The sequence below is a fragment of the Eutrema salsugineum genome, unplaced genomic scaffold (assembly GCF_000478725.1).
Source record: "Eutrema salsugineum unplaced genomic scaffold, Eutsalg1_0 scaffold_10, whole genome shotgun sequence".
Lineage (NCBI taxonomy): Eukaryota > Viridiplantae > Streptophyta > Magnoliopsida > Brassicales > Brassicaceae > Eutrema > Eutrema salsugineum.
This window is the reverse complement of record NW_006256908.1, coordinates 355,196-426,256: the sequence shown is the minus strand read 5'-3', so window position 1 is coordinate 426,256 and position 71,061 is coordinate 355,196. Positions and strand designations below refer to the sequence as shown.

Genomic DNA, 71,061 nt, shown 5'->3' with positions numbered 1-71,061 from the left:
CTTCCCTGTGGATTCGATCCCTAAGTACTACAATCAATCAGTTGTGCACTTGCGGCTATTGATTTCATTTAGGGTAAAACTTGAGAACCCTCGACACAACCACATCAAGTCACCATCAAGTTTTTGGCGCCGTTTCCGGGGAAGGCACGCGTTTTCTTTTCTGCAAAACCCCGAGAAAGGTTAGTAAATCGACTCTAGAACCCCTTTTTCTGCAACTTTCCATTTTTCGGTTATTTTGTTTCCAATTCAGAAGATATGGATCCTATAAATCGAAATATACACTATGAGGAAGGTTTTTATAACACTCCTCAAGCCACAAGACGCAGAGAAGAATACCAAGCCCGAAATCTTAGCTACATGGATCGATACAGCCAGCCAAACCACCCTTACCACCGGCGCAGAGAGACTGTTCGACGCCGGGAAGATCCTTATGGCCCTCCTCCGACCTACTTCGAGCCACACGCCTATAATCCTCCACTTCAGAACCCTAGTCAGCAAGAGGACAACTTGAGGATCAGCAGACGTTTCGGACGCCTCGAAGGGATGATAAACCAGTTCCTTGATCAGCAGATTCTCACCGAAAACACCCTGCTCAAGAGAATTGATTCAATCTCTGAAGAGTTCAACAAAAAATTCGATGATATGGCCAATCGTGTTCGAGTTTTGGAAGAGCAAACCCACAAAGACTTACAAACACTAGCTGGGATGATCCACCAAGTCGCAACAGAGCAGACAAGACAAGGGTATGACATCATACAAAACTCAAGTGATATTGTTGAATCAAAACAGGAGATTAAATAAGTCAGAGAATCCGCCTCCTGGTATAGAGAGAAGACAGACGAAGAGTTGCAAGAGATCGAGCACAGGCTGAACAAACTCGAGCTCAAAGCACGGGAGATTGATGCAAGAATGGAGCAGATGCCCAACATTGAGCAAATTGAGAGGTTTTCGAAGAAATCTCCCAAAGATCCTGATGAAGATGCACATCAACGCCCTGGTATGAGTTCATATGATGCTAGTCTACCAAATAAAGATGCAGGAGAAGTTCGTGTCAAGTACAAGAAGGAAGAAACGGACTTTGAGCAAGTCATATCCGGAGCCGCGGGTCCAAGCAACCTGACCGCGGCCAAAGCCCTGTTCCCCGCGGTCGCAACTCCTCTGACCGCGGGAGTTGGTCGCTCAGATGCTCCTCCGGGTTTTGAGAGGAAAATAATACACCTTCTGTCCCAACTTCAGCCTCCAGCACCTAAAAAAGCAACTCAGAAAGAAGAAAACCAAGTTTCAGATGAAGAACCAGATTGGCATGAATCATTACCTTGTATGATGGCAAAGGAATGTGTTGAAGATTCAGCTGACTCTTCAATACAAGAAGACCAGACGTGCAGCGAGATAAAGATGCCATACATTGATTCAATCATTGAATATGACGCTGCAACTTTCTTTTGTGTATCCTATTCTGCGTTCGAGACACCAGCCAACACCTACAGAGAAAGGCAAGTTCGAATTCTCCATAAGGTCAAGACTACAAGTCAGTTTCTTATCTCTTGCTCTATTAGAGGAGAAATGTTTAAAAACGTGCTATGTGATTCTGGAGCTTGTCTTAACATGATGTCCAAGGCAATTGCTTTGAGACTTGGTATTAGACACCTGCGCAGGACTAGAGCAAAGATTAGCCTAGCTGATGATTCAAATGCAATACCTCAAGGAATAGCTCATGAAATTCCTTTGAGAATAGGAGATTGCATACTGCCTGTCGACTTCTACATTGTCGAGACGAGAGATGCAACATATCCAGTGATTCTCGGATGGTCTTTTCTAGCAACTTCCGGAGCTATAATGGACTGGCCAAACCGGAGGATTTCATTTGCTAATATCGACAAAGATGTCTTCACAGAAGCTGTTCCATACAACAGCAAAGCAGGAAAACGTTCTGCAACAGAAGAGTTTGAAGAAGAACTTTGGAGTGACGAAGAACCTGTTAAGCAAAGCAAGGAGATGTCGAAAAAGACTTGTCTCAGGACAAGGTCTTCTTCATTGGAATAAGTCACGTCCAACACCAAAAGTCGAGCTAAACGACTTAAAACAGAAGCGCTTAATGGGAGGCAACCCATTTAGGTATTGCTTTCTTTAGAATTTTTCTTTCTTTTTCTTTTGATCTTTTTCTTTTTCTTAGTTTCAGGTGTTTCTTATAAAACAAAAAAGCCAAAAAAAAATCAAAAAACTAGAAAAAACCAAAAAGAAGGATGGTACCTGACTGCTCGGCCCAGCAGGAACCAAGGAGAAGCAGGAAGAGGCCGCGATATAAGCCCCTGCGGTCGCAGATGTTCTGACCGCGGGAAACCTACCATCGACCACGGTCGCGTGATCCTGACCGCGGCCAAGCACTTGGTTGCCGCGGTCGTATGGCCCCTGACCGCAGCACTAGGTCGTTGACATCCAAACCCGACCCAAACCACCCCTTTCACCCCATTCCACCTCACCAATCACCCTCCACCTCATTCATCACCTTCCACCACCTTCATCACCACCTAATCACCTTCCCAAACCCCTTCGAATGAATCCGGTTCATCTCCACCAGCATCCCGGATCCAGGTAAGTTCTCTTTGTCCTTACCAATTCGATTATCTATGCATTTTCCTCATCCAATCTCGACTTGTTTCACACTGAGGACAGTGTGATTTAAGTCTGGGGGAGGATTTCATCCTATTCTAACTACTTTTGTTTCATGAGTCTTGCATTATCTACACTTTTTGCATTTTCCTTAAAGTTTTTCAAAATCGGTTTTAAAAAAAAACTACGTTTTAAAGGGAATGGTGAACATGAATCAATGATAGTTGACTGTGTGCTTTTACACTGTTCCTAGTGACATGCTCATTCATGATTTAGGACTAGACTAAGCGGTAGCTAAGCACATTTGAAACGAAGTACCCCAGAGGAATTTGAATGATTTCGATTTAGATGATGGGATACACTAGCTCTGTTCTATTTGGACTTAATTTGGACTTAATTTTCTCATTGAAGCACTAGACCAGGGAAACGAATCATACATTCAGGACTCCTTTATCCTTTTACCACTCTCTGTTGATCCTGAATGGCTAGTTCGCCTTTAGCTAGTTCCCCACCTTAACCAATCCTCTTTCAAACCACATGCACTCTTGTTTTCTATTGTCTTATATGCAGATAAGTGCAAAAACGTTGGAGAGAAAGAGGAATGACGCAGTTTTCAGTCACCAAGGATAGAGACCTACGATTTGCCGGAAAAGTTCCCGGAAGGATTCAACACAAGAGGAAGCTCAGTTTTCCTTAGAAAAATCTCAAATTTTGGTACAATCTCGTCCTCTCTCTCTCTTTAAAAGGCATTTCGTTCATTAAAAAAAAAAAAAAAAAAAAAATCCGAATATAAGAAAAGAAAGGAGATAAAAGCCTTAGAGAGTCTAGAGAGGTCGAATTTTAAGTCCCAAGGCAACTGGAGTTTGATTTTATGGAGTTTTGGAGATTGTTTTCTGATTCCCGGAAAAAAACTAAGTCTGGGGGAATAGCTGTTTACAACAAAGGAGGAAGGATTATGCAACAACATTTGGCAAGAAGAAGTGACTGAAAACTGTGGTCATCAACAGGTCCTTATCTCTCTTGCGGTTTTGCATATTATCTTGTATCCTCCAGATCTTCAGATAACCCGAAACACTTTAACTCCACCACTTAAATAGCCCTTTAGTGCCAAACGCCGTCTACCCTGGATGATGTCTTTAATGAGAACTCACTATTGAACTTAATGAATGTAGAGAGCTAGTTGACTGGAATCAAGATTTAAATTGTTTAAGTTTTGCATGACGGAAAAAGTGGACTAGTATCTCTTGTACATTAGTGAGAATTTTCTAGACAAAGTTGTGGATTGATGCACTATCTTTGGTCCTAGTTTAGGAGTTCATGTCTATGAGATTTGTGCATTCCCTATTTTTGTTTTAACTTAACCAGTTTAGGCTTTTGTTTTGTTTGAGGACAAACAAAGGTTTAAGTCTAGGGGAGTTGATAACACCGTATTTTGACCACTTTTATGGATCGTTTTGAAATCCTTTTTCTATGTTTTCAATTGCTTTTAAGTACTTTTATTACGTTTTTCTAGTATTTGTAGTTCCAAGACTCTTTTCAGGAAACTTATGGAAAAGCTTAACAAAATGGATAGAAAACCAGATTTCAGCTCAGAGTCAAACCGTCAGAAGTTCATCCCTGATTGAAGGCATTCTGACCGTCTGATCCAGCTCAAATTTGGAGACCTTAAAGATGGAAGTATCAGCTTTCCAGTGCACTTTACAGCTTGGCAATCCAACGGTTCAATCAAAAGATACGCGAAGAGCAAGATGTCCCGTAAACCAGCCGGCAATCACTTCCACCCACGGCCAACAAGCAATTTCCCGCGGTCCGGAGCATCCCGACCGCGGCCATCAACCTCCGAGCCCAGAAGCCCATTTCTGAAGCCCACAATGATTCCTTCATTTGGAGAAACCCTAACTGACGTCCAAAGAGGTCTTGAGCACTATAAATACATGTCATAGGAACCCTAATCGATATATTCTATCTTTCTTATTGTTTTAGAATACTTTTAAGTTTTAGGTTTTAGGGAGAGAGAGATTTGTTCTCTTGAACCCTTGTTCTTTCTTTTTCAATTTCGGTTTCTATTCTACTTCTTAATACTATGTTTTTGATTTCGTTCATCATGTCTGAGTAGTTTTATTGTTGGGATTAAGGGATTTTCGATGGGGATTTATATGTTCGATGAGGATTCCATGAGCTTTTGAGCCGAATCTTAGAACTTTTTCTTCTGAATTCGTTTTTACTGCATGAGAGTAGCGTCATGAACTACAATCTGATCCAGATGCTTGGTGACAGTAGAGTCCTTGCTTTGTTTTGAATGCTGTCTTCCACTCATCTCCTTCTTTCATTCTGATCTGATGATACCCACTCTTCAAGTCTATCTTGGAGAAGATTGTCGATCCACAAAGCTCATCCACCATATCATCTAGCCTTGGAATCGGATGCCTATACTTCACAGTGATGTTGTTGATAGCTCGGCAGTCTACACACATCCTCCAGGACCCATCTTTCTTTGGCACTAACAGAACTGGAACCGCACATGGACTCAAGCTTTCTCGGATATGTCTTTTGTTCATCAGCTCTTCCACTTGTTTCTGCAGCTCCTTAGTCTCTACAGGATTGGTTCGGTATGCTGGCCTATTAGGCAATGCTGATCCTGGTACCAAATCAATCTGATGTTCTATCCCGCGAATTGGAGGTAAGCCTGGTGGAATTTCTTCTGGAAAAACGTCCTTATATTCCTGTAAAATCTCAATCATAGCACTAGGAAGCTCCTGTGAAGGGTTAGTACTAACAAGGGATTCCTTGTACACAAACATAAAAGTAGTCATTTCAGGATCAAAGAGTTTAGAAAATTCACTGTGGTTTATGTAGAGGCTGTTGGCGATTTTCTCCTTTTCCTTGAGCTTCTTCTGAATCTGATCTTGGTAAATCTCATTAGGTGTGAGTGGTAGGATGGTAATCTTGCGACCTTTAAACTCAAATGAATGCTTGTTGGTATAGACGTCGTGTATAACCCTACGATCTGATTGCCACGGTCTTCCTAGCAACACATGACTCGAACCCATGGGAATAATATCACATAGAACCTCATCTTCATACTTCCAAATAGATAAAGAAACCATAACCTGCTGAAATACGGTTAAGGCTCCACTAACATTCAACCACTGAAGCTTATATGGTCTTGGATGAGGGATAGTCTTGAGCTGGAGATTCTTAACCATCTCTTCACTTGCAGCATTAGTGCAGCTTCCTCCATCTATGATCAGGCTACAAACTTTCTCTTTGATGAAGCAGCTTGTATGAAACAGGTTCTCTCGCTGACACGTCTCTTCAGGTTGGTGCTGAACACTCAAAGTCCTTCTTGCAACCAGCATCTCACCCACGGTAACAGCTTCTTCCTCTTCTTCTAGCTCATATTCGGCCTCTGATTCCTCTTGTGGGACTATCTCTCCTCCCTCTGGTAACAGGAATACCTTCTTGTTTGGACAGTCCCGAGAATAATGTCCCATTCCTTGACATTTGAAGCACCTTACGTTGCTGTTAGAATTACCACTTCTGGGTTTGAACTCGGGTTTAGCTTCTTCTTTAACCCCAGTAGAAGCCGGTTTGATGTCTCTGGAGTAAGCTGGTTTGTTTCTCTCCTTAGGCTTAGGCACACTAGGCGTGAATGTAGACTTGATGATTCGCCTCTTGACTTGGGATTCAACCAATTCAGCCTTATGCACCATCTCTTGTATATCTGCGAAATCCTGAAGTTCTACCTTGTCTTGAATTTCTCGGTTAAGCCCTCCAAGAAATCTTGACATTACCATCTCTTCTCCTTCTCTTAAATATGTACGAATGAGCAAAGTTTCCAATTCCTGATAATAATCTCGTACAGACTTTGTACCTTGAATGAGGCGCCTAAGCTTGTTGAGAAGCTCGCGCTGATAATGGGCTGGAACGACCCTCTTCCTCATCTGCATAACAAGCTGATCCCAAGTAGTGATTGGAGGTTCTCGGAGGCGGTTTCTGGTGATTCCCAACTGTTCCCACCATAGAAGTGCATACCCATGGAATTCTGAAACTGCAATCTTCACCTTGTTGAGCTCGTAAGTACCTTGGACCAGAAAGTTAGACTCCATCTTCCTTTCCCAATCTAGATAAACTTCGGTATCATTAGTTCCATGGAAAGGAGGATACTGGATTTTGATATGACGCAGCTGCTGGCGTAGAGGATCCTAATCTCGACCATGTCCTCGGCCTCGATCTCTTCTCACAGTTTCCCTGCTATGATCAGAAGCTTCGTCCTCCTCATAGTACTCTGGTTCTGATTCCAGGGTGACTCGATGCCCAGCGATGTATTCCTCTCTACGGTGTTGACGTTTTGGGTGCCGTTTACCCTTGGGCCATCTCGATCTGCACTTGTGGGGTTCCTCCTCGGATTAAATGTAGTCTCTCTGCCCCCAGTCTGGTTTCGGTTGTACTTAGCTTTAGTCCTGACTTCGGAAGGTGTTGGGTGGCGTGGGAGTCTCCGGGAAGATCCTATGTGCCCTTTACCCTTAGCTAAGCGCATCGCTTCGGTCGGAGTTGGAGTTTGTGAAGATTCTTCTCCACTTGCACTAAGATCTTTGAGCAGATCACTCATCTTTGTCTCGAACTTGTCATTGAGTTGTTCGATCTGTTGTGTGAGTTGAGTTGATATGGCTTGATTCGCTTCTTTAATTTGTTGAGACATTGCTCGGTTCAAATCTTCCATCGCCTCAGCTGAAAGCTCCATGGTACCTAAAAAAAATTAAAGAGAACTTGCAGTAACTTGTTCTAGACGAAATCACAAAGACAGAAAAATGATTTAACTAAACTCAGCATAAAAATCGCGAAATATACAATAAGTTAACACAGAAATAGCAAGATCAGACACTAAGTAACAACGAAAATTACAGAAGCTAGAACAAGTGCTAACGAAACTCAGAAACCTAGCACACTAACGAAACCCTAACAGATTAGCGACACGAAACCACGAAAACTCCAAATAAACCTAAACGAAATCGATAAATAGCAGAAAACCTAGAAAACGATTTATCAAACTCGAAACAAAATACTAAACTCAACCAACTAAAAACTCAGAAACAACAAGAGCAGAGATCGACACCAATAAACTAGGTTTAGACAAAAAATTAAAAGCACAGAGGTTAGGGTTAGGATTTTTCGCTCAGCCTTTGGTTCAGAGTTGGCTCTGATACCACGTGATGCGATCCTAGGTGATCAACTCCGAAGAAAAGGCTACAGATGATGCGAGTTTATGGATAGGAGAAGAAGATGCGAGGCTGAAGACTCAAGGAATCAGCGATGGGGGCGCGAAGATGATTCGGTGGGGTGGTGATGGTGGTGCGATGTTTGAGAGATAGAAGAATATCTTGTAAACAGATTAGTTTTAAGAGATTCGAATTTCAGAGTTTTTCTTGTTCTCAGAAATCAAAAGAGCGAAGAACACAATAAGGGGTTTTGACATAAAATTCTTCACTGATCGATGACTTAGGCGATTCCCAAGTTATATAGCCTTAGAGAAATTGCAGCCCTAAAGAAACAAAACTACATGAAGTTTGAAATAAAACAACAGGAAGTTTGATTTAAAAATAAAACAGCGAGGCATCCCTTCCAAAAGGACCTAAATGGTGCGCCTCAAGATACTAAACTAGTGCATTCTGAATGGCTCAGACTTGCACATTATTACCCATTAGCAACAACTCCTAAGTAACTCGACGTAGCAATGATTTCTGCCTTGTTAAAAACCTTGGAGAAGAACCTCCTTCCTTCCAAAATCCTCACCAAGGAAAAGAGTACAGAATCATCACCTAAGTTACCTAGTCATTGTTACCGGGTTCTTCGTTCTTCAAGATAGAGATGTTGAAGATGTGAGCTTCAGCCTCAAGTTGATCGCCGTCCTCTGCGGCAATGAGCGTGTGAGCTTCCTTAGCCATCTCCCTAGCTCTGGAACGAGTGATCCTTCCAGCTATCTCCGGTTCCTCCTCCTCTGAGCTTGTCACAATCATATCAACTTGGGTGTGCGACTTGGGCAGGGATGTGACCATCTCGCACATCAGGCACAAGACCCAACTGAACCGGGTCAGTACCCAGTTTTTTTGGGCTGAACCAGCCCAAAACCCTTTGCTATATATACTTTTTTGGGAAAAAACCCTAAACACCTTTCATTCTATCTTTAGTTTCCTAAGTCCTATCTCATTTTGGATCATTAAAGGCGTTTTCTTTATCATTTATTTTCATCATTCCAGGCTTCTAATCATGATTAACAACGCATCTTGCAAAGGATTAAGTGTGTTAATCATAATTAGTGAGTAGTCATCTTATAAGGTCTTAGATAGGTAGATTAGGGTGCAAAGATGTTAGATTATGGAGTTTAGGAGTTAGATCATGCATCCTCCATTCTCTAATTAGGTGTTCTTAAGGCTAGATCTTTGCACATCACTCTGATCTAGATCATAGGCATTTCATACACCAAAAGTGTTTGATGAAATGCTTGAACCAATCTAATTAGAGGTTTATGCATCAAGACCATGAAAATGATTGTTTTATGTATAAATGACATATTAGAACTGATGTTTAATGCTCATTGATTCATATTTCATAAATGAGAGTTTGGTTTGAAAGTTGATTAGTGTAGAGATTATGAGCTTGAGAAAGGATTAATCTAGCTTTGAGTTCTAAGTTGAATGGCTTTGTCTGATTATTGATTCATTAGCTCCATAGTTTGGCATTGATGCACCCTAATCCAATATCCTGTCTAAGGCCTTTGCTTTCATAAATTCATCATCATCTGTTTTCTTGCTTTTGTTTATTGTTTGTTTAGTGTTTAATCTTGTTTAGAATTGCTTAGTGCCTTGTTCGAAACCAAAACCTACTTGTCTTGGTTGAATTAAGATACAAATCACATAAGCTAGTGTGCTAGACCCACAAGATGGTTTTACACCCTTTATACTACATGATTAAGGGATTTATAACCCACAAAAGAATTTAAAATTATTTGTTTATCAATTGGCGCCGTTGCCAACTTGTGTGGATTTAGCATTAGTTTCTGCTTTGTTCTTGAGATCAAGCATCTTTCTTTTTTTTTTACTGATTAGCCTTTTGAGTTTTGTCTTTGAGTTACTTGTGTATGAGAATAAGATCAAGGAATTCTGATCCTCTTCTTCCTTACAACAACAATATCAACCTATTAGAAATGAGAGCAAGAGAAAGAGCTGCTCATCTAGAGAGGTTGGGAATGGATCAGCATGTGGAACAAGCTGAGCATCAGGCTCATGTAAATGTTGCTCAGGCCGAGAGGAATGAGCAGCATGCGTTTGTGAAACAGAACATGGCACAGAGAAATGAGCACCAGGATCAAAGGAATCAGCAGCAAGCAGCTATGAATGAGCAGCAAGCTCATATCAATCAGCAGCCCCTCCCAAAGCCACCCAGACGTCAAGAGCCTCTACCAGTGTTTGTTGGTGAAAATAACCGAGCCAATGCACACCAATACAGGGCTGGGATACAGGCTCCTCCAGTAAAAAAAATAACATTTGCTTAACATGGTTCAGAATTCAAAGTTCCATGGTCTACCTATGGAGGATCCCCTAGAGAATTTGGATCAGTTTGACAAGGTGTGTGATTTGACTAAGATCAATGGAGTTTCAGAAGACAGCTTCAAGCTAAGGTTGTTTCCCTTCAGTTTGGGAGACAAGGCTCATCAGTGGGAGAAGAACCTACCAAGAGGATCAATTCAGACTTGAGAGTAGTGCAAGCTTGCTTTCATATCTAAGTTTTTCTCCACCTCAGGGACAGCCAAGCTGAGGAACCAGATATCAAGCTTTACCCAGCACAACAATGAAAGCTTTGGAGAAGCTTGGGAGAGGTTTACGGGTTACACAAACCAATGTCCCCATCATGGCTTTTCTGAGGCTTCACTCTTGAGTATCTTGTATAGAGGAGCATTTCCAAAAATCAGAAATCACTTAGACACAGCCTCAAATGGGAATTTTCTGGGTAAAGAGATAAAGTCTGCTTTGGAACTTGTCAAAAACTTAGCCATAAGTAATGATACTTATGGGGAGGATTTTGATAGAGCAAACAGAACTGAAGGCTCAAGTAATGAGCAAAGAATGGAGAGAGAAATCAAAGAGCTACAGGTCAAGATTGACAAAGTGCTAGTTGCTACCCAAAAGCGTATAGACTATGTAGGTGAGTTTCAAGAGAGGAGTTGCTTTGAGAATATCAATGAAGAGGGCCTTACACAAGAGGAGCTACACTACATAGGAAATCAGAACAAGTTTCAAGGTTACAATTACTTCAACAAGAACCAGAACTTTTCTAATAGAAGAACCAATGTAGCCAATCCCCAAGATCAAGTATACCCTCCTCAACAAGGTCAACAAAGCTTTGTTCAAAAGAATTAGTTTCAAGGCAACTTCCAATGTCAACAAGCTCTTCAGCAGCCAACAGTTCAGCAACAAGGGAATAGCTTCAATAACCAAGTCAGCTTCCCAGCAACAAAGGCCTCCACCTCGTGGATATGGTCCGCCACAAGTTCAACAAGGTCCTAATATCAGTTTTGTTCTCCAACAGATCTTACAAGGACAACAAAAGATAGAATCCAAGTGTCAAGACCTGAGTTCTAAGATGGAGATACTAGGCTCTGAACTAAAGACTCTTGAGAAACACAAGGGTATCTCCACTTCTGAAACTCAAGTCTTTCTTCCTGGCAAAGCTGTTCAAAACCCCAAAGTATATTGCAATGCCATATAATCAAGTGATGATAACTCAGCTGCTGTTCAAGAGATTGAATACCTTCTTTATGGTCAAGTCTCTGATGGGTCCAGCCCTAACACTGAGGATGAAGACGCCATTATAGAGGACTTTATGAGTTTCTTACCTGATCTCAATGACGTCATTATAGAGGACTTTATGAGTTGATCAAGAGAAGCCAAATGATAGTTTATCCAGCCTTGATTCAGAAATAGTGAAGCCTAAATCACTCCCAAATATGGGAAACCTAGGAAATTCACTATCTCTTGCACTCTTGGGAAGTTCAGAGTTGACAATGCCTTGTGTGATTCAGGCGAAAGTGTTAGTGTGATGTCTCTTGACATGATGGAGAGGCTAGGGATCAAGAACTTAAAGGACTATTTTCTATTCAGGCTCAAGTGTTAGTGTGATGTCTCTTGACATGATGTTTCCTTGTACATAACTTTTTTAATTCTTTCTCTTATTTCTCATGTTTTAGGATGTTTTGATGGGTTTTGTGAAGTGATTTCAGGTGTAAGGTGACTTAGGATGTCTGTGGTCCAAGGACAAAGTGAAAAGGGGTCTGAGAACAGGCTGAGAAAGGACTTAAAGCTTGAGAACTGGTGAGACGCCTGGTGTGCTAGATGGGTGTGAGAGATGGTCAGAGCTAGGTCCCATCTTGCAAACAAACTCGCATTTTAGACCGAGATGGTCTTGCGGGTCAGCTCATGAACAAGCTAGGTTGCACACTAAGACTTTCAGGAGGTTGTTATGTGCGACTTGGGTGTGCGAGACAGGAAGAGACAAGTCCCAAGTAGCACACATGTTCGCATTTCAGACCTACATGGGTGTGCGAGTCAGTTCTCTCCTGATCCAAGCAGCACACATGTTCGCATTTCAGACCTACATAGGTGTGCGAGTCAGTTTCAAGGGTCCATGTCGCACATATGTTCACTTGGTGCTGCTACATGGCTGTGCGAGATGGCTAAGGAAAAGACCAAGTAGCACTACAGTTCGCATTTGGCACCTACATAGTTGTGCGGCTCAGAAAACAGAGATCCAAGTCGCGCAAGAGCTCGCATATCAGACCGACATGGGTGTGTGGGTTAGTGTCTTCAGGTCCATGTCGCAGAAACAAAGAAAGCCCAGAACTTTCAACTCAGCTCTTGTGAGGCTTGGGTGTGCGAGATAGGAAGGAGAGCAGTCCATGTCGCACAACTGAAGAAAGCCAAGCTTTATGTGCGACTTGGGTGTGCGGGTTGGGCCAAGACAAGTCCATGTCGCACAAGGGAGTACAAGCCAGCCAAATCCACCTCCAGTGATGTATAGCCTCATCTGGTACCGATACTCACTCCCCCTTTGCATAAGAACCACACCAGGTATCACTCCAAACACTTGTAAATGAGCATTTAGCATATTTCTTTATCTTTTGCATTTCATGTTTGATTTTTCCTCTTTCTCATGCTTTTATAACACAAGGGACTGAGTTATTTAAGTGTGGTGGAGAGGCTTTGCGTTTACTAATCATGTTTTCTATGTTCTTATTTTCTCTTTTTGCATTTTGAGTCTCATTTGATCATGCATAGCATCTAAGTGCACAGAAAAACCAAAACAAATTGAAAAATTTCCAAAAAAAAAAAATTAGGATTAAGTCTAGAGTTGCATAATCATGTAGGTTTCATCAATGCATGGGAGTGATGATAGGTTTTTCCTTGAGAGGACAACACTTTAAGAATTCATTTCATTGCCCTAGTTTCTAATTCTTTGATGCATGGAAACAAGAAATCAAGATTGATCCATGCTTGGAACTTGTCATTCATTGACTTTGTGTTGAGTGAATCAAGCTTTGAATAGTTCCAGCCTTGCCTAAGTGAGAAACATAATTTGACTATCTAATTATCATGTTTGTGCATGTCATTGTGAACTCATGGGTACATTAAAATATTTGAGCTCTCTTATCCCTTTTCGCCACTCTATGCTAGTTCATATAGCTGTTCTCTTATCTTGACACAGTTCCCTGCCTTTAACTGATAACACCTGATTTTGACCACTTTTCACCATTAATTTCAATTGCTTTTTCAAAGGTTTTACTTTGTTTTAGGAAATTTTATTATGATTTCAATGTATTTGTAGTTTCAAGGCTCTTTTCAGGAAACTTGGAGAATATGATGGCAAAATGGAAGAAATCCACATTGTTAGCTCAGAGTCAGACCGTCAGAAGTTAAGCCTCTAATGAAGACTTTCTCACCGTCCGATCCAGCTCAAATTTGGAGACAATCAAGAGAGACAACCAGCTTTCAGTATCACTTTACATCACAAAGATCCAACGGTGCAATCAAAAGATACATAGAGAACAAATTGACCCAGTTCACCCGCCGGAAACACATGTTTTACCTGCCCTGGAAGACTCTCACCCCCGGTGGACCTTAGGACGAGCCACAAGGCCCAACATCAAAGCCCACTTCGCCATCTCTTTTCATAGAAGCCCTAAATGAGACCTGAAAGTCCTTACGACCTATAAATACAATGTTTAGCAGTCCTACACGGGTGTGTGCTCCTGTAATGATATTTTGAGCCACCAAACTTTGTTTTTCTAGGGTTAGGCGATGGAGATGGGGATTCTTCCCCAGATCCACTGTTCTTCCTCCTTTTTATCTTATTAACTTTTCTGTTTCATTCTTTTGCATTCTTATATGTCTTTCATCATTCATTGCATCATGTAGATTAGTCCCAGAGAGTCAAGTTGTTTGAAGATGTCGACAAGCATATATATCGATTAGGATTTCTATTGTTCTTAGCCATATTCTGGATCTCATCTCTTCTAAGTTATTCGTAAAGCATGAGAGTATATTCATGACGTATTCTCTGAGCCTAGGATCGATCAGAGCCACAAGAGTGTTGTATCAGATCATCCGTACCTAGCTTCAGAAGAACATAGTCGCTATAGGAGTCGAAAGCTATCTATAGAGAAGATGTGAGCAGACGAATTCAATGTTCAATGCATGATCTTAAGTTTAGCATGAGAGCAAGAGTTAATTGCTAGATCTAAGAGATTAGTTTTAAGGTGACGATAGTTGGTTAATCATACATGTGTCTATTCTAGTTCAATGCAGATTTCCAGAAACAGATGAAGATAAATCGTCCGGAAGCTAATTGGAAATGCCACCATACATCGATTAGAGTAAACCGGAGAAGTCTAAATCTCCACCTATGAGTTTAAGAGTCTTTAGTTTGATTTGATATGCTTTAGATGTTCTTTTTACAATTCATCCTGCATTGCATTTCTCGTGAATACTAAATTAGGTTTACTTTAGGATCTCAACCAAAAACCCCAAATCTTTTATTGGTTTATGAGTTTGTTTACTTCCCAGTTTGTTGTTTCTTGCAGATTAGACATCCTCCCTGTGGATAGACACCCTAAGTCCTACAACGTACATCTATGCACTTGCATACACTAGGGTTTAATAAATTTAAATCTTTTGGAGGACCAGCGGGCTTGTTAAAAAAAAAAATAACCCTAGACCCGCAAGCCCATCAAGTTTTTGGCGTTGCCGGGGAGGTATGAAGTCGTTGGAGGTCTAACCCTGGGAGGTTGAAGCCGCAGACGACTATATATATGTCGAGTTTCTGCCAAAGCAACATAGGAAGTAAACCAAATTCATAAACACCCTAACTTTCTCTTTTTCTGCTTATTCTTTCTTCTGTTTGCCCTAGTTTCAGAAACCTTTGAAACATGGATCATTCAAGGAGAAACCCTAACCTCGAGCAAAGTTCCACCAACCTGTGTGAAGCTCCCAGCGCATGTGAATCACCCTCCAGACGTGATTTTGATCATCATCTTCGGAACCCTAATCCGAACCACTACCATAGAGACTCGCGACCTCCACACCACGGAGATGAGCTCTACTCGTGACACCTGGTGAACCGTCGACCGTCTCATCCTCTTCCTCATCAGATTCTGCACCAACACTGCTGAAGCTGATCGATTTAGGCTCCAACTGAATCGATTAGGAGCTATGCTGAATCAATACCTTCATTTTCAAGTTGTTACGGCGGCTACCCTGTACAAGAGGATCGATGACCTCACTCACCATGTGAAATCGCTAGAAGATCTGAACTCTCAAGAAATTGCTGCCCTAAAAAGGAAGATAGATGCTTTAGAGGAAGAGCAGCCAAGACAGAAGTATGATATCCTTCAAGGATCCATCGATGCCAAGGCTGCTAAGCTAGAGATCAAGGAGTCCAACAAAATCGCTTCATGGTACAGAAGAAAGACAGATGGTGAACTTCAAGATTGAATTTCGCCTGAGCAAGCTTGAGCACAAGAGCCTGGAAACTAGTTCTGACATAAGCATCTCTCTAAGTGCCAAAGAGACACCAACCTTGTTGTGAGGAAGATCTTTGAGAATCATGAGAAGGATTCTCTTGTTCATGGTCATCAAAAAGAAGAAGAACCAACCAATCCAGATGCAGGAGATCCCTTAATGAACACCCAGAATAACCCTGAAGATGTCCTGGAAGAGCAAGAAGGAGAAGCAGCTGAGCAACCTTCGGAGCTCCTTACCGCAGCCAAGCCAATTCTCACCGCGGCCGCGAGAGTTTCACCCGTGGCCAGATCCTTCTCAGCAGCGGATGCAACGTTTCCACCCGCGGGAAACCACTATCTCACTCCAAGCCTGCATCACCGAGACCCCGAGGAACCAGAAGAGCATGACTCTTATATCCCATGCATGAAGATCACAGAAGAAGAACCAGATGTCATAGATTTGGAGGATGAATCACCTAAGAGGATTGAAATGCCATACATAGATTCAATCATCGAATTCGATGCTGCCAAGTTCTATTGTGATTCTTATTATGCATTTGAGGCACCAGATCATCCACAGGAAAGACCAGTTCAAACTTTGCACAAAGTTCAAGACAAAGGTCAATTTCTTATCTCTTGTGACATTAGAGGTGAAAGATTCCTCAATATTCTTTGTGATTCTGGAGCTTGCACTAACATGATGTCCAAAGCAACTACTTTCAGACTTGGTATTAAGCACATCTCAAGTACCAGGACGAAGATTAGCTTAGCAGATGATTCAAGTGCAATACCAAGAGGGATAGCCCGAGACATTCCTCTAAGGATTGGAGATTGCATTGCACCTGTCGATTTATACATAGTAAAGACCAAAGATGACTCTTATCCAGTTATTCTTGGATGGCCTTTCTTAGCAACTGCTGGAGCCATCATGGATTGGCCCAATAGGCGAGGTTCCTTTGCCAATATCGACAAGGACATCTTCTATGAAGCTACACCACTTAAGAGCAATAGAGGAGAGCAAATAGCCCAGGCATTTGAACCATAAGAACTCTGAAGTGATGAAGAACCTGCAAGACAGAACAAGAGGATTTCAAAAAGGACTTGTCTTATGACAAGATCATATTTGAACTAAGACTTTTTCTTTGCAAAGTCTAGCTAAGGACTATAAACCAAAGTGCTTGATGGGAGGCAACCCATTTTAGGTACTTATTTATTTTTGTTTAAGCTTTCTTTTTCTATTAAAAGTTTTGTTTTTCTTATTTTAGACAGGCCTTAGTATGCCATAAAAAAAAAAGGGGGCTGACCACGGCCAAAAGAGGTTCTCAACCGCGGCTGGCGCGCGTCCTACTGCAGCCGGGATGTCTTCATCCGCGGCCAGCACACCCGGCCACCTTGGCCACTTCTATCCACCCTTGGCCACATCTGTCCCACCTTGGCCACCTCCATTTCCACCTTTGGCCACCTCCACTTCATCTCTGGCCACCACCACCTTGTTCAAATCAGTTTTGGATCCCTAGCATCCAAGTTTGATCAAGCATCACCACCACAACCACATCACAATCCATCACTAACACCAGGTAAGTTTTCTTTTCCTTAAACTTTTTAAATCTTTCACATACTCTATTTCTCACCCTTGCCTGATTTATTTCACACTGGGGGCAGTGTGATTTAAGTCTGGGGGAGGATTTCATCACTTTCTAACCACATTTTCTTGCATGAGCCATTGCATTCTGCATTTTCTTTAAATTTTTTAAAATTTTTGATTTTTATTAAAATCTTTTCAAAGTCTTTTGAGTTTCAAAAAGTTTTTTCAAAGGTCAAAAACATTTTGAGGGAATAATGACAAAATCGATGATGATAACTAACCTGTTTGCTTCTACACCAATCACTCATAAAAGCTCTTTCAAGGTTTAGTACTAGACTAGGTAGTAGCTAAAGTACTTGCACTACTAAATCCCACCAGAGGATTTCTATTCACGAAGATCTTTTCTGCCATGATATACTAGCTCATTTTACTTGGACTTAATCTTGACATTTAATTTTCTCATTAATGGTTTTAAAGAAGGCATCATGATATACATCTATGACATCTTTTCCTTATTGATACCACTCTTTGTTGTCCTAGATGGCCAGTTCATCTTTAGCTGGTACCACACCCTTAACCCAAACCTTTATGTTCTAACCTCCTGCATTCTTTTAAGTCTAATTTGACAGATATGTGAAAAAACGCCGGAGAGAGAGGAACAACATAGTTTTCAGTCACTCAAGAGAAAGACTGAAAGACACCAGAAGGGAGTGTGCCAGAAATATTATGATGCCTCAGAAAAGCTCATTCTCAAAGGTAATTTTCGTGCTCCCTAAGACTCCAAGTCAAAGGCGGTTTCCCATTTCAAAAAAAAAAACGGAAAAAGAGAAAAAGGAAGAAAGGAAAGGAAACTACAAGCCTAAAGAGTCTTAGTAGCCGAAATCACTTGAGCCAAGGCAATTGGTATTCACTTAAGGAGTTATGGATTCACAACCTGGACAAAAATCCAAGTCTGGGGGAACTATAAGGAGAACCTGAAGAAAGGAGATCAGAAATCTTAAAGCAAGAAGAGTGTGACTGAAAACTGTGGGGGCATTTATCAGTTCCATCCTCTCTTGTTGTTTTTGCATAATATCTTGTCTCTCCAGAAAAAGGTAACCTTAAACACATCAGCCTTACCATTAAAAAGCCCTTTTGATACCTAACCTTGAATGCATTGTTTAATATCCTTTTGATGAGAACCACTGGAACCTTTAATGAATGTTAAGAGCTAGTTGACTGGAAGTTAGTTCTAAGTGTATGGATTTTCGCATGACGGATTAACGGACTAGTTATGTTTGTATTTTGGTGAGAATTTTCTAGACTTGATCTGATTGATGCATTGTCCATAATTAAGGTCTAGAAGTATGGTTGCTGATATTTTTGAGCTCCCTCTCATTTTTGCTCAAAGATATTTTTCCAGATTAGATCTTGTTTTGTTTGAGGACAAACAAAGTCTTAAGTTTGGGGGAGTTGATAACACCTGATTTTGACCACTTTTCACCATTGATTTCAAATCCTAGGTTTTACTTTGTTTTAGGAATTTTTATTATGATTTCCATGTATTTGTAGTTTCAAGGCTCTTTTCAGGAAACTTATGGAATATGATGGCAAAATGGAAGAAATCCACATTTTTAATTCAGAGTCAGATCGTCAGAAGTTCAGCCTCAAAATGAAGACTTTCTCACCGTCCAATCCAGCTCAAATTTGGAGACAATCAAGTGCAGACAACTAGCTTTCCATACCACTTTACATCACAAAGATCCAACGGTGCAATCAAAAGATACATGGAAAACAAGTTGACCCCGTTCACTAGTCCCGGAAGACTCTCAACCGCGGGAAACACATGTTTTACCTGCCCTGGAAGACTCTCACCCCTGGTGGACCTTCGAACGAGCCACAAGGCCCAACATCAAAGCCCACTTCGCCATTTCTCTTCAGAGAAGCTCTAAATGAGATCTGGAAACCTTAGGACCTATAAATACATTGTTTAGCAGTCCTAAACGGGTGTAATGAGATTTTGAGCCACCAAACTTTGTTTTTCTAGGGTTAGGCGATGGAGATGGGGATTCTTCCCCAGATCCATTGTTCTTCTTCCTTTTTATCTTATTAACTTTTCTGTTTCATTATTTTTGCACTCTTATATGTCTTTCATCATTCATTGCATCATGTAGATTAGTTCCAGAGAGTCAAGTTGTTTGAAGATGTCGACAAGCATATATATCGATTAGGATTTCTATTGTTCTTAGCCATATTCTGGATCTCATCTCTTCTAAGTTATTCATAAAGCATGAGAGTAGATTCATGACCTATTCTCTGAGCCTAGGATCGATCAGAGCCACGAGAGTGCTGTATCAGATCATTCGTACCTAGCTTCAGAAGAACATAGTCGCTATAGGAGTCGAAAGCTACCTATAGAGAAGATGCGAGCAGACGAATTCAATGTTCAATGCATGATCTTAAGTTTAGCATGAGAGCGAGAGTTAATTGCTAGATATAAGATATTATTTGATTAAGGTGACGACAGTTGGTTAATCATACAGTTGTGTCTATCCTAGTTCAATGCAGATTCCCAGAAACAGATGAAGATAAATCGCCCGGAAGCTAATTGAAAATGCCACCATATATCGATTAGAGTAAACCGAAGAAGTCTAAATCGCCACCTATAAGTTTAAGAGTCTTTAGTTTGAGTCGATATGCTTTAGATGTTCTTTTTACAATTCATCATGCATTGCATTTCTCGTGAATACTAGATTATGTTTAGTTTAGGATCTTAACCAAAAACCCCAAATCTTTTATTGGTTTATGATTTTGCTTACTTCCCAGTTTGTTGTTTCTTGCAGATTAGACATCCTCCTTGTGGATCGACACCCTAAGTCCTACAACGTACATCTGTGCACTTGCAGACACTAGGGTTTTATAAATTTAAAACTTTTGGAGGATGATGAGGGCATAGAACCACAAGCTCCACCTATACCAGCCGTGAGACAAGGACCAAGAACAAGATCCGGAACTATAGTCTTGAGAGAGGAGTTTAATCAAGCTATTGAAGCCTTACTTAGCATCCACGAGCAAGAAGACTCTTTGTACCCAAGCTTTAAGGCCACGGTCCAAGAAAGAAGCCTGGAAGAGCCTAATAAAGGAGAAGCCTATCTCATACAAGACGGCCCAAAAGCTGAATTACCACTTCTCCGACCCAACAAAGAAGTTTCCTTGTTCAGCATCAGCATCACGCCAACTTAAGACCATCCTAGCCGTCCAACCCACCAAGGTAAGGGAATGAATACGTTTATTTACTTACCTAATATGGTTTTTCTGTCTTTTGTTTGTTTTACAGGTTCCATTCCTAGTTTTAAGTCTTAGAATATTTCATTAGTTATTGCACGACTCTGTTCCTTTAGAGTCCCAGAAAGTTGTGTCCTTTTTATGTAATTTGCTTCAAGTCCCCAAGAAGGGCAAAGCTGCATTGGACTCTCTTATAAAGTCCCTTATAAGCAGCCGTGTATCTTTTACCCTACTATCAATAAAATAACACAGTTCTTTCAAGCTTTTGTCTTGTCTTTGAATTCTCTGAATTCTCTTTAGAGTTGGTGTTTGATCCTCCTCTTGAGAGTTGGTGTTTGATCCATCTCTCGCCGGTCTTATCAAGGTTCATTCCATAGAGCTTTGCGGCGACCCTCGTTCCACCGTTTGCATCATCATCGTTTCATCCCTTGACTCAATCAGAGAGAGTTACACAACCAGCTGATCGAGTTCCATCCTCTTTTCACATCAAATTCCATTCCTTATTCTTGTTGAGAGAGTTACACAACCAGCAACAAGGATCCATCCCCATCTATAGGCCCGTGCCTATATCATCTGGTATCAGAGCCGAAAGGTTCCAAAACCAGGTTATATCTTTTCATACCTTTCGGTTATACTTCTTTGCATCTTTGTTTTTCTTGTCGCACACTTATTCAAAAAAAAAAAAAGAGTTCTATTCGGTTGCATACATTGCATATCATCTTGAGCATTCATCTATATATCTAAAATCATTCTCCTTAGCATCATTCATAGCATCGAATAGTTGCGGCTCATTGCTAAAACGAAAATTCTGTCAAAAGCCCTAGTTAGCCAGAAAAGGAAAGTTTTCATAATCACGTACAAAAAAAAAAAGAGTTTACATTTCTTTAACATTGCACCGTCGTTTTATTGCATTAAAAGAAAAGGAAAGAACAAAAACAACACTTAGTTGTATTTCAATTTCTCTTTTGCACTTGATCTTTGTTTGCTCTTGAACGTAGACACCAATCATGGGAGACAATGCCGCACCTCTACCAGAAGTCATGCAACAACTACTTGACGGTATCAGGACTCTGAGCGACTGTCTTAAATTGATGGAACAACGGTTGCCACCACCAGCCCAACCCAACAACAATGGGAACCAACCAAGGCAACAACATGACCACGATGGAGAAGAGACTGATGATGACATGCCTAGTCTCGAAGATGAACTTCCACCTGACCCAAATCACCGGCGTGGCAGACGGGATAATCATGGCCAAGGTCAGCATCAGCGCCGTGAGAGAGGGAGGAGCCGAGAGAGAGATAGAGAAGACGAGAGATATGGGGGCAAAGATCTCAAGCTTACACCACCCACCTTTGCTGGAAAGGTCAATCCCGAGGCTTACTTGGATTGGGAGAGGAGAATGGACCATATCTTCGATTACTACCAATATTCTGAAGCCAAGAAGGTGTCGTTAGCCGTTGCCCAGCTAACAGACAATGCTCTCACATGGTGGGACCAAGAAGTCTCCAAAAGACGGAGGATGAGACGTGGCCAGATCACCACTTGGGAGGACATGACATTCCACCTAAAGAAGAGGTATGTGCCCGTTTATTACTTTAGAGACTTACAGAAACGTTTTCGGAAGTTGTCTCAGGGAAACAGGCCCGTAGAAGAGTACTATGAGGAGTTTGAGACCATCAGATATCGATTGGAGCTTCAAGACTCGGAGGAGACATTGATGGCCCAATTCGTTGATGGCCTCCAAGATAGAATAGCGAGAAAAGTAGAGTGGCAGAGCTATGAGCACATGGAAGATCTACTGCACTTTGCTATACAAGCCGAGCAGCATTTCAAGAAGAAAGCAGCCACTAACCGAGGAAAGTCTACTTGGACTCAACCCTTCTCTAAACCGATGGACAAAGGCAAATCCATAGAAGTGGAAAGTCGGTTCAAGAAACCAGCTTCCGGGCCGTCAAAGCCAGCTCCACATGAGCAAGGTAAGGCCCCTAATCAAAGGTCTCGAGATATAACGTGCTTTAAGTGTCAGGGAAAAGGCCACTTTGCAAAAGAATGCCCGAATCAAAGAGTAATGGTATTGAGAGACAATGGAGAGTATGAGTCACAAGATGAGGCCGAGCTAGAAGCCACTGACTCAGAAGAAGAGGTAACCGATTTCCCTGAGGTTGAAGAGATGTTGGTAATCAGGAGATCTCTTGGTGCTCTAAGTGACCCCGAGACACTCCAAAGAGAAAACATCTTTCATACAAGATGTAGCATTGGAAACAAGGTAAGTAGTCTCATTATAGATGGTGGCCTTGTACTAACGTGGCTAGCAAGTATCTTGTAGACAAGTTAGGTCTTGAAAAGACAAAGCACCCAAGCCCATACCGATTAAGATGGCTCAATGATACCACGGAGGTGAGGATTGCGGAGCAAGTTGTTGTGCCATTCAGCGTTGGAAAATATAGTGATCAAGTCACGTGTGATGTTGTGCCCATGCAAGCCAGTCACCTGCTCCTTGGGAGGCCATGGCAATTTGACAAAGAAACTATGCACAACGGTCGCACCAACTACTATTCTTTCACTCACCACAACAAGAAGCACAACTTGGCCCCTATCATGCCATCAGAAGTTCATGAGATGCAACAGGCCATGAGCAAAGGAAGACAGCTAAGTAGAACTAATCTATTTGGCTCACCAAGTACAATTCTTAAAACTCTCGATCATAAACAACCGGTATTACTAATGATCTTTAGAGAATGTTTGCTTTCAGGAACTGAGGAAGGTCCCGAGCTCCCACACGAGGTGGCTCAGCTATTAGAAAAGTTCCAAGATGTCTTTCCAAAAGATATACCAGCCGGCCTCCCACCTATAAGAGGCATTGAGCACCAGATTGATCTAGTACCCGGAGCACCCTTTCCTAACCAAGCCGCATATAGAGTTAACCCAACAGAGGCCAAAGAGCTAGAGGCTCAAGTCCAAGATTTAATGTCTAACGGATACATAAGAGAGAGCCTCAGCCCGTGTGCAGTACCCGTCTTGTTAGTGCCCAAGAAAGACGGCTCTTGGAGGATGTGTGTGGACTGTAGGGCCATTAACAACATCACCATCAAATACAGGCACCCCATTTTGAGACTAGACGACATGTTGGACGAGTTAAGTGGAGCTACTATCTTTTCAAAGGTGGATCTAAAGAGTGGCTATCATCAGGTGAGAATGAAGGAAGGAGATGAGTGGAAAACTGCCTTCAAGACCAAGCAAGGTCTATACGAGTGGCTTGTGATGCCTTTTGGCCTCACAAACGCCCCAAGTACCTTCATGAGACTCATGAACCACGTCTTGAGAGCATACATCTGTAAGTTTGTAGTGGTTTACTTTGATGATATTCTGATTTACAGCCAATGCTTAGAAGATCATATTAAGCATCTTGAACAGGTTCTAGAGACACTTAGATTAGAGGGTTTTAAAAGCAAATCTTAAGAAATGTATCTTCTGCACTGATCAATTGGTATTTTTAGGATTTGTTGTAAGTTCTCAGGGTCTTAAAGTGGATGAGGAGAAGATTAAAGCCATCCAAGAATGGCCCACACCATCCACGGTTAGACATGTTAGAAGCTTTCATGGTTTGGCAAGCTTTTACAGGCGCTTTGTCAAGGATTTCAGTACCATAGCAGCCCCATTGATATCGGTGATCAAGAAGAACACTACTTTCACTTGGGGGCCGACTCAAGAAGCCGCATTCAACAAGCTGAAGGAGAGCCTCACACAAGCACCGGTTTTAGTCCTTCCTAACTTTGATAAAATGTTTGAGGTTGCGTGAGATGCATCAGGTACTGGCATAGGAGCGGTTCTAACTCAGGGAGGGAGGCCAGTAGCTTACTTCAGTGAGAAGCTAAGTGGAGCAACACTCAACTACCCAACTTATGATAAAGAACTCTATGCTTTGGTGAGATCACTAGAAACGTGGCAATACTATCTGCTTCCAAAGGAGTTTATAATTCACACAGACCACGAGACCCTTAAGCACTTAAGAGGCCAGACCACACTTAAGAAAAGGCATGCCCGATGGTTAGAGTTCGTAGAAACCTTTCCATATGTGATTAAGTACAAGAAGGGACAAGAGAACGTCGTAGCTGATGCACTTTCAAGGCGTTACACTCTCATCTCTACAATGGAAGCCAAGATCATGGGTTTTGAGCACATCAAGGGTGGACATGAATCTGATCCTGACTTCTCAGAGGTCTACAAAGAAACTACAAGGGCCGCATTTGGAGTATTTTACCAACAAGATGGATTTCTATTTAAGGAAAAGCGGCTATGCATCCCACAAGGGTCCATGAGGGAGTTGATCACTAGGGAGGCTCATGGAGGCGGGTTAATGGGACACTTTGGCCGAGACAAGACACTGAGCGTGCTGATGGAGCACTTTTACTGGCCACACATGCGAAGAGACGTAGAGAAGCATTGCACTAAATGTATCATTTGCCTCCGAGCTAAGTCCAGGTTACACCCTAATGGTTTACATATGCCTTTACCTATTCCTAATGCACCCTGGGTGGACATTTCTATGGACTTTGTTCTAGGGTTGCCTAAGATACACAACAAAGACTCCATTTTTGTAATAGTAGACAGGTTCTCAAAGATGGCGCACTTTATACCATGTAACAAGACCAATGATGCAACTCAAACAGCTGATCTCTTTTTTAAAGAGGTCGTGCGTCTTCATGGAGTGCCCAGGACCATTGTTTCAGACCGAGACACCAAATTCCTCAGCCATTTTTGGAAGACATTGTGGAAAAAGCTTGGCACCAAACTTTTATTCTCCACCACTTGTCATCCCCAAACGGATGGACAAACAGAGGTAGTAAACCGTACACTCTCAACCTTATTGAGAGCCACGGTTGGTAAGAATCTCAGGAATTGGTTATCTTGTCTACCTTTCATTGAATTTGCTTATAATCGTTCCAAACACTCCGCTACTAACCAATCTCCTTTTGAAGTTGTCTATGGGTTCAACCCTCACACGCCTTTTGACCTTATTACTTTGCCACCAGCCATCTATTCAAGCGCAGAAGGAGAAGCTAAGGCCGATTTTGTGAAGAAGCTGCACCAAAAGGTTAAAGAGAAACTGAAAAAAAAGAACGAAAAGGACAAAGCAAGAATTGATAAAGGGCGCAAGGAGGTTACCTTTGAACCAGGAGAGTGGGTGTGGTTGCACATGAGGCAAGAAAGGTTCCCACAACAAAGAAAATCCAAGCTTGCACCAAGGGGAGATGGGCCATTCCGAGTTTTGGAGAATATCAATGACAATGCATATAAGTTGGAGCTGCCAGGTAAGTTTAATATATCTCCTACATTCAATGTTACTGACTTGTCTCCTTATGTTGCAGATGACCCTGTTCTGAGGTCAGAACCTTCTCAAGAGGGAGGGGATGATGAGGGCATAGAACCACAAGCTCCACCTATACCAGTCGTGAGACAAGGACCAAGAACAAGATCCAGAACTAGAGTCTTGAGAGAGGAGATTAATCAAGCTATTGAAGCCTTACTTAGCATCCACGAGCAAGAAGACTCTTTCTACCCAAGCTTTAAGGCCACGGTCCAAGAAAGAAGCCTGGAAGAGCCTAATAAAGGAGAAGCCTATCTCATACAAGACGGCCCAACAGTTGAATTACCACTTCTCCGACCCAACAAAGAAGTTTCCTTGTTCAGCATCAGCATCACGCCAACTTAAGACCATCCTAGCCGTCCAACCCACCAAGGTAAGAGAATGAATATGTTTATTTACTTGCCTAATATGGTTTTTCTATCTTTGGTTTGTTTTACATGTTCCATTCATAGTTTTAAGTCTTAGAATATTTCTTTAGTTATTGCACGAGTCTGTTCCTTTAGAGTCCCAGAAAGTTGTGTCCTTTTTATGTAATTTGCTTCAAGTCCCCAAGAAGGGCAAAGCTGCATTGGACTCTCTTATAAAGTCCCTTATAAGCAGCCGTGTATCTTTTACCCCACTATCAATAAAATAACGCAGTTCTTTCAAGCTTTTGTCTTGTCTTTGAATTCTCTGAATTCGCTTTAGAGTTGGTGTTTGATCCTCCTCTTTAGAGTTGGTGTTTGATCCATCTCTCGCCGGTCTTATCAAAGTTCAGTCCATAGAGCTTTGTGGCGACCCTCGTTCCACCGTTTGCATCATCATCGTTTCATCCCTTGACTCAATCAGAGAGAGTTACACAACCAGCTGATCGAGTTCCATCCTCTTTTCACATCAAATTCCATTCCTTATTCTTGTTGAGAGAGTTACACAACCAGCAACAAGGATCCATCCCCATCTATAGGCCCGTGCCTATATCAGAGGACCAACGGGCTTGTTAAAAAAAACAACCCTAGGCCCGCAAGCCCATCATTAACCAAACCTTTCTTGAAGCCTGAAACACTCTAGTGAGAGATGCGAGGTCTTTTCTGAATAAACTTGACAGAAAGTGTTGGGTTTAGGGCTACAAGAGTAGAGTTTCACGTAGATCTAGCTCTGCATCATGAGTCTGGAGTAGGCTTGGAAGAGATCTAGGGAAACACTGAGTGGAAAAGAGAGAGTTTGAGATGTGAACCAAGGGATGGGAAAGAAAAGAAATCGGTTTGGGGTCTGTTGTTTAAAAAAAAAATAGAAAGCTGTTATATTCATAAATTGCATCATTTAGCTTACATATTTCATTCCAAATCATGTCTTATTTCATGCACTTTAGGTCTTTAGGCATTGTTTTAGGACTTCGGAGTTGCATTAGGTCCAAAGGAGTCTTTGCATGGTTTGGAGTCTTAAACAGGTACTTTGGAGTCTATTTGGAGCAGAAGAGTTGAGACCACGTGTTTAAATGGAGTTTGGAGGTTCAAAGATCATGAAATCAAGGTTTTGGAGGTTATCGGCTAAGTCCTGTACCGGAGGATGCTTTTTTACCGGCTAAAAACTCTTCCTGGGGGGTTTACCATCGACCAAATTGCTTACCGGGTGAAGAATGTTTTATCGGGTGTTGCTTGTGCCTGGATCACATAACCATCGGCTCAAAAGCATATCAGATGGACTCTGGCTCGGTAAAATGCTGTACCGGATGTGGAGAGTAATGGCTGAGTTTTATGCCAAGACAGGTTGGAATTTCTTCGGCTAAAAAGCTTACCGCGGAACATATTCTCGACCAAAAAGCTTACCCTGGTTCCATAACAGTTAGAATCAGTAGATTCGGATCAGTGATCTCTGAGTTATAGCCATCAGAATACATGCCTGTCTCGCTGCCTTTCCCGACCAATCTGATGTGCTTTAAAGGTTTCGCAGGAAGATACCCTTCCTCTTCGATACAGTTTCCGGGGCCTTCATCAAGATTCAAGAGCTTCGAGTCTTATTTCCAGAACACTTGAGATCACAGGATTTGGAGGTCTTAGTTGGGGGATAACATTTCCGGAATGAAGCATGTTAAGAAGCCTTTCTCCGGGTCTTTCTGATACACTACAGAGATCAGCGATCCAGGAGACCTTCCACTCCCCGGATGCAATTTTATTCCTCACCAAAGTTTGAGATTTTTGAGTTCTATTTCCAATGGAATTTGAATCAAGCCATTTTGATCCATATCCTGGATGTTACGCCGCCTCGAATGCAAAGTGGCCAGAGAAGACATGGATTGTGCGAGACGGTTCTGCGACTTAGTCAACTCGCAGCAATGAGAGATTTAGTTCTGGGAAATAGCCTGCGACTGGAGATGTGCGGGTAAGGCTACCCTAAGCAAGGGCAAAGACCTCCGAGCTGAAATATGCTAAGTCCACAAGCTGTGCGAGTTGGGCATGTGTTCGCAGATCAAACCGAGTTGGGCATGCGACTTGGAAGTGAAGAAGACCATCTCGCACACAAGTTTGAGGTCCTGTGCTACATGAGTGTGCAATTAGAGAGCAAGAGAGCATGAACCGCACTTATGTTTGTAGTTAAGACCGAGAAGGGAATGCGGCTTACTCTACAAGGTTCAAACTCGCAAAAACATCTTTCCAGACTTGTGCGAGTTGCGTGTGCGACTTGGAGCTAAAGAAGACCAACTCGCACACATATTTTTTCCAGAATGCATCTTGGTTGTGCGAGTTTAAGAGCAGAAGACCTGAACAGCACATGTATTCACAGAACAAACCGGGGTAGCCATGCAGCTGAGGCTGAAGGAGTTTAGGCGCACAAGACAAGTTCCAAGGCTGTGCGATTCTGGCTTGCGGGATGGGAAGCACTTGACCAACTCGCACACTTAACACATTGCCCATTTGAAGCTGGGTCAGTATCTAGTTTGTCCTGGGCTGACCCAGTCCGAGCTAGTTAGTATAAATATATTTAGTGTTTTTTCCAAGGGACATCTCATTTTCCCTTAAGCTTTTTGCCTCTTTTGAGAAAGAACACACTTTTAGAGAGATATCTCTATTTTCTTCTGGAATCAAGAGAGTCTAAGAGCTTTAATCACCATTTCATCATCATCTATCCATCTTCTATCATCTCTCATCAACTAATCATGCTTGTCTACCCATCTTGCAAAGGATCAAGAAAATAATCATGATTATTGAGTAGTCACCTCATTAGAGTTCTAGATATGTAGGTTAGGGTGCTCTAGGGGTTTTATTAAGTTAGCTTAGGGCTAGGTTCATGCATCTTTCTTCTTGTTTAGCTAATCTTAATGCTGGGTTTCTGAGAATCACTTAAACCCAAATACTAGACATTTCATGCACCAAAAGTGTTTGATGAAATGTCATGATTTCTGAGAACCAAGCTAGTTCAAGAGTCTATTGTTTAATTTACATGGAGGTGTTTTATTGAGCATAGATAATATATCATGACTGGTTCTTAATGCATCTCTTTCATTTGTTTCTCTAATGATGATTGGGTATGAAAGAATGTTTGAGATTGTGTTTTGATGATTGAGAAAGATTGAAACTTGTTATGAATCATGAGCTGCTTAGATCATTAATCATCATTGTCATTAACTACTTAGTTAAATCCTGAAAGCACCCTAGCCATCTATCATATCTGGAGCTCTAATCCTCATCATATCATATTCATCATCTTGTTTAGTGTTCTTGTTTGCTTAGTTTGCATCTTAATCTCGTTTTAGACTTGTTTAGTTTACTTTGTTGTTATTGTTACTTATTTGAACCATAATCTGTCTATTTGGCTTGAATTAAGAAACTATCTCATAGATTAGTATCTACACCACACTGTTGGATTGATACCCCTTTCTACAAGTGATAAAGGGGATTCATAACCTCCTTAAGAGTCCTAAAACTCTTAGTTATCAAAAGCTCTTGTGTTTTGAAAAGAAAAGTCTAGCCTATAAGTGAAAAGAAAAGAAAAGAAGCCAAAAAAGCTCAAGTGTTTAAAGAGAAAAGAAAAGAGGCTAGACAATGTTATGTGAAAAGGAGCTAAGTGAAAGGTTTAGACCCTAAAGCCTGAGTTTGAGAATGAAAAGATAAATCCCCTAGTAAGGAAAAGATTGAGAGTGAAGTGAGAAGTGGGTTGAGAAGGCAATGAATGCCTTGAGAGAAGGGTAGCTTAGGTATGTTCTTCATGGGATTAGATTTAAGGTGAAAGACCAACTTGGGGCATTGGGTAGATGAGATTCTACTTTTGTATGTATCAGTTGCCTTTTAACCTTAGCCTTCTGTTAAAGTTTATTCCTTCTTGAGTAATCTCTTGAGCTGAATTGAACCCACAAGCATTAAATGAGATCATCTTTGTCTTATAACCTCATCCCTTAGCCAAATGAGTTCACATGATTTGCATGAGCATGATCCACATGAGTTTTAATGAATGTCAGAAGGTTGGAACTAGGGCTGCTTGTGAAAGCTGATGCCTAAGCTTAATTCACTTTGTGATGAGTATGGCAAAAGTTTTATGAGTAATCTTGTGTGCACTGCATCTTAGAATTAGCAACTAGGAAAATGAACTTTGAATTCTTTTAGGGATCATCTCTCTCATTATGGAATATGAACTCCCAAGCATTCAATCTCTCTCTCTCATTTGTTCTTTTTGCCTGAGGACAAGCAAATGACAATGTGGGGGAGTTGATATATTCATAAAATGCATCATTTAGTGTACATATTTAAGTCCAAATCATGTCTTATTTCATTCATTTTAGGTCTTTAGGCATTGTTTTAGGACTTAGGAGTTTGCATTAGGTCCAAGTGAGTCTTTGCATGGTTTGGAGTGTTAAACAAGTGCTTTTGGAGCTTATTTGGAGTGGAGAAAGTTAACCAGATGAAAAAATGGTGTTTCAATGATAAAAAATGGTGAGAAAAGGCAACTTGGAGCTTCTCGGCATTTCACTGTACCGCAGGTCGATGTTTCTCGGCTGAAAACCAAACCGCCAGCAGGATCTCTTGGCCAAAGACGCGTACCGCGTGGGCCAAAAATGTCTTACACTGATACGTGTCAAAGATTGCATTACCGGAAGGTCTTCCCTGCCGATTCAGCTTCCGGGGTCTTAGGCAAAGATCAAGATAATTGAATCAAGGTTCCAGAACATTTGAAATCAATGCATTTAGAGCATCGAGCTGAAAGATACGGCTACCGAAAGACAGACCTGTCTTGCATCCATTCTGGGGCAATCTGATACGTCTGAAAGACTGCCTGTCCGGGGAACCTTGCCGTCCGATTCAGCTTCTGGGGTCTACATGACAGTTTGAGAGCACAGTTTCTAGTTTCCAGAATGATTAGAATCAGAATCAGGATATTTTGAATTGTGAGATGGGAGATATTGCAATCAGCATATCTTGTTTTCTCCTAAGTGAAATGAAATCTTCCATTCTTCTAGATCTTCTCTGAGATGCTTGCCTGGCTCCGCTACGTCCTAACGTCTCGCATCCCAATTAGTCCAGATCAGCAACTCATCCAGCTCCACTTCCATTCAAGCTCCAAGTCGTGACTTGCTCTGCACCCCATGCTTGTGTCACTCCATACTCCAGCTCCACTGCTACAGCAACTGATTCAAGCAGCTACATCTTCACATAGAACTAGTAGTTGATCAGAATTGCTTGTTGATTCTCGTTACTGAGTTGTTTGTATCAACAAAATTCAAAAAATAAAATTGTGATTTGTTTTTTTTAAATGCACCTTTAAAAGTTTTCTTATTTGTTTCAATCACAATTCTGTCATCATTTAAGTAAAAACTGTCTGCCTAAATTCTTTCAAATTTTAAACCGATTTTAAATTTTCCTATTCTTGTTGGAGGTGAAAACCGCACCTCGGTTTTCTCCGGTACAAACCGAGATCGGCAAACCATAAGCCCGGTTTACGAAGGGACGTACCGAGCAAAGATGGGCCGAGAACAGCCCATTAGGCCGAGGTCGGTGAGAAACCTCTCGAAGGAATAGAGAGTTTCCATGAGCTCGGTCGAAACAGGAAAATTTCCTAATGGAAAAAGGAAACTTTGGAGAGAAAAGGAAAGGAGCCGAGAGAAAAGGAAAATTCTCTCGGTCCCATATCGTCTAAGGCGTGCTTGAGGACCGACTTAGGGGATATATATAAAGGGAGACGAATCGACACCAGAGAACACAAGATATTCCCAAGAAGACTTAAAGACTGAGAGCTCAATACGCTAGCTTCTTAGTCGTCTTAAGTCTCAGTTCGTTATTTTTTATCTGAATAACCGAACTCAGTTGTATTTTGCTTGATTCAATCTAATAAAAACCGAATTTCTGATCTAAAAGTACTGTTTTGTCCCTTGTCGATATTTGCATATCAACAATTGGCGCGCCAGGTAGGGGGCTTAAACATATTTCTCAAGCTTTAGATCGGACTTCGGAAAGATTGAATCAGCGATGGCCAACATTCACGAAGAAGGAAACCCTCTTGGTGGAGGGAACGCTAACGCCCCAACAGAACAAGGAGGAGGAACTCCTGGAGGAAACGCTGGAACCATAGCCGGCCAAACCCCCGCAGCCGTAGGAGGTTATGGAACCGAACTACTGCTCCAAGTGTTCAATGCCTAGTTTAAGGCCATCAACAAAAGAAGCAAGGACCGCTTCAGTCAGATGGCGGCACAAATCGCCGAGCTCAGTCAAGCGCGAACTCCTTTTCGAGTTCGGAACATCATTGACGATCTTAATACCGACGGAGATCCAGCCGGGACTATGAGGTCTACTGCAGTCGGATCAGCGAATGCACCAGCATCGGATTTAAGCCGAGACGCCGAGTTCGAAGCAATGAAGGCGCAGCTTCGCGATATCACTTCGAAGATACATCAAGCAACAAGCGCGGCTCCGGAAATCGAGCGCGTTATTCAGGAAACGCAGAAAACACCCTTCACACCGCGCATAGCAGGGACGCCGGTCAAGCACATGGAGAAACTGAAGATAAAAGTCTACGAGGGTAATTCCGACCCTCGACACTTCTTGACATCGTTCGGCATCTGCATGAACCGATACCAGTTCAAATCAGCCGAAGAGAGAGACGCAGTTCAGTGCCAACTATTTGTGGAAAGCTTGGGAGGAGTAGCTCTCGACTGGTTCTCGCGACTCGAAGCCAATTCAATCGATAACTACAAGGGGTTAACGACGGCTTTTGTCAAACACTTTTCCATGTTCATTGGACAAAACACCAAGAACTCCGAGCTCTGGCAAATAGCCCAAGGACCAAGCGAGAGCCTTCGTGATTTCATCCAGCGCTTCAAGACGATCGTCGCCAATTGTACGATTAGCGACGAAGCCGCTCTCTTATGTCTTCAGAAAGGAGCTCGGATAAAAACTAGCTTTCGGAGCGCGATCACGCATAACCCTCCACAGACATTAGAAGACGCGTTGCATCGAGCTAATACTTACATCGCTGAAGAAGAAGAAGAAGCCGCGTACGAGCAGAGCTATTCAACGAAGCAACCCGAACGCCCGAAAACCGCGACTAATGAGCCACAGTCGGGATACGGTCGAGGATACGAGAATCGCAAGAAGTTCTACGCTAACGCAATCCAACAACCGAACAAGCAGTGGAACAACAAATGGGTTCGCGGTGAAGAAGATCAAGACGAGTTACTATTCTGCGAATTCCATAACCGTAGGGGCCACAGCACCGAAGAATGCAGGCATCTGCGAGAATATATACTCGGTCTATATCGCAAGGAGCCGATCTCGGTCGACAACTTTTGATCGACGATCTCCATCTTTCACATATGCCTCGACCAAACAATGAACAGCTTGAGAAAGCACTCGCCAAAGATCCACCAACTCCACTGGCTTTACCGACGTTACCACCGCCACCACCGAATCCGCCTGTTTTGCCCGAGCAACAGAAACGGAATCGTGATGACCGAGCACCAGAGAATCACGCTCCTAAGGCACGGAAGCGTGTCAACATGATAATGGGGGCAATCGAAGCTTGCAGTTATTCGGTCCGAGCCATCAAAGAGTACAGCAGAGAGGCCGCCAGCGCGCCCAAAGCCCCGCATGATCCGCCGAAGGGAACGCCCTTGGTATTTACCGAGGCCGATACAATCAGGCTGCATAAACCACATAACGACGCCCTCGTTGTCGAGCTGCTCCTCAACGACGTCGAAGTAAGCCGCATTCTGGTCGATACGGGCAGCTCGGTTAACGTTATCTTCAAGGAAGCACTTGACCAACTCGAGTTGGCATCAGATAGGATTGAACCGTTTATCGAACCAATTACCGGATTCGATGGAGAACGTTGTATGACGGTCGGCATGGTCAACATTCCGATCTACGTCGGCGGAGTCGCAAAGATTATCCAGTTCCTTATCCTCGATAAACCGGCGATCTACAACGCTATTCTCGGAACACCTTGGCTACATGCAATGAAAGCAGTCGCCTCGACGTACCATCAATGCTTGAAGTTCCCGACTCCCGACGGTGTTTATACTCTCCGAGGAAACCAAGCCGTTGCTCGATCGTGCTACATAAACGAGTGCAGACTTCATTCGGCCAACCAAGCTTGTGTTATTAGCTCGTTAGGACCGACTGAGAAACTCATCGTCCAGAATACAAAACCTAAACAGGAATCGATCGTTCAAGTTTGCATCGACGAACTAAGGCCAGAACGTCAAGTCGGAATCGGCGCCGAGCTCGACCCAGTCATCCGCGAGCCACTCATTCACTTTCTGAATCAGCATTCATCGACCTTCGCTTGGTCGGCAGAAGATATGCCCGGGATTGATCCACAGATCGCGTGTCACGAGCTCAACATTGATCCAACATATAAGCCAATCAAGCAGAAACGCCGAAAGCTCGGACCAGAGAAAGTACAAGCCGTAAACGATGAGGTCGAGCGTTTACTCAAAGTCGGATCCATCACCGAAGTCAAATACCCAGATTGGTTAGCAAACCCCGTGGTCGTAAAGAAGAAGAATGGTAAATGGAGGATCTGCGTCGACTTTACCGACCTCAATAAGGCGTGTCCGAAAGATAGCTTTCCGTTGCCTCATATCGACCGCCTCGTGGAAGCAACTGCCGGGAACGAACTACTCTCGTTTATGGACGCGTTCTCCGGGTATAATCAGATTCTTATGCATCCGCAAGATCGGGAGAAGACATCGTTCATCACGGATCGTGGCATCTACTGCTACAAGGTCATGCCCTTTGGCCTGAAGAATGCTGGAGCAACGTACCAACGACTGGTAAACCGGATGTTCGCAAGCCAGCTCGGGCGAACCATGGAAGTTTACATCGATGATATGTTCGTGAAGTCACTCGTCGCTTCCGATCACGTCGGCCATCTTCGCACATGTTTTGATATCTTGGATCAGTATGGTATGAAGCTGAATCCAACTAAGTGTACGTTCGGCGTGACATCTGGAGAGTTCCTCGGATACATTGTTACACGGCGAGGCATTGAAGCTAATCCAAAGCAGATCGCTGCTATTCTCGAGCTCTCATCACCGACAACCAAACGTGAAGTTCAGCGACTTACCGGACGTATCGCAGCACTTAATCGATTCATATCCAGATTGACGGATAAGTGCTTGCCTTTCTACCAACTTCTTCGAGGTAACAAGCATCTCGAATGGAATGAGAAGTGTCCACTCCTCCAGTTTTATCCAAACCAGAAACCGGCGAGACACTTTGTCTTTACATCGCGATTTCGGAGTTCGCAGTCAGCAGTGTTCTCGTTCGAGAAAATCGCGGCGAACAGAAGCTAATTTTCTACACAAGCAAATCCCTCTATGGATCGGAGTATCGTTATCCGACTTTGGAGAAATTCGCCTTTGCCGTGGTCATTTCTGCACGGAAGCTACGCCTGTACTTCCAGTCTCACGCGATCGTGGTCCTAACCGATTACCCTCTTCGTACTTTCCTCCATAGCCCAAGTCAATCCGGACGACTCGCTAAGTGGGCTATTGAACTCAGTGAATATGACATCGAATACCGAGGCAGAACAGCAACGAAGTCTCAAGTCCTAGCAGATTTCTTGGTCGAACTCCCACCGGAGCTCGTCGAAGATAATCCGGTCGTACAACCCTGGATTCTTCACGCCGATGGTTCATCGTCCCATAAAGGATCCAGAGTCGGAATTCGTCTAAAATCACCCGAAGGAGAAGTTATCGAACAGTCGTTTCGTCTCGGCTTCCCAGCATCCAACAACAAAGCCGAGTACGAAGCATTGATTGCCGGACTACGACTCGCCAAAGGCATCGGCGCCGAGCATGTACACGCCTACTGCGACTCTCAACTCGTGGCTAACCAGTTTCACGGCGAATACGAGGCCAAGAACGACCGCATGGACGCATATCTCAAAGTCCTTAAGGATGTCGCTTCGGAGTTCTCTAACTTCGAGCTTCCAAAGATACCTCGAGATGAGAATGCAACCGCCGACGCCTTAGCCGCCCTCGCGACTAATTCCGATCCTAACCTTCGGCGAACCATCCCAATTGCGGCAATTGAACGACCAAGTGTCGAGCCCGCTCCGAACTGCAACATCATTACAAGACGACGTGATTACGAAACTCAACCCAATCTCGCCCCGCCACTCACCCGGAAGACGAAACTCAAAGAGGTCATTCCCGATCATGACAACGGTACGGACGAGCTCAATGGTAACGAATCCGATCCCGAAGATGACTCTGAAGGACAACACGTTCCAATCGATATCGAAGCCAAAGGCGAGGACGAACCCGAAGATTAGACCTTAGAAATCGTGGGATACATCGGAGACGGAACAGTTCCTGCGGATAAATGGGCAGCTCGGCGCCTTAAGGCTCGCGCAGCTCGATATGTGGTCATTAAAGGTACTCTTCTCAGATGGGATGCTTCCGGTGTACTTTTGACTTGTGTTCACGGCAACGACATCATGGAAGTAATGCAGAAGGTTCACGAAGGAGAAGGAGGAAATCACTCCGGAGCTCGGTCTTTGGCATTCAAGATCAAAAAAGCTGGCTATTACTGGCCCACTATGCTCTCTGATTGCGAAAAGTATACGGCACGCTGCGAGAAGTGCCAACGTCATGGTCCGATGATCAATCTTCCTACCGAGCTCCTGATGACCTCGACCGCACCATATCCTTTCATGCGCTCGGCAATGGACATCATCGGTCCCTTTCGCCGATCAACAACTCAGAAGCAGTATGTTCTGGTCGTCACGGATTACTTCACCAAATGGGTCGAAGCCGAAGCATACCCCGAGATTCATGGAATTGATGTCAAGAAGTTCGTCTGGAAGTTCATCATCTGCCGACACGGAGTCCCGTACGAGATCGTTACGGACAACGGAACCCAATTCACTTCGATCATTTTCCAAGATTTTTGCACCAAGTGGAAAATCCGACTAAGTTTCTCTACCCCGCGGTACCCGCAAGGAAACGGACAAGCCGAAGCCACAAACAAGACCATCATTGACGGACTAAAGAAACGACTCGATACCGCTAAGGGAACCTGGGCGGACGAACTTGACGGCGTCTTGTGGTCTCACCGAACTACACCACGACGTTCGACCGGTCAATCACCATTCTTCCTTGCATATGGCACAGAAGCTATGTGTCCAGCCGAACTCAACGTCCCAAGTATTCGCCGAACTATGCTTACCTAGCAACCCGACGTGAATAACAACATGATGATCGACGCACTCGACTTAGTCGAAGAACATCGCGAACGAGCATTGCTCCGGATACAGAACTACCAACAACTTGCAGCTCGCTACTACAACAAAAAAGTTAAGGGCCGTCACTTTGAAGATGGCGACCTTGTACTTCACAAAGTCTATCAAAACACAGAAGAGAAGAACGCAGGAAAACTTGACGCGAACTGGGAAGGACCGTATCAGATTATGAAAGTCGTTAAAACCGGTGTTTATCAACTTATGAAGTTAGACGGAACTCCGATCCCGCGATCTTGGAACTCAATGCATCTTAAACGATACTACTACTAGTTCGTTGCGAGCTCAAAAAAAAAAAAACACTTTTGTACTTAGAACTACGAATGGCTTGATCCCTTCAAAGGGTACGTGGGCAGCTCGTTACCGAGTCCAGCTATAACATCAATAAAATTTTATTAAGTGAAACTTTCGCTAAGTTCCAGTTCGGAAATCATAAGGGACCGAACTCCTTGTTTTTACATCGACTTCCTGGCCAGTTGTTCGATAGCATTCCACATGAATGCAAACTAAAAAGCCGAGATCCGTCTCGCAAGCACCCACATGGTGTCGTGGTTAAGCCACATATCAAAAGCCGGGCCCAGTCCCGCAGTTGAATTTCTAAGTCACCAAGAACAATAAGCCGAGCACATCTCGCATACTTAGGTTCAACTTAGAAAAACCTTGAACTCGTTTTGTGCATTTACAGGAGTTCGAATTAGTTCACTCTTCCAGTACGAAACGATTCACTTGGGTTCCCCAGGCCGAGCTTAAACGCTCGCACAATAAGCCGAACTCCTCAGATTCGCACCATAAGCCGAGTTCACAACACTCGCAAAACGTAAGCCGAATTATCGCAATTCGCTATCGAAAAATAAAAGTTATGATTCGAATAACATCTACGATATACCGATCTATTACTTTATGAAGACAAGAAAAAATATGAACGAGCATATAATTAAAAGCCCCCCGAGAGGCAAATAAGTTCAAAAGGAACCACCGAGGGTTCAGATAAACATAAATATTACAAAATAACCCATGAAAGGGCAAATAAGTTTGAGAATAAAAAAAAAAGCAGGAAAAGATTAGACGGTCTTCGAAGTAACAGCATTGAGCATGTCTTCGTTTGAGCCGAACTGCTCACCCCTCGCAGGATCCTGCGCGCTCTGGGTCACGTTCGCGATCGGAATATCATCTTACTCCACGAACGGAGACATCCTCTTGTCCTCCTCGGTGAGAACGCAAGCATCGACTGCATGGAAGTCCTGCAGCGCCTTGGCATGTTTTGCTTCGATATCAGCAACCATTTCTGGCGGGACCTCGTACAAGCCCTTCTTCCGCAACTGCTTGATGAAACCGAGAACTCCCGTGAGTTGGTTGACCACCAAGTACGGCTTGCGAGCACGGTCCACGTCCTCCAGACTACGGATAACTTTTTCCAGGCGTTCGCAAGCCGTGTCATGGACTTTTCTCGCCCGGCCCTTCCAGTGTGCGACCAATTCTCGTAGCTGCTCTCGGTCTTTCTCGAACTCCCTCGCCAGCATACTTTGAGCCTCAGTCAATTCGGCTTTCACCGCCTTTAACTCAGCACTCTCTTGCTTCAGCAAATCAACCGAAGAGTGGAGAGTCTCGTTGATTTGTAGCTCGGTGGCGAGGCGCTCCTCAGCTCTGGCGACTCTTTCCTCGAGCTCGGAGACCCTTACTTGCTCATCAAAAAGAGCTACCTCGTACGCGGCAACCAGATTGTTGGTCTGCCTGGCGAGCTGCATAAAAGAAAATCAAATCAGAACTCGCACTTGGAAAATTGTTGGATAGAGAAATGAAATCAAGAAATTACCACAGCAGTTGTACGGGCAATTCCCTTATACATGTTCAGGAACCGGAGCTCGGGGACTGAAGGAAGACTTGGGACCTCTGATGAGATCTTGTGATAGAGCTCGGCGCAAGCATCTATGTTCTCCTCGAAAGGAGTCTCCTCGTCATAATCAAAACAGACTCGGGCCCTCTTAGCCGGCTCGGGCTCTGGAGAACCCTCAACATGGTCCCTAGTTTGCCTCTTACGGGAATGAGAAGCTTCACCTCGGTCTTGAGAAAGAGCGAGGTCCGACCCCACAGCCGCCGGTGGATCGAGCTCGGCGGGTACATCTTGCACCCGAGAAGAATCTTCCGTCTTCTTAGTCTTCTTCGAAGACTTCTTCTTCTTCACTCTCTTCGGACCGGCTTGGTCAGGTGAGTTCGCAGCAGGTGGCAACTCTTCCGGCTGCTCATTGGTCCCTTCGGTAGCAGGGACTGGGGTCGGATCAGCCACGTCCGGTTCCTCCTCGTCAAAGAGAGTTGGGATCTCATCCAAGGAAAGCATCCTAGCAGTGCGAGTTTGTTTAACCTGTGGTTTTGGAACTTTGCGCCTTGGAGCAGCTCGGGGCTTGTTAGCTCGAGCTTTTGGCTTGCGCGGTTTTGGTTCTCGGACGGAACCTGAAAGGAAAATATGTCAAGGAGGAGTTCGGGATAAATTCAAAATCAAAGAAGTAAAAAGAAGGAACTCAAGAGACAGACCTGCTTTCTTAGCTCGACGATCAAGAATTTCCTCCCAAACTTCAGGCCAGCGACGCTTGCCGGCTTCGCTGAAAGCTGCTTCGAATTCGGAGGTGAGCCCGGAATTGAGGATTAGACTTGGGAGATGACGACCTACGAAGATCCGAGAAAGAGTTAGTCAAATACAGAAGTGAAAAATTAATAAAGTACAAGTTCGTCTGGAGCTACCAATCGGAATCTTCCACTCCGATTGAGTTGGTATGTCAGAGTTGCTGACAGTGAGATCGTTCATCTCGAGGTAAAAGTACAAGGATTCCCAGTCATTGAATTTACTGGGTTTGGGACCGGTCACTATGTTCTTCTTCGGCTTAGAATTAGCGGCAAAGAACCATTCCTTGGACTTATGGATGTTCACCGAGAAAAGATCCTCGAACAATCGGCTGGAAGGAAGTTGGCCGAGTTCGTCGCACAAAGTAACAAACCCCACGTAGTTCGTTACTGAGGCTGGCATCACCTGTGAGAGAGCTACTCCACGCCGATTACAATACCCAAGAAGACGAGAGGGGATTGGAAGTGTGAGCCCGCATTGCGTGAAATAAGTTAGATAAACACAGAGAAAGCCTTCGGGCACGTCCCACGGCCGATCTCCAGCTTCGGGGATTATGAAGGCAATCTGGCCTAAGAGCCCATTTTCCTCGAGCACGGCCTGGATAGCGCCCGTAGAAACTGAGGAGGACGGTACGTTGTTGGGGCGAACGACCCTTCGTCTCGGAAGAGGCGGTGAGGCATGGTTCACCGCTTCAAGGTTGTTCTCGGCGATTTCTTCTTCATTGGCGTCGGCTTCCTGACCCTCTCCTTCAGGTTCTTCGACCTCCTCGATCTCATGGTCAATACTGTCGGCGTTCGGTCCAACGCGAGCTTCTGTTTCGCGAGTTTCTGCCGTCAACCGTTCGGTAGCCTCGACTCTAGGTCTAGCACGGCTACTGCTCGCTTCCACTGACTTGGAGTTCTTACGAACTAACTGAGGAGGGTTGCTCTCTTCCTGAGACGAGTTCGATTGGTGAGGATTCGAAGAGGAGGAGCTCGGCTCAGAGGATTCGCGTCGATCTTCCGGAAGGATTTGATTGGAAGATGAGTTAATGGAAGAACTGGAAGACATTTTGAGTTCGGAAGAATAGATTTAAAGGAGATCTAAAAAGAATGAAGAACAGCTTGAAGATCAACCGGAAAAGATTGAAGATTGATCGGAAAGCTTGAAGATAGCTCGGAAAAATCAAGGGTTCGCGGCGGCGAGCGTTGAAAAAACGAGAGAAAACTAAGAACGAGAACTAGAGAGAGAAATGAAATCTAGAGAGAAGGGAGAGCAGCGTACCTTATATATGCTTGAGGCGAGAATAATGAATGCGAGAAGAAGTTTGCCCTTTATACACAGTGGGAATCGTGGGTTCCTCGATTTTCGCAAGGATCCCGTAATTCACGCGCCTCATTGAAGACGGGCGCGAAACGTCCGGAAATGTGAATCGACAGCAGTTACCGAGCTCGGTTTGTGATCCAATAACCGAAGAAATAAGTTCGACAGAAAGTCACCTCCTTTCACCGAACTGAGGGGGGGGCTAACTGTTGGAGGTGAAAACCGCACCCCGGTTTTCTCCGGTACAAACCGAGATCGGCAAACCATAAGCCCGGTTTTCGAAGGGACGTACCGAGCAAAGATGGGCCGAGAACAGCCCATTAGGCCGAGGTCGGTGAGAAACCTCTCGAAGGAATAGAGAGTTTTCATGAGCTCGGTCGAAACAGGAAAATTTCCTAATGGAAAAAGGAAACTTTGGAGAAAAAAGGATAGGAGCCGAGAGAAAAGGAAAATCCTCTCGGTCCCATATCGTCTAAGGCGTGCTTGAGGACCGACTTAGGGGATATATATAAAGGGAGACGAATCGACACCAGAGAACACAAGATATTCCCAAGAAGACTTAAAGACTGAGAGCTCAATACGCTAGCTTCTTAGTCGTCTTAAGTCTCAGTTCGTTATTTTTTATCTGAATAACCGAACTCAGTTGTATTTTGCTTGATTCAATCTAATAAAAACCGAATTTCTGATCTAAAAGTACTGTTTTGTCCCTTGTCGATATTTGCATATCAACAATTCTTGTTTCAATCAATTTTCTGTAATTCCTTAGAGTAAAAATAATAATATTAGAGAGTTTCAATCCCGACAGCAATACTTCCATTATTGCTTGTCATTTGTCTTAAATTAATCTAAGCATTTTAAATAGCAATAACAATTGGTGGATAATGTAGCAATGGCCAAGATGCTCTTGCTCAGTTGGTTAAATCCATGAGAGAAGAGATGAGGTTACTGAGACAGGAACTAGGTGATAGGATTACTCGTGGTGAGCAAGCTCCTCGGTGCAACCAGTTTGTAACATTGGCTGGCCTTGGATAAAATCTAGTATTTGGTTTAACTCAACACACCGCAACAACATCAAGGCAAAACAATGTTCACATCAACGAGCCAATTACCACAAACCCGTGAGAATATGAAATCTCTCAAGATGAGGAGACTGGTCTTTGTTACCAACAAATCTTGTTTCAGGGAGAAAGAGTTTTCAGTTCCTGCTAGAAAATCACAACCATATAAAGCCAAACCGCATAAAACTTCGCAGGAAAGGTCGATCCAAAGGCATATCATGATTTAGAGAAGAGGATAGATAACATTTTCGACTACTACAATCCTTATGGTCTAAAAAGGATAGCACTAGCTGTGTCTCAACTAACTGATAGTGCATTGGGGTGGTGGGATAGGGTGACATCCGACTAAAAAAGGATCCTTTTGAGGGCTCGTAACTCATGGGTTGACATGAAAGACCCAATGAGGCAGATATATGTACCTCCTCATTTCTACAGAGATTTGAAGCACTGATTTAGAACTCTTAAATCAGGATCAAGATGAGTGGAGGAGTCTTATTGATAGTAGGTTTTTAGCCTACTTAGGTCAATTAACCTCTTGTTGTTGTAGCACTTGAGGGTCAATCCAAATGGAGAGATTCTAGACACCAAGACTATGATGGAACTATCTTAATCCAAGTCTAATAAGCAGATGTTTTGGTAACCAAGATTATCTGAAAGCATTTAACAAAACAAGACACAAGCGGTAACTAAGACAAAGCAAACAGGAGAAACTAAACAAAGACTCAAATTCAAATAAAGAGAAAGCTAAACCTCTATATGTGATCATTGATCAGAGTTCTTTGAATGCCTAATTCATGATGCTAAGCAAACAATGCAACACTTGCAATTTTTTAGTCTAGACTTCCAATTCAGATTAATTCATTCCCATGATAAAAATCCCTTTGTTAACTACCTAATCAAGACCAATTCCCATTAGTGAATAAGCAATTAACAAGCATAAGGTTCCAAGTCTAATATGACCAACTAGCCTCTTTGTACATCAAAATAAGAGCTAAGATAGATTGAATCTTATACAGAAAGATAAAGCAAGCATCACATGATCTCAAATTCAAATCAACTTAGAACTCAATGCAAGATCAGTTCTTTCCCAAGACAATGATCACAATATTAATCAGCATTCAAACCCAATTCTCATTAGTGTAATGATTATAAATATGCATTAATAAGCAGTTCTAACATGTCATTTATGCTTCAAACAAAAATTTCCATGGCATTCAAACCATAACCCTTAAGTTAGCTCATTCAGGCATTTCATCAAACACCTTGTGGGTGGAGAAATGCCTATGAACACAAATATCACTTTCTCAAGGAAATCTGGCATTAAAAGCCGCTAACTAAGGACAGGAAATGAGAATCTATAACCTAAACATCATAAATCAAACATCTAAGCACCCTAATCTACACACCTTAAACCTTAAAATAAGACTACTCACTAATCATGCTTAACACACCTAATCTTTTGCAAGAGGTGATGTTAAACATGATTAGAAGCAAAGATAAGAAGAAAAGATGATAAGAAACAACTCTGAATTGACCAAAAACGTGGTATCTATCTCTTAACAAAGAAAAAAGGTTTTCACCTAAAAAGGCAAAGAAACTATGAGAATAATGCTCAAGTATGGTGGAAAAACTAAGTCCTTAAGTCCAGGGTCAACCAGGGACAAACCAGAGAGAAAACACCAAAAACTCCTGGGAACTTGGCACCTGGATGTGTTTGGCCGATGTTATGCCCGATTGATGTGTCCTGAAGCTTGTCTTGAACGTGTGTGCTAGCACCTGGAGGTATCCGTCTGATGTACAAGCAGGTGTTGAGGAACAAGCTGAACGATGGAGCTAGCACATGGATGCATCTGGCCGATGTTGTGCCTAATGTACAATGAGTTGAACCACTATGAAATTTCGGCCAACGCTGGGCAGAAACACCTTGGTGTAGACCTCGGTGTCAATTTCAAAGAAGAAAATCCCCAGAATATAGCTTACTCCGACTATAATCTTCCAGGTGCTCATCTCGGTGTAGAAATGGACCTATCCGCACTTAAACCATTATAACGTTCTGCTCAATACTCCAAATGACGCAAGATAAAGTCCACAGGAAAGATGACTAAACTAGCTCAAGCTTGATGACTTCGATTTCATCCGAGGAGAGCAAGAGTTCCCGGAGGTCCGATCTTTGAAGTGCATTGCAGTTTTCCGAATTGACTTCTAGACCTGTGCTTCTTCTGATTGCAATATCTCCCATCTCACGATTCCAAATCTCCTGATTCCAAGCGGTATGAAAACTAGGCTCAATGCTATCAAACGTTCATGAAGACCCCGGAAGCCAGATCGGATGAGAAGACTTTCCGGTATTGGTGTCTTTGAGGCATATCGGATTGCTCCATAATGAATGCGAGACAGGTTCTCCTTCCGGTGGCCATATCTTTCAGATCGCTGCTTCAAATGCATTGATTCTAACTGTTCTGTAACCTTGACTCAATTATCGTGATCTTTTCTGAAGACTCCAGAAGCTGGATCGGTCAGGATGACATTCCGGTAACGTGATCTTTGAACCGTATTGGCATAAGAGATTTTTGGCCGAGAGATCCTGTGTGCAGTAAGCGTTTTGGCCGAGAGATCCTGCCCGCGGTATGGATTTTAGCCGTGGAATATTGACCTGCGGTACAGTGTTTCACCCATTTTGATCAATCAAACACCTTTCTCCACCTGGTTCACTTTCTCCACTCCAAATAAGCTCCAAAAGCACCTGTTTAACACTCCAAACCATGCAAAAATCTTTTGGGACCTAATGCAAGCTCCTAAGTCCTAAACTAATGCTTAAAGACCTAAAATGCATGAAATAAGACATGATTTGGACTTAAATATGTACACTAAATGATGCGTTTTATGAATATATCAACTCTCCCACACTTATCATTTGCTTAACCTCAAGCAAAAATAACAAATGAGAGAGAGGTTGTGAGTTTGGGAGTTCACAATTCTTAAAGAGAGAGAGTTGATCATCTTAAGAATTCAGGCTCATGGTCCTAGTTACTAATTCTAAATTGCAATCAAACTGGTGTACTCGTAAAAACTAGCCATACACATCACAAAATGAACCAAACACAAGTGTTAACCTTCACAAGAATTCCTAACTCCAGCCCTTTGACATTCATTTAAGTATCATGTGAATCATGCTCATGCAAATCATGTGAACTCATTTGGCTAAGGGATGAGGTTATGAGACAAAGATGATCTCATTCAACGCTTATGGGTTCAATACAGCTCAAGGGATCACTCAAGAAGGAATAAACTTTAACATAAGGCTAAGGATAAAAAGCAACTGACGCATAAAAGAGTAGATTCCCATCTACCCAGTGCCTCAAGTTGGTCTTTCACCTTAACTCTAAACCCATGAAGAACACACCTAAGCTACCCTTCTTTCAAGGCTTTCATTGCCTTCTCAATCCACTTCTCACTCACTTTCATTCTTTTCCTCACCAGGGAATTCAACTTTCATTTCCATACTCTGGTTTTGGGGTCCAAACTTTTACACTTAGCTCTTCTTACTTGCACTATCTAACCTCTTTTTCTCTTGAAGCACTTGAGCCTTTTTGGCTTCTTTTCTTTCTCTTCACTTAGAAGCTAGACTTTTCTTTTCAAAACACAAGAGCTTTGTTTCTTTAAACATCAGACCTCAAACCGATTCTTTTTCATTTCCATCCTCTGGTTCTCATTTCAAACTTTCTTTTCCCTTAGTGTTTCCCAAGATCTCATCCTACTCTTGACTCATGATGCAGAGCTAGATCTACATGAAAACCTACTCTTTTTGCCCTAAACCCAACACTTTCTGTCAAGTTTATTTAGAACAAGGCCTCACATCGCTCACTAGAGTGTTTCAGGCTTCAAGGACGGTTTGGTTAAGGGCAGGGAACTGTCTCAAGATTAGAGAACAGATATTTGAGCTAGCAAATAGTGGTAAAAAGGGATAAGAGAGCTCAAATATTTTGTGGTACCCATGAATTCACAATGATACGCACAAACATGATAATTGGATTGTGAACTTATGGTTTTCACTTTAAACAAGGCTGGAGTTAATCACAACTTGATCCAACTAACACAGAAACATTGAGACACTAGTTTCACCCAAAAGGTGTTTGATGAAATGCCTGAACCAGCTAAGTCAAGAATCTATTGTTTGATTCACATGTGTCTCTAATGATGATTAGGTATGAGCAATGTTTGGTTTAGTGTCTTGATGCGTGGGAAAGATTAAGACTTGTTTGGAATCCTGAGCTGATTAGATCATTCATCATCATTGTCATTAGCTCCTTAGTTAGACCCTGATGACCCTAGCCAACTATCATGTCTAGAACTGTATGCTTCCATCATATTCATATCATCTTAATCATTTGCTATCTTTGTTTATTGCTTGTTTAAGTCTTTAATCTTGTTTAATTGAATTCTGTCACTTGTTTGAAACCAATCATCTTGTTTGCTTATATTATGAATTGATCACATAGTCTAGTGAACTAAACTCCACACCTTGGATTGATATCATTTGTGCTACTACAGACAAAGGGGATTGATACCCTAAGACCCTTGTTTATCAGGATCTGGAGGAGCTCAAGTCTCTTCAAGAAAAGGATCTCCATTGGTATGCTGACATAGTGAACCATTTGTCTTGTGGAGTGGAGCCACCGGAGTTAAGTAATTACCAAAGGAAGAAGTTTCACAAAGACATCAAGAGGTTTTATTGGGATGAGCCTTATCTGTATTTTCTGAACATGTGGAGGTCCCTAACAAGCAGATCAAGGAAATCTTGGAGAAAACAGTGAACAGTACAAGGAAAGATTGGAGCAAGAAGCTTGATGATGCTTTGTGGGCATATAGAACTGCTTTCAAAACCCCCCATAGGAACTTCAACATTCATTTTTCTTTATGGGAAGTCTTGTCATTTGCATGTCGAGCTTGAATACAAGGCTCTCTGGGCTGTTAAGTGTAAATGCAAGAGCCAATATATCAAGAACAAAAACACACTTAACACAAGGTTTTCTTTACTTGAAACTTTATTGCTAGTAAATATGTTAATCAGTCCATACAAGTTTTCCTAACACGATTTAAGACAGACTCAAAACACATTGATCTGTCGAACTAGCCTCCCTTGTTCTTCAATCTGTACTTGATCACAGAACTCCCCTAGAAAACTCCTTAACCCTTGATGCGGACTCTGATACACGAATCTCTCACCCTTATGCTAAGTGCTCTCTAGTAGTTGGGTTAAGCACATACAATACTTCAACACGGTCTACTTATATCCAGTAGACTATGTGGCTATACACGCCTAAAACCCTACACCCCAGATGCCTTTTCTTGTTCTCTGTGGATATTCTCTATTTCCTTAAACTTTTTCATGTTTAAGAAAATCTTCAATTCTTCTCAATCCACTATGCTACGCTCATCCAGCTCCGCTCCTTTCCAAGGCTTGCATCCTTATTGGTCCAGCTCAGCTACAAGTCCAGCTCTGCATTCTCCTGCATTCCAAGCGATAACTTGTTCCGCACTCAAAGCTTGAGTTACTCCATGTTCCAGATCTATTGGTACAGCAACAGCTTCAGGGCAGCTGCATCTTCAATCTCCCTTTTTTAGCTTCATTTGTCTCATAATCACCTGTTCAATGAAATAGCAAACACACCACAACACATACCCACAACAGAGTAACAAAAACAACCAGACAATTGAAGACATTCCATAAACTGAAAAGTTAAACAGACAAAGTCTTGAACCAAAATGCAAAAAGAGTTAAGGAGATACAAATCCTAAAAATAGAGCACAACCCTTTCCTTACTCCCCCATAAACTTAGCCTAATTAAAAAAACTAGACTATTACATCAGCTCCCCCACAAATCAAGCACCCGCATCATTACGCGGAATTTCTTCCCAAGTTTCATCTTGATCTCCCCCTGCTTGTGAGCACAGAAGTTAAAAAAAATCTAGTGTAACAAAAGAGTTACGAATTAGAATCAGAAAACTAACTTGCAAATGAGTTGATGACCATGTCGACCACCCCCATGCAGCTGTGCCTTGACGCGACTCACACCACGAAGAGCCATGGGTACCTCATTGGAACTTGTAGGTGGCAATGGTACCTGAATAACTCCCGGACGAACATCCTGAAAGTTCCCACAGGCCAAAGCAGATGGCTCAAAACCTGCATTAGGAGGTGGCACACGGAAAGACCGAAGTGGCACACCCGATGGAGATGCCTGTTTCTGCTGAGACAACTGCGGTGGTGGAGAAGGTGATAGTGGTGCCTCTACCCTCTGTTTGCCCTTCCTATTGTCCTTCTTTGCTGCAGCAGCCTCCTTCTTGGTGAATTCCTCACCACTTCGAGAGTCTTTCTTGTACCAAGATGGTACAATGTGAGTCTCGCCTCTCCCCAACTGAGGCTTATGCTGCGAATTCAGAATCTTCTGAATCAGACACGGGAACAGCAGCCAGCACATGTCCTTCTTGATGATCCTTCTTATCCCCATGATCTGGCTGAAGGCCAGCTTTCCGAAGTCAACTCCTAGACCCTGACTCACTGTATACACCAAACGACCTTGTTCTTCAGAGATGTGAGTCTTGTTGGTGGAGGGAATCCAGTTGTAGGCAGCAATCACAACCAGTGTAGCAAACTTTGGAGGCAAATCTCTTGAACTCAGCTCACCAAAGACCCGTTTGCTTCCTTCCAACAGATACTTTGCTATGTCAGACAGCGAGATTGTCTCAGCACTTGCTTCTTCCTGAACTTCTGCCTCAGACAATGGCTCCAGACTAAGCGCATGATTGATCAGGGCTGGAGATAATCTGTATTCGAACTCTCTCAGCATGACTTGGATCTCTTGATCTGGATTAGAGGGCGACTTAGTCGGCAGACCTGCATAGAACCCCTGAACCAATTGTGGCACATATGGAGCTATTCCTACAACCGGTGGCTCAAATCCACCATCCTTGATCAGTGTGATGTATCCCCACTCATCTGTTTCACCAACAACAATACTTCTCTTAGACCAAAGTTTTCTAGTGGCAAAGTGGTCATACCATGCTCGGAGTGGAGAGGGTTTCTCCTTGCGAGACTTGGATTTCTTGGGCTTCTTTCGTGATGGAGTTGGTGGAGTCTGTTCAGTCGAAGGAAGTGAGGAAGATTCGGTTTGAGCCTTCTTCGATGGCACTAGAAGACCTAGTGCACGCAGAGTCTTCTTTTCCCGCGCCATTTTGGCAACCTGTTCCTACACTGAAACCGAGGTTGGCGAAGCTTCTCCGTTAAACACCGCCTCTTCCTCCTAAATCTTCTCCCCTTAGTCTGAAGCCGGCGACTGGATTTTTTCCTGTTGACCTTCAGGAGGTTGAGATTCTCCTGATTTTTTGCTTGCCTCAGGATCCGATTGACCTCCTTCTTTATCATCGATCTTCTTGGTAGATCCTGAGCCAGCCTCTTCATGACCGTTGGTTTGCCTTTCCCCTTCCTCTACTGATGAACGACATTTCTGGGACAACAGACTAAATCTGATGCAAACACACTTTAGATAATCGACAATCATAGGCATATTTAATATAAACCGAATGGGAATTAAACTGATACTGATTTTGAAATTCTCACATATGCACTGGCCTTTTGAAAACAACTTTGTACAATATTATTTACCTTTTTTCTTCGAAGTGATGCAGTATCTAACACAAACTTTAAGTCATGAGACACCATCAGCTCATCCTGATTTATCTAGGTCTACCCGTCTTGATTCATGGGCTAGCTTTCAAACTTCCCTTTCTTTATCGACCCATCTTTCAGTTTTCAACCTCTATCCACAGAAGAGAGCAGCTTTTCTTTCCAGGGGAAAACCTTTTCTTGGTGTAGAGCTGAAACCATGCAAGTTCAAGTACCAGGGATCAAACTTTTCTTCGACTCACCACCCCCTTTTTCTTCCCCCTCTTTTTTTTTCTCTTGTGCAATGAGCTAGTTTCATTCACTTGATTTCTCCGAAACTAGCTCTCCTTGCTCTCTCTCCATGAAACCTGTACTGACGTCAAGGCACAACGGCAGTTGAGGTAGCTCTTTTCTACTAGAATACTGAGTCCAGACAGAATCTAAACCTTGAGTGTTCCTTGAGTCAGCCTCTATATCATTCATGCACACTTCAAAGCATCACATACCATAGACACTAATCGAGTTTCTTAAAGTGACAAAATGATTAAAATCCAGTGGTTTTGTGAATAAATCAGCTAGTTGCAAATCAGTAACAATATGCTCTATCACTATCGGTTTTTCCTCCACTAACGAATAAAGTGGTGCTTTATATCAATGTGTTTAGTCCTTGAGTGCTACATTGGATTCCTTGATATACTTATGGCGCTCTTATTGTTGCAATGAACCGGCAGTTGTCCAGAATCCATTCCATAGTCTGCAGACATTTGCTTTATCTATAACAGTTGACTACAGCATCTTCCCATAGCAATATATTCTGCATCTGCAGTAGACAGTGAGACAGAATTTTGCTTTTTACTCAACCATGAGAAAAGATTGTTTCCAAGGAAGAAACAACCTCTGCTAGTGCTTTTCCGATCATTTGTACTTTCAGCCCAATCCGCATCACAGTATGCGACCAAGTTTTTGTTAGATCCTTAGGAGTACCAGATCCCCAGATCTACGGTCCCCTTGACATACTTGATGATCCTCTTTACTACTTCAAGATGAGACTGATTTAGTTTCGCCTGATATCGAGCATTGATGCCTACACTTAGACACAAATCTGGTCTACTCGCAGTGAGATATAACAAGCTTCCAGTCATTCCTCGGTACAATGCCGGATCCACGTCTTTTCCTTCTTTATCTCTGTGGTCTTGGCTGTAGTACTCATTGGAGTATTCGCCTCCTGTCACTGATCAAATTTAAACCAGGTAAATAAGTTCCTCACATAGGTGCTTTGAGAGATGAAAACACTATTCTCTGAATGGGTTATTTGCAATCCTAGAAAGTATCCCAGCTCACCAACCATGCTCATCTCAAACTCTCATGTCATACTTGTGATAAAACGATCCACAAGTTGATGAGCAGTTCCTCCAAAAATATATTGTCCACATAGATTTTGGACTATCATGATCTCACCATCTTGCTCATAGATGAACAGTTTTTTATCAACACTTCCTCGGACATACCTTTGCTCAACCACAAACTGAGTGAGTCATTCATACCACACACGTGAAGCTTGCTTCAAACCATAAAGTACCTTCTTAAGCTTGTACACTGATAACACCGTATTTTGACCACTTTTATGGATCGTTTTGAAATACTTTTTCTATGTTTTTAATTGCTTTTAAGTACTTTTATCACGTTGTTCTAGTATTTGTAGTTCCAAGACTCTTTTCAGGTAACTTAGAGAAAAGCTTAACAAAATGGATAAAAAACCAGATTTGAGCTCAGAGTCAAACCGTCAGAAGTTCACCCCTGATTGAAGGCCTTCTCACCGTCTGATCCAGCTCAAATTTGGAGACCTTAAAGATGGAAGTATCAGCTTTCCAGTGCACTTTACAGCTTGGCAATCCAACGGTTCAATCAAAAGATACGCGAAGAGCAAGATGTCCCGTAAACCAGCCGACAAGCACTTCCACCCGCGGCCAACAAGCATTTTCCCGCGGTCAGGAGCATCCCGACCGCGGCAAACCACCCATTCCCCGCGGTCAGAGCACTCCCGACCGCGGCCATCAACCTCCAAGCCCAAAAAGCCCATTTCTGAAGCCCACATTTGGAGAAACCCTAAGTGACGTCCAGAGAGGTCTTGAGCACTATAAATACATGTCTTAGGAACCATATATCGTGTAACCTAGAACCTAGAACCGAAGACCACCAAATTATTTACTTCAAACTTTTATTGTTACTTTTAGGGAGAGAGAGATTTGTTCTCTTGAACCCTTGTTCTTTCTTTTTCAATTTCGGTTTCTATTCCACTTCTTAATACTATGTCTTTGATTTCGTTCATTATGTCTGAGTAGTTTTATTGTTGGGATTAAGGGATTTTCGATGGGATTTATATGTTCGATGAGGATTCCATAAGCTTTTGAGCCGAATCTTAGAACTTTTTCTTCTGAATCCGTTTTTACTGCATGAGAGTAGCGTCATGAACTACAATCTGATCCAGATGCTTGGTGACACGAAAGTGTTCATCAGGTATCAGATCTAGTTTGGGAGAGCAAAACAAACATAGGAGTGGAAACCTACCTATGGGCGATTTGTGAATTAGGACGAGTCTTAAACTTAATGCATCTCTTCTCTTCCAGGGCCAGAGTGGAAACCTACTGGTCAGGGTTGAGAGAGATAGTTGTTTATGATCACGACAGTGGCGTATTCATACGTCCGTGACTCCAGTTCGAAAAGTTTAAGCTAAGATCTTATCAAATTTCTTCTCTAGCAATTTTTTGAATCGTTCGTACCCCTGAGAAAACTTCTCTGAACCCCAACGCTTTCTTCCTTATTGATTTACACCGATTGTCTTTAAAGCTTTAGTTCAATATTGTCTTTCCTTTTTAGTTCATTTTCATTTAAGCATTAGAATATCCGTTTTTATTATTTTTAGTCATTTTCGTTAAGTTTAGTTATTACGTCATTTAATTTCCGTATTTTCTTTCAAGATTTCGTTTTTAGATTTTAAACACACTACCAAACCCCCACTAAACCGTTTTTGTTCTAGACTTCCTTACTTTAACTTATTTCAAAGGCTTTTTGCAGGAAAAGATCCTCCTTCCCTGTGGATTCGATCCCTAAGTACTACAATTGATCAGCTGTACACTTGCCGCTATTGATTTCAATTAGGGTAAAACTTGACACCCAAAACACACCACATCAAGTTTTTGGCGCTGTTGCCGGGGAAGGCACGCGTTTTCTTTTCTGCAAAACCCCGAGAAAGGTTAGTAAATCGACTCTAGAACCCCCTTTTCTGAAATTTTCCATTTTTCGGTTATTTTGTTTCCATTTCAGAAGATATGGATCCTATAAATCGAAATTAACAAAATGAGAAAGGTTTCTATAACACTCCTCAAGCCACCAGACGCAGAGAGAAGCATATACGCGATCTCTACGAAAAAACTCAAAGCGAAGACAACAGAACGTTCCAGAAAGAGCCCTACGCACCTCAAATGGCAAACCCTAGATACTCTATGCATCGCCTACCTCACCAGGTTCTCCAGCAAGATGAGAACGTCCAGCTCAGCAACAGACTGAGTCAGCTCGAAGGCGTGATCAGACAATTCATAGAAGCTCAAGCAACCGCTACAACTGCTCTAAACGAAAGGATTGATGGGATATCGAAACTTTTCAATGAAAAAATCGATAACCTAGCCTCACAAGTCAATTCAATAGAAGAACGTGCAACCAAGGATGCAGCTATGATCGCTAACAGGTTCAACAGCATGGAGGAAGAGCAAGCAAGGCACAACTATGAGCTTCGCAACACCAAAAACAAAGTCATGGACCTGGATTTCAAACTTGATGACGTGGACAAAGCCCTAAACGAAGCTAAGAACGAGTTTTATGACTTTACTGTCGAAGTTTCAGAGAAGGTTTACAAAGTCATCGACAAAACCGAAGAGCTTGACTCAACCATGGACAAAGTAGTCTATGCTCTTGATGAAGTTGAAGAAAAGGTTGAGGAGATCATGCAAGGACTTGGAGATCAGATTCCAGCAACCAAAACTAAAGACTCAAATCCAGAGAGGAAGTACATCAAGCCAGAAGACCCAGGAGACCACCCATGAGGCAAAGGAGGATGCAACAGCAGCAGAGCAGCTCGGAGACAAACTCCTGCGGTCGCGTTGGCTCTGACCACGGCCAACAAGCGTTCTCCCGCGGTCGTGATGGGTCTGCCCGCGACCCATGGTCGTTTCCCCGCGGTCGCGTCACCTGCAGTCAAGACCAACCGTAAAAACGTTCCAAAACAGTCCCGTTCAGCTCATACAAGCATCTGTGGACCTGGTACACCTCCTGGGATGACTAAACCACTTCATCAACAACTGGTTTGCTCCATAAGCACCCAAAGATCTGAAGAAGAGGACAAGTCATGGCCTTGCAACATGGCTTTGTCTTGTGAAGATGAGTATGAAGAGCAATACTCTGAAGATGAAGAGTATGGGTTGTTTGTAGAAGATCCAAACGCAGGATATTCCTCAGAAGACGACTCAGGAGAAATTCAATGGATCACCAACAACATCAGTAGAGAGAAGCTAATAGAGTTCAACAACGTAGTCAGGTCATTCCTGCTCATTTAAGCTTTGATGAAATCTGGAAACTTGGTCATTTGCAAGTCTTTTTCAGGTACTGCAAGGAGTCTAAAGAGGATATCCATAGATACTTTAAGAGAGCTCGATACATGACAACACCAGAAGCAGCTGTCTATGCGATTCACCTCAAAAATCCGGAAGAGTGCAGCCACTACACCAACAAAATCAGCATGGAAAAGCTCGACGAATTCAATGATGTGGTTCGAAATTTACCTGAAGGAATCACGTTTGCCAAGGCTTGCAAGGACTTCATGATAGGCCACTACTTCTGTGAGAGCAAAGAATCAATCCCTGAGATAGAAGACTTGTTCAATCATGCCAGAAAAGGTAAACCTGTTCGAACACTTCACAAAATCGATGGTATAGGTCAGTTTCTTATCTCTTGTTCTATTAGAGGAGAAATGTTTAAAAACGTGTTTTGTGATTCTGGAGCTTGTCTTAACATGATGTCCAAGGCAATTGCTTTGAGACTTGGTATTAGACACCTGCGCAGGACTAGAGCAAAGATTAGCCTAGCTGATGATTCAAATGCAACACCTCAAGGAATAGCTCATGAAATTCCTTTGAGAATAGGAGATTGCATAGTGTCTGTTGACTTCTACATTGTCGAAACGAGAGATGCAACATATCCAGTGATTCTGGGATGGTCTTTTCTAGCAACTTCCGGAGCTATAATGGACTGGCCAAATCGGAGGATTTCATTTGCTAATATCGACAAAGATGTCTTCACAGAAGCTGTTCCATACAACAGCAAAGCAGGAAAACGTTCTGCAGCAGAAGAGTTTGAAGAAGAACTTTGGAGTGACGAAGAACCTGCTAGGCAAAGCAAGGAGATGTCGAAAAAGACTTGTCTCAGGACAAGGTCTTCTTCATTGGAATAAGTCACGTCCAATACCAAAAGTCGAGCTAAACGACTTAAAACAAAAGCGCTTAATGGGAGGCAACCCATTTAGGTATTGTTTTCTTTAGAATTTTTCTTTCTTTTTCTTTTGATCTTTTTCTTTTTCTTAGTTTCAGGTGTTTCTTATAAAACAAAAAAGCCAAAAAAAAAATCAAAAAACCCGAAAAAACCAAAAAGAAGGATGGTACCTGATTGCTCGGCCCAGCAGGAACCAAGGAGAAGCAGGAAGAGGCCGCGATATAAGCCCCCGCGGTCGCAGGTGTTCGGACCGTGGGAAAACTACCGTCGGTCGCGGTCGCGTGAATATGACCGCGGCCAAGTGCTTGTTTGCTGCGATCGTGCAGCCCCTGACCGCGGCATTTGGTCGTTGACAATCAAACCCGACCCAAACCACCCCTTTCACCTCATTTCACCTCACCAATCACCCTCCACCTCATTCATCACCTTCCACCACCTTCATCACCACCTAATCACCTTCCCAAACCCCTTCGAATGAATCCGGTTCATCTCCACCAGCATCCCGGATCCAGGTAAGTTCTCTTTGTCCTTACCAATTCGATTATCTATGCATTTTTCTCATCCAATCTCGACTTGTTTCACACTGAGGACAGTGTGATTTAAGTCTGGGGAGGATTTCATCCCTTTCTAACCACCTTTCTTTCATGAGTCTTGCATTATCTACACTTTTTGCATTTTTCTTAAAGTTTTTCAAAATCGGTTTTCAAAACAAAATACGTTTTAAAGGGAATGGTGAACATGAATCAATGATAGTTGACTGTGTGCTTTAGACTGTTCCTAGTGACATGCTCATTCATGATTTAGGACTAGACTAGGCGGTAGCTAAGCACATTTGAAACGAAGTACCCTAGAGGAATTTGAATGATTTCGATTTAGATGAAGGGATACACTAGCTCTGTTTTATTTGGACTTAATTTGGACTTATTTTTCTCATTGAAGCATTAGACCAGGGAAACGAATCATACATTCAGGACTCCTTTATCCTTTTACCACTCTCTGTTGATCCTGAATGGCTAGTTCATCTTTAGCTAGTTCCCCACCTTAACCAATCCTCTTTCAAACCACATGCACTCTTATTTTCTATTGTCTTATATGCAGATAAGTGCAAAAAACGTTGGAGAGAAAGAGGAACGACGCAGTTTTCAGTCACTAAGGACAGAGACCTGCGATTTGCCAGAAAAGTTCCCGGAAGGATTCAACACAAGAGGAAGCTCAGTTTGCCTTAGAAAAATCTCAAATTTTGGTACAATCTCGTCCCTCTCTCTTTAAAAGGCATTTCCTTTCCAAAAAAAATAATAATAAAAAAAAAAAATCCGAAAATAAGAAAAGAAAGGAAATAAAAGCCTTAGAGAGTCTAGAGAGGTCAAATTTTAAGTCCTAAGGCAACTGAAGTTCGATTTTATGGAGTTTTGGAGATTGCTTTCTGATTCCCGGAAAGAATCTAAATCTGGGAGAACAGCTGTTTACAATAAAGGAGGAAGGATTATGCAACAACATTTGGCAAGAAGAAGTGACTGAAAACTGTGGTCATCAACAGGTCCTTATCTCTCTTGCGGTTTTGCATATTATCTTGCATCCTCCAGATCTTCAGGTAACCCGAAACACTTTAACTCCACCACTTAATAGCCCTTTAATGCCAAACGCCGTCTACCCTGGATGATGTCTTTAATGAGAACTCACTATTGAACTTAATGAATGTAGAGAGCTAGTTGACTGAAATCAAGATTTAAATTGTTTAAGTTTTGCATGACGGAAAAAGTGGACTAGTATCTCTTGTGCTTTCGTGAGAATTTTCTAGACTAAGTTGTGGATTGATGCACTATCTTTGGTCCTAGTTTAGGAGTTCATGTCTATGAGATTTGTGCATTCCCTATTTTTGTTTTCACTTAACCAGTTTAGGCTTTTGCTTTGTTTGAGGACAAACAAATGTTTAAGTCTGGGGGAGTTGATAACACCGTATTTTGACCACTTTTATGGATCGTTTTGAAATACTTTTTCTATGTTTTTAATTGCTTTTAAGTACTTTTATCACGTTTTTTTAGTATTTGTAGTTCCAAGAGTCTTTTCAGGTAACTTAGGGAAAAGCTTAACAAAATAGATAGAAAACCAGATTTCAGCTCAGAGTCAAACCATCAGAAGTTCACCCCTGATTGAAGGCCTTCTCACCGTCTGATCCAGCTAAAATTTGGAGACCTTAAAGATGGAAGTATCAGCTTTCCAGTGCACTTTACAGCTTGGCAATCCAACGGTTCAATCAAAAGATACGCGAAGAGCAAGATGTCCCGTAAACCAGCCGGCAAGCACTTCCACCCGCGGCCAACAAGCATTTTCCCGCGGTCAGGAGCATCCCGACCGCGGCAAACCACCCATTCCCCACGGTCAGAGCATTCCCGACCGCGGCCATCAACCTCCAAGCCCAAAAAGCCCATTTCTGAAGCCCACATTTGGAGAAACCCTAAGTGACGTCCAGAGAGGTCTTGAGCACTATAAATACATGTCTTAGGAACCATATATCGTGTAACCTAGAACCTAGAACCGAAGACCACCAAATTATTTACTTCATACTTCTATTGTTTTTGCTTTAGCTTTTAGGGAGAGAGAGATTTGTTCTCTTGAACCCTTGTTCTTTCTTTTTCAATTTCGGTTTCTATTCTACTTCTTAATACTATGTCTTTGATTTTGTTCATTATGTCTGAGTAGTTTTATTGTTGGGATTAAGGGATTTTCGATGGGGATTTATATGTTCGATGAGGATTCTGTGAGCTTTTGAGCCGAATCTTATAATTTTTTCTTCTGAATTCGTTTTTACTGCATGAGAGTAGCGTCGTGAACTACAATCTGATCCAGATGCTTGGTGACACGAAAGTGTTCATCAGGTATCAGATCTAGTTTGGGAGAGCAAAACAAACATAGGAGTGGAAACCTACCTATGGGCGATTTGTGAATTAGGACGAGTCTTAAACATAATGCATCTCTTCTCTTCCAGGGCCAGAGTGGAAACCTACTGGTCAGGGTTGAGAGAGATAGTTGTCTATGATCACGACAGTGGCGTATTCATACGTCCGTGACTCCAGTTCGAAAAGTTTAAGCTAAGATCTTATCAAATTTCCTCTCTAGCAATGTTTTGAATCGTTCGTACCCCTGAGAAAACTTCCCTGAACCCCAATGCTTTCTTCCTTATTGATTTACACTGATTTTCTTTAAAGCTTTAGTTCAATATTGTCTTTCCTTTTAGTTCATTTTCATTTAAGCATTAGAATATCCGTTTTTATTATTTTTAGTCATTTTCGTTAAGTTTAGTTATTACGTCATTTAATTTCCGTATTTTCTTTTAAGATTTCGTTTTTAGATTTTAAACACACTACCAAACCCCCACTAAACCGTTTTTGTTCTAGACTTCCTTACTTTAACTTATTTCAAAGACTTTTTGCAGGAAAAGATCCTCCTTCCCTGTGGATTCGATCCCTAGGTACTACAATTGATCAGATGTGCACTTGCGGCTATTGATTTCAATTAGGGTAAAACTTGACACCCACAACACACCACATCATACACTTACTCTGGATTCTGAGCATCTTCAAACCCTTTTGGTTGCTCCACGTATACTTCCTCTTGTAGCACACTGTTCAGGAAGGCACTCTTGACATCCATCTTGAACACCCTGAAGTTTAAGATGCATGCCATTCGATGAAATATCCAGATTGACTCAAGTCGTGCTTCAGGCGCAAAGGTTTCTTCAAAGTCTACTCCCTCGATATGCGAGAACCCTTGTGCAACCAGCCTTTCCTTGTTGCAAACCACCACTCCATTTTCATCAATTTTATTTTTGAAAATCCACTTAGTTCCCACAACATTTTCATCTTGAGGCCTTGTGACAAGTTCTGATACGTCATTTCACACAAACTGTTCCAGTTCTTGCTCCATGGAAATGATCCATAATTCATCGCCAAGAGCTTGTTTCACATCACGAGGCTCAGTGATGGAGACGAAACATGCACACAACACTATCTCAGAGTACTTGCCCACCATTTTCTTGAAGTCCAGCTGAACTCCTCGGTCCTCCTCCCTTCATTCACATCACCAATGAGATCTGATGGTGAATGATTCTGGTGTACCTGCTGGACATCAGATGATGTGGCATCTACGGCTTAACCAATTTCACTCATGCCTGTTGTCTCGTGGTCATCCTCACCTTGGTCTGAGTCACTTCCAGTACCATTGCCTCTCCATCTCATGTGAGCGTAATCATCAAACACCACATTCACATACTCGATCAGCACCTTTGTTTATAAGAATCTCCCAAGGATTAGCACTTGAAGTTGGATAAAGGATAGGCTTTGATTCTAAGAAGCCGGAAAACCTCTAAGAACAAAGAAAATGGATCAACAGGTCACACAAGAGTTGAAAAGGCTCTTGATATTCCTAACTTGACTCCTAGGATATGACACACCTAGACAAGCCAAGGGTGATTGCTTGGATATAACACCCCAAGTAATCGAAAATGTTCACAAAGAACAAAAGAGAATCACTCTCAAAAGATTTCAATAAAAAGATGGATGATTTTATTTCTGATCTTACATAAGTTTATATAGAAGAGGAATGAGTAGACAAAGAGTCATACTCGGAATTCAAAGACATTAACTTCATAGATTAAAAGCAAGGAGCAAAAATGCTGAATAACTCTTGAGCTTCTATGAACAACCCTTGATCTCCTTGTCTCTTTGACTCCTTGGACGAATTTGATGATAGGCTAAGTCTTTCCTCCTCATTTTGGGCTGTGGAATTGTCTTCTGGATGCCAAACGTAATCCTAAAGGCTTCCAAATGAATCAGGCCTGGAAAATGAAGAGTATATTTATGATCTGATGGCCATTTCGTCTGTTCTTGAGCCTTTTCGAACCATAAGAGATCCATTAAAATTCTCAAAGTGGTCTCTTGTCAAAATCGTGTCTGAATTGGGCTCTGGAGTTCGATCTTCATCTCGGACGCGTAACTGATTCTGGAACAGATCCATTGACTTCTAAAATTCATATCTTCCAATATCCGAACTCTTTTTGAATTGATTACAATTCTCCATGCTTCTGTGATGAATAAAGGTTCCAGGAAAATTTGTTTCATAACTTGATTCCTTCTGGCTTAGTCGGAATCCTCCATTGAACGCGTGCAGGTCCAAATCGAGTAAGCTTGACTTCGTCTAGTTTGAAAACTAAATAACTCTTTCATCAAAACTCTGATTGAACCGATTCCACTTCGTGGAGTGCTCTAGATTAGGTGAGAACATATTCCAAGTGGTCTTTGGTCTGTACCAGTTTAGATCGGACCCCATTTGTGTTGAACAAGGCAGATATGTATTCTTGGCCGTCCTCAATATCATATCATCCCTTCCCTCTTGAAAAAGTTTCGTCCTCGAAACTGTACAACCTTGGACTGGAAAATGTTGAAGTGAGTTTGGTGGACTCTCCTTGATTAGCATGTAATATATGTCTCCTTTTGGTTGGCTTTTATCTTAATGTGACATCTTGTATAAGATAGCCTTTCTTTACTTGGTTTTGTAACTTCAGCCAACAAACGCTTGACCTTGTTTTCTGGTTTTGAAAATGCTGAATCTCCAAAAACAAAATCCACTTTTTCCACAACTTTAAAATCCTGAGTGTATGAGTCAGGTATAGATAATAAGGAATACCTCGTTGTGAGTGCATCAGCTGATTCACCTTTGTTTCCAAGTTTTCTTAGCATCAAGCTCTTCTTCTTGGCATCTTCATCCTTTGTCTTAAGTAACAACTGATCCTGATAGATTTCCTGTGATGTCATTGGAACTAGAGTGACTTTTCGGCTTTGGAACTCAAAAGAATACCAATTGGTATAGCCATTGTGAGACACTCTCCGGTCATATTGCCATGGTCGCTCAAGTATAATATGACTTGTATTCATGGGTAGCACATCACAAAGGATTATGTGAACCATCACTTGGCTGCTTACTTTCAACTCGCCCCTATCATTGAGCCACTGAAGCTTGTAAGGCTTTGGATTCTTCTTCACCTCTAATCCAAGTTTTTTTACCATGGTTACACTTGCCACAGTTGCACAACTTCCCCCATCAATAATGACGCTGCAAACATTTTCCTTGACATTGCATCTAGTGTGAAACAGATTTATTCTCTGCTCTTGCTCCTCAGATTTGGGTTGTACACTTAGTGATTTCCTTGATACCAACATCTTTCCTTGAACTGGCATCTCCAAACGTTCTTCTAAAGGTGACTCTGAGTCAGGAACTTCTTCAACTTCTGATTCAATATCCCCATTGTCCAAGAGAATCATGATCTTCAGGTTTGGGCATTCATTAGCATAATTTCCCTTCCCTTGACACTTGAAACACCTTACATTTTGAGTCTTTGAAGAAGAAGCCACGCCCTTGCCCTTTTGCATCTTGACTCGCAGTGTACTGATTTGGCTCTATTTTTGGCTTAACAACTTGTTTCTCTTCTGCTTGGTGGCTCGACTTGGTGTTAGAAACTCCAACTCCATAAGTTGGCTTAGTGGAACCTTTCCTCTTGAGTTGCTGCTCTACAAGGATCGCCTTGTGGTGCATCTCTTCTAGATCCACATAATGTTACATCTCAAGCCTGTCTTGAACATCTGACTTTGGCAAGCAGGAGCTGGAGTATTTGGATCATATTATTTCTAATGCTGGCATCAGAGCAGATCGGATTGGATTGGCCTGTTGGATTGGCCTGTTCCCAATACTAGTACTGAACTTCGAGGATTTCTTGGGTTGACAGGGTACTATAAAAAATTTGTGCGTGATTACAGTCTTATTGCACGGCCACTCACAAATCTGTGATAGAAAAAAAATTTGCGTGGAGTGAGGAAGCCGAGCAAGCTTTCGAGAAGCTCAAGGTGGCAATGACTTCTATACAAACTTTGGCTCTACCAGATTTTTCTAAGCCATTTGTTATTCAAACTGATGCATCCGGAGAAGGTATCGGTGCTGTTTTATCTCAAAATGATCAACCTGTGGCATTTATGAGCAGATCCTTGGGTATAACAAAGAAAACATGGTCAACATATGCTCGTGAGATGTTGGCTATCATTGTTGCTATTCACACATGGCATCCGTATCTGCTTGGTCGACGTTTCACTATCCAAACGGATCAACGCAGCTTATGATATTTGCTTAAAAAACACATTCTAACTTCCGAGCAACAGAAGTTGGTCGGGTACGATTACGAGATCATTTACAAACTGGGAAAAGCAAACTCCGCCGCCGATGCTCTTTCTCGTGTCCCTGACAGTCCGGTGTTGAACACGATCTCAGTCTCACAAGTTTCTTTCTGGGAAGATCTTTGATCATTGACAAAGACTGATCCATATCTGTTACTCATTAGCAAGGCCGCCGCTGAGAAACCAGGGCAACCTTATGCCTGGAAAGATGACTTCTGTGCTATAACAACTGTGTGGTGATTCCTCCGAACTCAACACTGTTCCGTCAGCTACTTCATGAGCACCACGCCACTCCTATGGGAGGTCAGTCCGGTGTACTCCATACCTATAAATGGTTGTCTCGACAGTTTTACTGGCCCTCAATGCACAAGGTGGTGGCAGCATATGTTTTTGAATGTGATACATGTCAGAGAGCAAAGTCTCAAACTTTGTCTCCTGCAGGTCTTCTTCAGCCGTTGCCAGTACCATGTCAGCTTTGGGAAGATGTATCCATGGATTTTGTGGATGAGCTACCAAGATCTCACGGTCGCACTTCTATCATGGTTGTTGTTGATCGCCTAATCAAATATGCTCATCTCGTTGCTTGACTAATCCATACACAGCTTCGGTGGTAGCTTCAAAGTTCATCAACCCCGTCTTTAAACTCCACGGTATGCCTAAATCTATTCTCAGCGACCGAGATCCTCTTTTTCTCAGTAAATTTTGGAGAGAATTTTGGAAATTCTTGGGTACGACGCTACGTATGTCAACGGCTTATCATCCGCAAACGAACGGGCAAACAGAAATCGTTAACCAGTGTATCGAGCAGTACCTTTGATGTTTTGTCCAAAATAGGCTGAAAGAATGGAGTATATTCTTGTCGTGGGCTAAGTATTGGTACAGCACCACATTTCATTCGACGACGGGCACAACACCGTTTGAAGCTTTATACGGCAGACCGCCACCATTGATGCCTAGGTAAGAAATTGGGTCTTCGTTGGTTGATGAAATTGATGCACAGCTGCAGGAAAGAGATGAGTTTTTGGGAGAATTAAAACAACATCTTCAGGCAGCCAACAACAGAATGAAGCAGAGAGGAGACTTGAAGCTTCGCGAGATGGAATTTGCTGTTGGTGACTGGGTTTTTCTGCGACTCCAGCATTATCGCCAGAAATCTATCTTTCGGCGTTCATCCCAAAAACTAGCAAACCAGTTTTATGGGCCATTTCAAGTTGAACGACGTATCAGTCAAGTTGCATATCGTCTCAAATTACCCGAAGGTTCGCGTATCCATCCAGTGTTCTATGTCTCCTTACTTAAGAAACGTGTTGGTGATGATGAACCTCTTTCCATGAAACTACCACCGTTTCGTGAGAATGGGTTATTGCAATTGTCTCCGGATGAGCTTTTGTCAAAGAGGCAGGTACAGAGAGGGAACAAGTGGTTCACGGAGGTGTTGATAAAACGGACCAAGTTACCAATAGACGAAGCTACTTGGGAGGATCACGAGCAGATTCAGGGAAGTTTTCCTCAATTTCAAATGAACCTTGAGAACAACGTTCCTTTGGAGGGCGGGAGTATTAATAGGATACCAACAGAGGAACATGAGGACGACGTAGCTGGTCAAGATGCTGAGGTGGAAATAAAGAGGTCAAATCGGCAGAGAAAATCAAAAAAGAAGTATTCAGATTGACTAAGTCTTTTGTTTTACTTGTCTTACTTGTTCAAATAACGTGGACTACTCTTCCTCCTTATTTGTGGGAAGCAGTTCTCCATTTTTTATCGTTACCGTATTGTAAGGAGTCCATGACTCCATCTTTCTCTATTTAAATCTATGAAAAACCAAAAAAAAAAGGTAGATTATCTACCCAAAGAAAACCCTTGTGTTCTAGTTCTCAGCTTAACCAAGTTTAGAACTCTTGTTATCTATTGGTCTTGGCTTTGAGGGATTCAGAGTTCGGGACCTATCAGAACACTTCACGAAAGTTATTTTTTTCTTTTTTTGACTATGTTAGCTTATAGGAAGAACTCATATAATTAAACTAACTGGCAGATGAAAGATAACTATTCGAGTTATCGCATCTGTAAATACATTGTTTTGTTTTGGATTCTAAATATCTCTTCAATAAATTACGTTTGCGTCTTGATTTTTTTTTTTTTTTTTGCACTTGTTTATAGTCTCATTTCGCACTAGGGATGCTTAATCCCGATAAACCGATCCTGGAATAATTAATCCTAAATCTTCACTGTATCTTCATTGTTTCTATCTTCTGTTTGCAGGAGTTTCAAGTAATTTTAACTCAACGTACGAATGCTTCTGGCATGTTAGGAAGTAGTAACACTTTTGTAAGGTACGTGAATAGCTATTACAGTTACATTTAAAAAAGAGTGATTCCTGATCAGCTCTTTCTCGTCCATCTAGACGCCACCTGGAAATGAAAAAGAGGAAAATATGTCAATCCGAAAGTTCGAATTACAAAGAATTACATTCTCAAAGAAAAAAGTATATATATATATAGTATCAAAGAATAAAAAGATATATATATATATATATATATCTTTTGGGTTCTTGCAGATACATTTATTTTTGTGTTAAAAGTGATAAATAAGTGTTGTTTCATCGAGATTTTTGTTCGGGCTTTTCGGTTAAAATAATAACCTAATTAATTTAAATTTTTATTCGTGCTTTGGGGAGAAAAGATATATGCGGAATGCCTCATGTGATAGTTCGCCACGAAAATAGATTGAGTAGGAAAGTTATGATTTTCAGTTTTCAAACATTATAGAAAAAGATGCACTTGTGTCAACAAAAAAAAGAAAATTTGGTTGAATAAGTTTTACATTCATCCAGAAAAAAAAAAACATACACTAATTTCTTGGGTTAAAAATGACAAACATGGGTGTTTATTGTACGATTTAAGTTAAGTTTTTGAATTCACACCAAATAAAAAAAAGTTGAGTTTTTGAATTTTTTTTCAGTTTGGTTCAGATCGGATAGGTCTATCCGGATTATGCATCCCTAGAGAAAATTATAAAATTGACGTACCGTAATCTCTTGCTGTCTTACATTTGAAGCATTCGGCCCTGCTTGCGTAGTTATGAACTCCGCAACCGACCCTTGCACAAACCCAATCGCCAGATTTCCAGCCGGGAGGACAAGCTCCCGCATCATTCTCGTAAGCAACCATTTGAGCTCCATAGTACTGATCTGTATACTCGACTTTAATCATTCCACATCGATAGCAACTTGTGCGGCTGGCGTAATTGTGGCTCCTACAGTTCAATGCACCACAATACCAATCACCAGCCAAAACCTCAGTCCTGTTGTATAAGTACGTTGACACATCCACCCCTCCAAATTTGGGGTATCCACATTTCTGGCATGCCTCTCGTTTTTTGAAGTTTGCATGTTGGCACGCCCCACATAGCCAGTCTCCTCCAGTCCAGCTCATCTTTATTGATATATATCTAACCACCTGAAACGTATACTAGTAGTATTTAGCCAACATATCCAAAAGTAAAAATTGAAGTATGCAAAAAATCTTATCAGAGGAGGAGCTTTGATTTAAGAAGAAGGCCGAACCTGAGAAGACAAGAGACTGGTAAGCCAAATGAAGAGGTGAAATTGGTAGTTTGAGGAACATGGCTTTATATAAGCATTATAATGAGAATGTATATTTAGGTAGATGCTGATTCCATCAACTTTCTCTGCATTATGAGGATATAATAAGATATAAGACTATAAAAATTAATTCGGATGAATAAGCCTTATGGTGTCATGTAGTACTCAACCATTTCACGGTGGTTAAAAGACTCATTTTGGAGTTGTGGATAGGATTCGAGTAATCCTGTTGTGATTTCAATAACGGTTTTGTCAAACGATGAGGACGATTAGTTTGGATTCGGACTACTATTCGCGATTTTTTTTTTCTCTAAGAAGAATCTTGCGGTGGGAAGATTTTTTGAGAAATTATCATTAATATTGCCATGGTGTGTAATCTAATTTTCATAGGTTGCAATCTTTATGGATCATCTATTCATATAGGTTTGATTTCGTTTTATCATGTCATGGTTTTACGAAATATCTTTAGATGGACGTGTAAACATTAAACTTCAAAGGTTCAAAAACCAAAAAGAAACTTCAAAATTCAAACATTACGGTGAAGTAGACATATCGATACCCGTGAAGTAAACATTACGGTAAAATGTTAAAACTGTGTTTATGTGAAAGAGAAAAAGTCGTGAATAGGTTCAAAAAAAGTAAAAGTCGTGAATGATAATTAAGAGGGAAATCACAAGACCGACTGTTGATATGTGAATATCGATAAGGGGCAAAACAGTATTTTAGATCGGTAAACTCGGTTTTTATTAGATTGAATTGAGAGAATACAATTGAGTTCGGTTATTGAGTAAAGAATAACAAACTAAAACTTTATGAAACTAAGAATCTAAAGTGATGAGTTCTCAGTCTCTAAGTCTTCTTTGGAATATCTTGTGTTCTCTGGTATCGATTCATCTTCCTTTATATATATCCTCTGAGTCGGCCATCGAGTGCGTCTTCAGCGATATGAGACCGAGAGGACTTTCCTTTTCTCTCGGTCCTTTTCCTTTTCTCGCAGCAGTTTCTTTTTTCCATTGGGAAACTTTCGATTCTTGACCGAACTCGGGGAACTTCTCGGTTCCTTCGAGAAGCTTCTCGCCGACCTCGGCTTAATGGGCTGCGTTCGACCCAATACTTTACTCGGCCCAATCTTCCCGGTACATTCCTTCGTGAACCGGGCTTATGTTACGCCGATCTCGGTTTGTACTGGAGAAAACCGGGGTGCGGTTTTTACCTCCAACAGTTAGCCCCCCCTCAGTTCGATGAAAGGGAATGACTTTTAGTCAAACTTATTTGATTCAAAGTAAGTCACAAACCGAGCTCGGTAACCGCAATCGATTCGCATTCCCGGACGTTTCGCACCCTGTCTTCAATGAGGCGCGTGAATTCTGGGATTTTGCGAAAATCGAGGAACCACGATTCCCACTGTTTATAAGGGAAAAACTTCTTCTTGCATTCATTATTCTCGTTCAAGCATATATAAGGTACGCTGCTCTCCCTTCTCTCTAGATTTTGTTTCTCTCTCTAGTTTTCATTTGTAGTTCTCTCTCGTTTCTCCATCTCTCGCCGCCGCGATTTCTTGATTTTTCCGATCTATCTTCAAGTTTCCCGTTCGATCTTCAAATTCTCCGATCAATCTTCAATCTTTTCTGGTTAATCTTCAAACTGTTCTTCATTCTTCTCAGATCTCCTTTCCAATCTACTTTTCCGAACCCAAAATGTCTTCCAGCTCTTCAATCAATTCCTCTTCTAACCAAATCTTGCCGGAAGACCGTCGCGAGTCTTCTGAACCGAGCTCTTCTTCCTCGAACGCTCATTCCATGAACTCCTCCAACAAGGAAAGTAATCCTCCGTAGTTGGTTCGTAAAAACTCCAGATCGGCCGGTGCGAGCAGTAGCCGTTCTCGACCGCGAGTCGAAGCGACCGAACAACTGGCGACAGAGACTCGCGAAACGGAAGCTCGGATTGGGCCGACAAGAGGTCGAAGAGCCTGAAGAAGATAATCAGGAGGAGAACGCCACCGAGGCGGAAGTTGCCGAGGATAACCTTGAAGCAAGTGATCCACTCTTCGCCACCACTTCCAAAGCGAAAAGTCGTTCGTCCTCACAACGTGCCATCTTCTTCTCTTTCCACGAATGCCGTTCAAGCCATTCTTGAGGAGAACGGGCTTTCGGACAAGGTCATTTTTATAATACCGGAAGCTGAAGATCGGCCATGGGACGTACCTGAAGGCTTCCTCTGCATTTACGTGACGTACTTCACGCAGTGCAGACTCTCCCTTCCAATTCCCTCTCGTCTACTCGGGTACTGCAATCGGCGGGGCGTAGCTCTCACGCAAGTGATGCCTGCGTCGATAACGAACTATGTTGGTTTTGTTACTCTATGTGACGAGCTCGGCGAGGTTCCAACTAGTCGGCTCTTCGAAGACCTCTTCTCGGTTAACATCCACAAATCTAAGGAGTGGTTCTTTGCAGCGAACGCCAAGCCGAGAAAGAACCTCGTTACTGGGGTCAAACCCAGTAAATACAACAACTGGGAGTCTCAGTACTTTTACCTCGAGATGAACGATCTCTCCGTCAGCAACTCTGATATCCCAACTCAATCGGAGTGGAAGATTCCGATCGGTAGATTTAGATGATCTTATACTTAGTCGATTTTTGATTTCGTATCTTTTTAACTCTTTACGTTTCATTTTTGCAGGTCGTCATCTCCCGAGCATTATTCTCAACTCTGGACTCACTTCCGAATTTGAAACAGCCTTTAGTGAAGCCGGCAAACGTCGTTGGCCCGAAGTGTGGGAGGAGATTCTTCAGCGTCGAGCTAAGAAAGCAGGTTCGACTATCGAGTTCATTTTTGTTTTCCTATTTTGAGTTTCTTCCGAACTCTGCCTTATGCGTTTTACAGCTCCTGTTAAGGAACCGAAGCCGCTGAAGCCAAAGACTCGAGCTAAAAAACCTCGAGCTGCTCCAAGACGCAAAGCACCAAAACCGCAGGCTAAACGACCTCGAACTGCCAGGATGCTTTCGCTGGACGAGATCCCAACTCTGTTGGACGAAGAGGAGCCGAACGTCGCTGATCCGACCCCTGTCCCTGCTACCGAAGGGACCAATGAGCAACCGAAAGAGCTGCCGCCTGCTGCGAACTCGCCTGACCAAGCTGGTCAGAAGAAACTGAAGAAGAAGAAGTCCTCGAAGAAAACTAAGAGGATTGAAGACTCTTCTCGGGCGCAGGATGCACCCGCTGAGCTCAACCCACCGACGGCTATGGCGTCGGACCTCGCTCTTTCTCAGGATCGAGCTGAGGCTTCTCATTCTCGGAAGAGACAGGCTGAGGACCATACCGAAGACTCTCCAGGGCCAGAGCCGGCTAAGAGGGCTAAGACTGTTTTGATTATGATGAGGAGACTCCTTTTGAGGAGAACATCGATGCTTGCGCCGAACTCTATCACAAAATCTCTTCTCAGGTCCCGAGTCTGCCGGCAGTTCCCGAGCTCCGCTTCCCCAATATGTACAAAGGGATCGCACGTACAACTGTTGTGGTAACTTCCTGATTCCACTTCCTCATTTTATTATTTTCTTAAGTATGAGCTCTAACTCGTGTTTTATTTCGTGCAGCTCGCCAGTCAGACCAACAACTTGGTCGCGGCGTATGAAGTCGGGCTGTACGATGAACAGGTTAGGGTTGCCGAGCTACAGGAGAGGGTCTCCAAGGCGGAAGAACGTCTCGCCACCGAGCTCCAGATCAACGACTCTCTCCATACGGCTGTTGAATTGCTGAAGCAGGAGAGCTCAGAGCTAAAAGCGGTAAGAACCGAGCTGACCGAGGCTCAGACCTTGCTTTCTCGGGAATTCGAGAAGGACAAGGAACGGCTGCAAGGCGCCGAGCAAGGAGCGTTCATGCGACGGCCTGCGAACACTTGGAGAAGTTTATCTGCAGTTTGGATGACGTGGATCGAGCTCGTAAGCCTTACTTGGTGGTTAATCAGCTCACTGGAGTCCTCGGCTTTATCAAGCAACTCAAGAAGAAAGGCTTGTACGAGGTCCCGTGGTAGCTGGCATCGAGGCAAAGCATGCCAAGGCGTTTGAAGACTTTCGTTCAGTCGATGCTTGCGTTCTTACTGAAGAGGATAAGCGGATGTCCTGATCACGAATGCGAATTTGGATCGAATGAGGACATGCTGAACGCCGATCAAGCTGCAACCTCAAAGACCGCTTAGTCTTTTTCTGTTTCTTCTCTTTCTCGAACTCACTTGCCCTTTCATGGGTTACTTTATATGTAATATTTTATTTCCGAACCCTCGGTGGGTTCTTGAACTTATTCGCCTCTCGGAAGGCTTTTAATTATATGCTCGCTTGCTTTATTATTTTTTTTTATCTTAATGACTTAAAAAAAATCTTTCAAGTAGTAGATCGGTATTTAATTCGATTTTAAATTTATTCATTTGGTTTAGCGAATTGCGATAACACCTAAGTAGTAGATCGGAAAC

General features: G+C 42.5%; 5 protein-coding genes and 1 non-coding gene across 6 annotated transcripts; 4 read left to right on the top strand and 2 right to left on the bottom strand.

Annotated features, from left to right (window-relative positions):
- Window positions 1-10,418: 10,418 nt before the first annotated feature.
- On the bottom strand, window positions 10,419-10,525 carry LOC112081664. The gene has a single exon (XR_002896586.1). It is a non-coding gene; the product is annotated as a small nucleolar RNA R71 (small nucleolar RNA).
- Window positions 10,526-15,371: 4,846 nt separating this feature from the next.
- LOC112090239 lies at window positions 15,372-26,227 on the top strand. Its single transcript, XM_024161065.1, has 8 exons — window positions 15,372-15,636; window positions 15,730-16,268; window positions 21,509-22,780; window positions 22,912-23,928; window positions 24,032-24,091; window positions 24,136-24,268; window positions 24,324-25,826; window positions 25,884-26,227. Exons 1-8 carry the CDS (start codon window positions 15,372-15,374, stop codon window positions 26,225-26,227), a joined length of 5,133 nt encoding a protein of 1,710 aa, XP_024016833.1.
- Window positions 26,228-32,316: 6,089 nt separating this feature from the next.
- LOC112090238 lies at window positions 32,317-33,636 on the top strand. Its single transcript, XM_024161064.1, has 2 exons — window positions 32,317-32,439; window positions 32,488-33,636. The coding sequence occupies exons 1-2, from the start codon at window positions 32,317-32,319 to the stop codon at window positions 33,634-33,636; spliced, it is 1,272 nt and encodes a 423-aa protein (XP_024016832.1).
- A 23-nt stretch (window positions 33,637-33,659) lies between these two features.
- On the top strand, window positions 33,660-36,625 carry LOC112090237. The gene is made up of 2 exons (XM_024161063.1): window positions 33,660-35,490; window positions 35,535-36,625. Exons 1-2 carry the CDS (start codon window positions 33,660-33,662, stop codon window positions 36,623-36,625), a joined length of 2,922 nt encoding a protein of 973 aa, XP_024016831.1.
- A 28,639-nt stretch (window positions 36,626-65,264) lies between these two features.
- LOC18026513 (zinc finger Ran-binding domain-containing protein 2) lies at window positions 65,265-66,589 on the bottom strand. The gene is made up of 3 exons (XM_006409657.2): window positions 66,558-66,589; window positions 66,021-66,450; window positions 65,265-65,403 (listed from the first exon to the last, which is right to left on the bottom strand). The coding sequence occupies exons 2-3, from the start codon at window positions 66,424-66,426 to the stop codon at window positions 65,393-65,395; spliced, it is 417 nt and encodes a 138-aa protein (XP_006409720.1). The 5' UTR covers window positions 66,427-66,450; window positions 66,558-66,589; the 3' UTR covers window positions 65,265-65,392.
- A 1,704-nt stretch (window positions 66,590-68,293) lies between these two features.
- LOC112090236 (meiosis-specific protein ASY2-like) lies at window positions 68,294-70,660 on the top strand. Its single transcript, XM_024161062.1, has 6 exons — window positions 68,294-68,417; window positions 68,470-68,670; window positions 68,723-69,199; window positions 69,276-69,407; window positions 69,480-70,099; window positions 70,190-70,660. The coding sequence occupies exons 1-6, from the start codon at window positions 68,294-68,296 to the stop codon at window positions 70,658-70,660; spliced, it is 2,025 nt and encodes a 674-aa protein (XP_024016830.1).
- Window positions 70,661-71,061: the final 401 nt, after the last annotated feature.

Excerpts from the sequence above, each read along its gene's own strand:
- LOC112090239 (XM_024161065.1), top strand. The coding sequence starts at position 15,372 with ATGCTGAATCAATACCTTCATTTTCAAGTTGTTACGGCGGCTACCCTG. Across the intron at positions 15,637-15,729 it reads GTACAGAAGAAAGACAGATG|ACACCAACCTTGTTGTGAGG; the intron begins GTGAACTTCAAG and ends AGTGCCAAAGAG. Across the intron at positions 22,781-22,911 it reads GATGTAGCATTGGAAACAAG|GTGAGGATTGCGGAGCAAGT; the intron begins GTAAGTAGTCTC and ends GATACCACGGAG.
- LOC112090238 (XM_024161064.1), top strand. The coding sequence starts at position 32,317 with ATGGCCAACATTCACGAAGAAGGAAACCCTCTTGGTGGAGGGAACGCT. Across the intron at positions 32,440-32,487 it reads CCGGCCAAACCCCCGCAGCC|TTTAAGGCCATCAACAAAAG; the intron begins GTAGGAGGTTAT and ends TTCAATGCCTAG.
- LOC112090237 (XM_024161063.1), top strand. The coding sequence starts at position 33,660 with ATGCCTCGACCAAACAATGAACAGCTTGAGAAAGCACTCGCCAAAGAT. Across the intron at positions 35,491-35,534 it reads TTTCTACCAACTTCTTCGAG|TTTTATCCAAACCAGAAACC; the intron begins GTAACAAGCATC and ends CCACTCCTCCAG.
- LOC18026513 (XM_006409657.2), bottom strand. The coding sequence starts at position 66,426 with ATGAGCTGGACTGGAGGAGACTGGCTATGTGGGGCGTGCCAACATGCA.
- LOC112090236 (XM_024161062.1), top strand. The coding sequence starts at position 68,294 with ATGTCTTCCAGCTCTTCAATCAATTCCTCTTCTAACCAAATCTTGCCG. Across the intron at positions 68,671-68,722 it reads CACTTCCAAAGCGAAAAGTC|CCATTCTTGAGGAGAACGGG; the intron begins GTTCGTCCTCAC and ends ATGCCGTTCAAG. Across the intron at positions 69,200-69,275 it reads GGAGTGGAAGATTCCGATCG|GTCGTCATCTCCCGAGCATT; the intron begins GTAGATTTAGAT and ends TCATTTTTGCAG.